The sequence below is a fragment of the Falco rusticolus genome, chromosome 3 (genome assembly GCF_015220075.1).
Source record: "Falco rusticolus isolate bFalRus1 chromosome 3, bFalRus1.pri, whole genome shotgun sequence".
Lineage (NCBI taxonomy): Eukaryota > Metazoa > Chordata > Aves > Falconiformes > Falconidae > Falco > Falco rusticolus.
This window is the reverse complement of record NC_051189.1, coordinates 6054141-6126229: the sequence shown is the minus strand read 5'-3', so window position 1 is coordinate 6126229 and position 72089 is coordinate 6054141.

The following is a 72089-nucleotide window of genomic DNA, read 5'->3' as shown; positions in this document are numbered from 1 at the left end:
CTCACAGAAAAATAAGGTAGAGTAGCTTTAACAAGCATCTTATTTAATCCTTCATTTGTACTTTTTGCCATCTCTTTTGTTTCTATACTGTAGGCAAGGCCTAAGAAAAAGGGGATGGGAAAACATTTTACAGTATGAATTAAAATTTTGTTTCTTGAGTTAATGATAAAAGTGTTAAACCCCATAATTAACAAGCAAAGGCTCAGCAGCATCATATTTCAGTGCTTTGTTCTAAAGTGCTGAGGCATTGCTGACCAGATTGGCTTGGGTTGTAGCTACAACCTGGTGGATCAAGTGGAAATTTTAGTTTTAATTCATCTGTCATTGGTATTCACTTCTTGTTTCCCATCATGATAATACTGGTCTCCAGGGGGAACTTGTGAAGGTGATATTAAGTTCACAAAGAAGGCATAGTGAAGAAATGTCAGTGAGGCTTAAGTAGTAAATTAATTGTTTAATCCAAATGCTCCTGTCCTCATTAGAGAGAGAGCTAGCTTTGCTTTTTACATCTAGAGGTTAAAAAGAAAGCTTGTTCCATGGTTGTTGAAACTTTCTGAAGGAGACTTGCTAATAAGTTTGGGGGCTTTTGATCAATTCTGTGTGTGGTGCATATCAAAGTGAAAAACAGTTCTGTGCAGAAATTTTTGTCTTGAAAAGACATCAAATCTCATACTTTCTTGTTACTATTCACCTTTAACCTTTGACACGTTGTATCTTCCACCTCAGGCAGTCCAGCTCACCTTTTTAATGGAATACCACACCTAGTGAAAGAAGATATGGGGCAAAAGGGAACCCAGAATGCAGACATCCACAAAAACTGAAGCTCAACAGAAATGTGGGGAGAAAAGGGGAGCTGAAAAGCAAATTGATCATGCAAGAATCAAATAATGAGGAAAAGAAGTGGGGGAGGAGAGAGAAGAGTGACTAAAAGAGAAATGAAGGAATATGTGGAAAGGGAAGGAAACAAAGCAGCCGCCCTATTAAGGAAGTGGGAAAGGAAGCAAATTCTGTGTTACTTCAATTTCATGCCAAACATATCTGTAATGCTATTTGTAATGTATTAAAGATAAATAATGAAAAAAAAAATGATAAAAACAATAATACCTGCAAGTTTTGCTTTAAATCAAAAGGATTACAAATATTGAATGAGAGATAAATGCACAGCAAGATTTATTACATTATATATTGTATGCACAAATGTGGCTAATCTAGTTCTGGTACATAAGCACAAACCTTTTACAAATATTTGTTTACATAAATGCAAAATTCGTTCATTTTTATATACTTAGCTTATTTCTGACATATTGCATTGTAAATTTGTATTCTGCTCAAAATGTTCAAACCTAAATTGTGTCCTTTGTTTTTTAATTCAAATCTGATTAACTGTATTTCTGTGTTTTGGTTGCAGCCAATGGCAGAGATGGGCCCACATGATTTAAAATACTGAACTGAACTTTTCAGAGCAAGACTGACTAAATGTAAATGTACTCCTCCAGTCTTCTATTGGATTAAGTCGCAGGCATTAATTTAGGGACTTACATGCTTATTTTTCTTTTGCTATGTAAGATACTATAGCAGAACTTGTTTGAAAGTAGGAAAATTTTCTTTTCTTTAAAATAAATATTTTAATCAAATCTTTGCTTGTAGCTAGTTTTTTTGGGTGTTAGGTTTTGATTCTGATTTCCCATGCTGCTTATTTTTGTTTTGTTGTTGGGGGTTGGGTTTTTTCCTTTTTAGACAGTAAAGATTTTACCAGGGATTAAATGAAAACGTAAAATCAACCTCCCAATAAAAATATTAACTGCTAGTTAAACCTGGTGTTTGTTTTTTTCTTCTTCTATTTTTACCCCTCAAATTAAATTATGACACCTGTTTTCTGTTAACTATAATAATAATTTATTACAGCAAGGAGATTTCTTCTACACCAAAAAAATGGTACTTCGTTTGTATTGATACATGTAATGTTGCATACTTCCTGAAGAAAATAACAGAAATCAGGTTGTTGGGGTTATTTCCACCCTTGCCAATATTTAAGACCTAATTAGGCAAACACGACAGGACATTAGACAACAAATTAACTAGTATGAATGAGTCCTGGTGTCAGTTAGCCCAGTATGGTACTGTCTAACATATTTGGAAGTTCCTTCTGAGTATATGAGCAAAAATTGTATGGAAAACCTGTTCATTTTATCTCAGTATCTGACAGCAGTTCAGCCCAATGGGTCATTTTTTTTTCCTTTTTCTTCTTCTTAATTTCAGGCTATATCACAAGGAACATATATACAAAATGTTCAATTGTTTGTATTACTTCCATTAAGGCATCACCAACAGTGGGATAAAAAAACCTGGAAGGATATTAGTATAGAAGAAGTTAATGCATAATTATCAAAATAGCTTTTAAAGTCAGAATTTTTTTTATTTTATTTTTTTAAAATTTCCTGAAAAGTCTTTAAAGTTAAGTACATTCGACTGTTTCAAGGTTTCTAAGGAAACTGGGACTAGTTCTTTGCCCTGAACTTTTCAGAATAAATTGAATAGTTGTTCAATATTCACTGATTTACAGGGACAAATTGTGAATATAACGCAGGCAACAGATTTTGGCAAACAGCTAGTCTTTTCTTTCCCCAAGTAATAAAGTACATTCATCAGTATTATATTTTGGAAGAGTAATTTTTAAATTACATCGGTGCTTCCAACCAAAATCTTTAGCTGGAAGGTTCTTTTTTCTTTTTAGTTTATTTTCCTATATGGAGTCCAAAATCTGCAGTTTTGTGACAGCCATTTTTTCCTTCTAAAAAAAAAAAAAGAAAAAGACCTGTTAAAATGCCTCCATTGTTTTTGCTTTACTGTGTATTTCAAGTGTGTGTGTGGAATTCACTTGCATTTTTTTTATGTATGCATAATCCTAATTATTCAATGCTAAATTGATGAGTATGTGAATAAGAGAAAATTTATGCTGAATGTATGAAAAATGAGGATATGTTTTTAATGCTTTGTAAAGATGCATTATAATCCTGAAAAATTAATGTTCATTTATCAACAGTTTTCCTTGGGAACCACAGGTCGATTATAAAAACTTACCTAGAGAAGGCCTTGCACTAAAGTTATTGGAATGCATCAAAATCTCTGATATTGAGAACAGTGTCTGCATTTGTTGATCAAAGAAAAAAAAAAAAAAAAGTATATTAGCTGCTTATAGTCCTTCTGATTCCTGACTTCCACAGAATATATATGTTTTTTTTCATATATTCAAACTTAGATTACTCTTTAAAAGTTAAATCCTAAACTGCAGTCTCCTTGGGCAAGTATGTGGCTGAGGTACAGCTATGCTTGGAAAAATGAAGAAATACTTTAATCTGCAGATGAATTTAATTAATTGTGTTCTAACACTAGTCATCAGTTGGTTTTGCAGGAATTTAGCTTTGGGACTGGATTTTCAGTTCATGTGTTCCAAACATTTTTCTAACTCTGTGTTTATCTGCCCTAGTATTTAAGCTGATGTAGATTTTTAGCAATTCTGAATGATTTCTTGTATCAGCCCCTTTCAATATTACAATATTTGCATCTTCACATTTTAAAACTTTGCCACTTTTTCTTTGTTTGAACTACTGTGGTTTATCTCAATTTATTTATGTTATCTCATGATTTTATTTTGATTTGTTTTGACTACCCATCTTCACAAATTGTCATATTTTAGTATCTTTCAGTTGTGCTTTACACATAATTTACATTACATTTGTCTTTGTTGCTTGACACGGGCATTAATAGACATTTTAGACAATTGTATCTAAATACTGAAGACACACAAGAACGCAAACTTTCTTTGAAAGGAAATACTATATTTTTTCCTGAAGATGTTCTGTTGGTGTTCTGACAGGAAAAATAAATGAATATCCTAGAACACATAAATAAAAAGTTAAGACATAGAAAGTGAGAATTATTAGATTAAGTTCCTTTATGAGACAATACACATACCTTAGAGTAATCTTTGTTTCCATTTTGTAACTGTGAATTGCTTAGGGTTCTCTGCTGAGTTTTTAGAAACTAGAAATTTGCTATGGGGAGCAAAAAACTGTAAATATTTTCTTGTCCTCAGGCTTTTATCTACCTTTCCTTCTTTCCTCATTTCTCTTCTTTTCCTACATTTCTCATTTCTAGTTGCACACTATTTGTTCTTGTTTTCCACTTTTATCTGCTTTTCTGTGTCTACCTCATCCCTGTTATATGTAATTTTTTACATCTTTATGTCCCTGGCACCCTTTCTCCATTGTCTTCAAAAGTATTGGCAACCTCATTAATTGTATTGATTTGGAAATGCACAGAGCAGGTTTACTGGGGGAAAAGGAAAGGAAAATCCCCTCAGGTATATGCTTTTTACCGTTTTAAAAGGGTTTTTTTTCCTATGTTTATGTGTCTGCAGTCAGTAAGTTCTGTTTTCTTGGTTTCCTAATGATTTACGTTTATTCAACAACTATTTAGATATCTTCTCTGTCTGGAGAACACCACCTGATTTTTCTTCCTGAAAAGCTAGGAGTGCTCTTCTCTTGAAGAAGTGACACAAATATGGATTACAAAAATGTTAATTACTTCAGTATAATTGGAACTACTGATTCTAACTAGGCATTTTCAAAGGCCTTGTTTCCTCAGAAGAAAATAAAAGAACATTCTGACAGTGATTGTTTTAAAATGATACGAGCTGCTTGTGACTGTGACTGATACACCTTTAGTATTGAAATTGCCTCACGTTACGCTGTATCTCACAACACTTTCATTCCAAATGTAAACTTTCATAACTGATGATGAGAAGCATCCTAAAATTATTCAACTACTTTAAAAATACATTACATTTTATTTAAAAAAAAAATCTGTAACAAAACCCAAACAGATGTATTTAAAACTGTTCATTCATGCAGAACAATATTTATGAAGGCTGACCTTATTATTTTTGGAAGTTGTTGATATAATTTACTTTTTTGTTGCTTTAATAGAAATAGACAGGGAGATGTTTTGAATCCAAATGGACAGGCACGTAGAATAGTAGAGGAACTGGCATAGTAATTATTACACATTATTGCTAAAATATCAAATATTGGTCAGAACATAGGTAAGCCCACATAATACATAGTTTCTTCACCAAGATTAAGGCTCCAATCTGAACATAACCTTTATACCAAGGGTGAATGAGTTTCAATTTCTAGCATTGTGTGGTGGGCTGACCTTGACCGGCTTCCAGGCCCCCTACCCAGTCATTCTCTCACTCCCCCGTTCTCGAAACAGGACAGGGGGCCAAAATAAGATGGAGAAGTTTGTGGGTCAGTTACCATCACAGGTGAAACAGTCTAGACTAGGGGAAGATTAATTTAGCTTATCGCTGATTAAAAATAGAGTCAGAAGGTGAGAAACAAAGACATCAACTAAAACACCTTCACACACACACCCCCCCTCACACTTCTTCCCAGATGCAGCTTCACTCCTTCATTCCCAGGTCCTCTACATCCTCCCCGCAAAGGGGAATGGGGTTCTGTGGACAGTCCACTTGTTCCTTGCTCCAGCATGGGTCCTTCTCACTGATTGCAGTCCTCCATGAACTGTTCTAGCATGGATCCTTCCCGTGGGCTGCAGTTCTTCAATAACTGCTCCAGCATAAGTATTTTTCAATTGCTGCAGGGACTACGTATTTCACTATGGTCCTCTCTGTGGGCTGCAGGGGGACAACCTGCTTATCTGTGGACTTCACAGGCTGCAGGGAAATCTCTGCTCTGGGGCCTGGAGCACCTCCTTCCCCTCTTTCTTCACTGGCTTTGGTGTCTGCAGCATTGTTTCTCACACCACTTTTTTCCTCACTCGTATCTCTCAACTGCTGCACAGCATTTTACCCTTAATTAAATACACTTTCCCAAAGGCACCCTACCTGTGCCTGAGAGGCTCAGATGTGTCCTGCAGTTGGTCCATTTTGGAGTCAGCTGGATCTGGCTGTGTTTTACATGAGTGCAGCCCTTGGTCTCATCTCACAGAAGCCACCCCTACAGACAGCCCCATTACCAAAACCTTGCTATGTAAAAACCCAGTGCATGTTGATAATACATACTATTATAATTGCCTGTAGGGCAGTCCAGCAACTGGGCTCATGAGTCATTTAGTTTTTAATTATATTGCAGTTTGAGAACACAGCGTCTTACTGTCATGGTTTAACCCTGGCCAGTAATTAAGTGCCTCGCAGCTGCTCGCTCCCTCCCCCCTCACCCAAGAGGGGTGGGGAGGAGAATCGGAAAGGAATGTAAAACTCAAGGGTTGAGATAAGAACAATATAACAGTTGAAATGAAATAAAAATGGAAGAACAATAATCATAATAACAATAACAATCATAATGAAAAGGAGGGAGAGGGGAATGAAATCCAAAGGGAAGGGAGGAAAGAAAACAAATGACGCACAATACAACTGCTCACCACCCACTGACTGATGCCCAGCCAGTCCCCGAGCAGCAATTGGCAGACCCCGGCCAAGTCCTCCAGTTTACATACCAAGCATGATGTCCCATCATATGGAATACGTCTTTGACCAATTTGGATCAGCTGACCTGACTGTGTCCACCTGTGCCTCCAGGACTGAGATAAGTTTTCCATCCCACCTCCTCATGTCCTCTCTGTGGTCCCACAGGTAAAACCACAGAGTAAAATCACAGCCAAAATCATGATGGTTACACAACCATGTCCTGAATTCCAGTCAACAACTTTCAAAAGCAGACCTTCCTAGGTTTCCTTCCTTTAAAGGAAACCATCCTACTGGGGCAGGAAACTGTGGTGTGTTCGAAAAGTGTCTGAGCAAAATAAAACAAAGGATTTTGGGATTTATTTCTGAGTTCATCTATTCTGTAATTTTAGACAGTCATGAAAGTCAATTAAACATCATAATCCTGAGAAACAAGTTGAAGTACATTATATTATCAAAGTGTTCTGTTGCCACAATAGACCCTAACTGCTCTAATTTTTAACAGCTGTTGTCCTTTCTGAAGAAACTATAGAAGAATGTGTTGGTTTCATGTTAGTAAGTAAGTCCAAGTAGGTACAAGTTCCAAGGTAAAAAAAAATAATAAAATAATAATATTGTTGTTTCATTTTGGTGACCAAATTAAAATATACATTAAAAACCCATGAAGATCAATCATTTGAGAAATTAAAAAATACAAATGAATTTTACTTAGTAGATATAAGTACTGAAAGTATAATTATTTCTAAGATGTTTTAAAATTATTTATAATGAAGTCAAAGTTTCCACTGTTTTATACTATTGTTCAGACAAGTTAAGAACAGAATTTTCTTGTTTATCTTCTAACTATTCTGTCTATGGAGTGATACAGGTATTATATTATGCTTATAAATTAAAAGAAGATATATATATACGTAATGGTACACATTCAGAAGTACTCAGATGTGAATCATTTAGAAAGCACAACTGATATAGAATGATATTTTATCATCAGTGAGCCTAAAAAAACCCCATAAAATCAATTTGCATGCCTCTTTCTCCACTCCAGATTTTAAATTAATCAAAATTAAAATAAGAAAAAAAAAATCCCTTCTACTTTATCAGAAGTGCTCAGAATACTTCTGTTCAGTCCTCCTTTCCTCACCTTCTTTGAATGAGAAATAGATTTCATTTGTACTCCATATATAGTAAAACTATTGTAAATCTTTAATTGTGCTCTGTGATGCAAAAGGATCAAGTATTTGTAGACGAGAATAATGAAAAAGAAAAAATGAAAATGGTATTAACACTTGCAAGTACTAATAAAATATTTCCAATGATATTTCAAGACACTTTCTTTTATGAACTAAGATGGTGTCCTTTTCATTTAGCCAGGCTCTACTGTTAAAAAAAACTCTTTTTCTGCAACAAATAAAACCATTAGGAGTAACCAAACTTGGTTTATCACTGATTATTTTTATATTAACTGTGAAAATGGCAGTTTCATGTCACTGTTTTATGGAAGAAAGGGGGAGGGAAAGAAAAAGAATTTTCATTCCCCATTTGAGTGAACAAGGTTCTTTTCAGCATATAAATACAGGAACCAATTACCTCAGAATCTATATGAAGATGATTTTGCCTTTGCAGATAATGAACTGGTTTTAGTGATGAAACTGAAAATGAATCCATTACTAATAATGAAGCTCAGAATGCAATAGAATTGTACACCACCTCTTCTGGCAAAGGCACTACATAAATCATAGGGTAAAAAATAAACAGAGAAAGTCAAGGACTTTAAAACAACAAAAAATACATCCTTGTATAATGTAAATGTACAACAGATGGTGCTTGAAACTTTAAATTCATATTACTAGCCTGTATTTTGGAAAGGAATTAAATGCTCTTTGCTATAAGATTTAATCTATATTGTAAATTACTGTTGCTGAATTTAATATGTTAATACTTCATTATATAAATTAGTAGTCCATATTCGTGGACATCTGTTATTAAAATTACGTTGTGGCATGCGTTCTATGGCAAAAAATATTTTGTTCAAAAATGGATGCTTACTATTCTTAATAAAACAGGCTGGGAGAGCACATAGATAGTTTCCCCTTTATCTGCTGCCCTACATGTTTTGCTTAAGAACCAAACAGAATTTGTTTCCCTGATGTTACAATTTTCTGTCATACACCTTAGGGGCACTCAGCCGATACAAAGGTGATGGAAAGGATGAGCGCTAAGAATTACAGACTCATCTATGTTAAGACTAGAGGCACCAGTTAGATCATCTGTCTGCCTGTATATTTAACACTGCTTGGAATATTAAGGCCAAAGGCTTGCAGTGAATGTAATGATTCCTTTCCAAAGTTATCCCTTCTTTATTTCAAATCTTCAAGAAATGTGCCAGTCTTCATTTCCCTTAATATTTTGGTTGCTTGGCCACCTAAATGAAAAATCATCTTTTATCAGATTTTTGCATTTGTCTTTTCTTAGCCATTACTTAAGTTGATTACCTTTGCAGTCAGTATTTTCTCCCGTGATCATGCTAGTATACTCTAGTTAGTTGTTGGTTTAATTTTCTCACAGGTACTCTTCATCTTACTTCACTGGCATTTTCATAATTTCTGAAGGAGCACTTAAATCTTTTTTTCTGTTCACTCTCCAGACTTTCAGCAACTTCCTAAGCTATGGACAAGTGTCACTAACTTAATTCCTTCCATTTCCTGTGGGAGTTTTTTAGACAGTCATCTTAACTGCTTGTCTCTGAAAAAAAAATCTGATGTACTAAGAAACACAGGCAGCATTTATTATCAGTTGTGTCATTCTTTGTTTCTTCCCACATGAAAGAGACATAAACTAGCTGAGATTTCAAATCGTGTGTGCCCTACCATACACAGATCAAATGAGTGAACAGTGGAAGCTGAGTATTAGATTTTTGAGGTGGTTTTGATACAGCTACAAATATTCTACTTTGGTAGACATGAGAAATTACAGATGTACCAGTGGATTTAGCCCCCTAAGATTTAAGTCACATTTTAAGGAACTTAATCCTCTAACTGCCTTGAAGATAATAGTCTTAATATTTGATTTGGTGCTTCATTGAACTTGGTGTAATGAGAATAGTAACAGATCTAGTGTACTTTCATGATTTTTTCAATGGAGCATTCCATTATTTAGCACTTTATTAAAAATAAACCCATTGATGTCACTAAGATGATGAGCTACACATTTGCATTTTGGAAATATAAATAAGAAAACTGTGACAAATGCCAAAGTTTGCAGCAACTTCTTTCGGGAGAAAAATAAAATAGATATGGTTCCATTAAAAAGATTGCTTAACAAAAGGATGAAAAAAATCTCCATTTGATCTAAGTACTTAAAAGTCTTCCAGCATTTTCTGAAAAAATGGTTAAACCGTGACTTTTCCAAATGAAAAGGTTATCTGGTTTGAAATAAGATGACGGCTGTATGCAAGGCTATCGAGTATTCAAACACAATGTAATTGAAGCACATCTGTGTACAATATCATTTGCTTGGATAATGTTTACTAGTTCAGATTCTCATACATTGCCTAATGGAATAGGATGGACTTTCTCAAGGAAATAGGAGGAAAATGTCATTATTCTTTCAGTTTCTAAATGTTTGTCTGTTCTTGAAAGTGTTTGTTGCTAGCTAGAAATGAAAGACTGAAGTAGCTTGTATTCTATGTACAGTGGAGACTGGCGGTTCAAAGAAAGAACAAAATACTCAATTATCTGACTATAATGCAAAGGACTAGGGCAAAAATAAAATAAATTCTCATGGTTAAGAGGCTATTGTGTTTGTATTACCTAAATCCTAAAAAAGAAATAAACAAACCCCTCCAAATCTCAACCGGAATACTACTGAACATAGGCGGCTATTGTTAATTATTTTATTTTTCTTATATACATCTTATTAAATCAGTTTTTAAGTTTTCTCTAGGTTCCTGAATCTCAAGTGTTTAAATAAGAATTGTGTTTCTAAATAATTCTTTAACTTTGTAAAATACAAAGTTAAAATACAAAAAAAAAAAATGTAATGATGTTCAAAAAGGATCTTTTTGAGCAGGTGAGAGTCTGTGTGTACACACATATACATGTGCATTGTCATACACCCAGAAGCAGTTATCTTTCAGCTGAATACATATTTAAAACAGCTAACAAATATGACTTCTTAATAAAATAATATTTCTAAGCCACAGATAGTTGATAAGTAAAAGGTAATTGTCCATGCGACAGATAACTAAAACGTATAAAATGTTATCTCAACAGCACATCTGAGGAAATCTACCAGTAGTATTTGTAGTATTTGCAAGGAAACTTGCTTGTATCAATGTTTGTGTCATTGTAATTTATTCCTGCCAAGGTCAGTTGTCCTTTCTTCTTTATATCTACAATATATATGTTTGCTATTGAGTATATATAATATTGCCTTTTATTTTGGGGGAGTGGGGGGTGGGGTGGGGGTTGGGATTTTTTTTCCCCCTTTCTTTTTTCTTTGGAAGAACTAAATATTTACTAACTCAAGACGGAATAATCAGTGCAGTGTGGTGAGTACTGACTAGAACTCTTCAGTGTCTGGTAAGAACGTACTGCCGAAGTGCCCAACGGAATCCATTCTGCTTCTTCCCCCTTTTTCAAATGTTTCTAGGAGGTGGGGTTTTTTTTGTTATTTTCCTAGGGCAACTGGTAACATCTGTTGCAGAAAGACTGCTCCTTCTTTCTCCCTGTAGCACACAGCAGCTTTGTGTTTCAGCTGGATTAGGTTTATTTTATTAAGTCTTGGTGGGTGGGAGGGATTTTCTGACTTGTGGGGTGTGTGATATTGCACTGTGAATATATTAATATCTAAAGTAGGAATGTAACTTCTACATCAGATTGTACGAAAAAGATGAGCCTGATCTTTTGGATGGATTTTTCTGTTACACACTTGAGATCAGTGAAAGTATTCCAAAGCTAGGCAAACTTTGTAAGGATTGAGATTCTTCTTTTTTCAGATAACAAGAGAAGGAAAAAAAACACTCTAAATTATGTCAAAGATTTTTTCCTCCCTCTGTTAACTGTACTCATTTAATAAAGCTTGAAACTGTCTATCCTGTGGAGAAATCTGCTTTTTTAAAAGGAACCAAGGACTCCTTCTTGTGTAAGAACAGAACAATTTTATTACAATTTTGTCTGAGTTTTGCTTATAGACCTTCTCCTGTCTTTGTTGTATTGTAGTGTTTCAACAGCCTTTTAAAAACTGATAGTTTTACAGGTTACTTTAATTTTCCTGACTGGTCTACCTATACCATTTCCAAAATAACTGACATCTCACCTCAGTATATGGTATCTGAATTGTTCTTAAATGTAATAAAGGGGGTTGAATTTTTGTTTTCTGTTACTTATTTACAGATTCAGAAAAGATGCATGATTTTTTTGTAGAAAAGGTATATAGAAATACACAGAATTATTGCATTTCATCTGTATTCCTTCATCTTATTCCCTTCTTAATTTGGCAGCTTTGTCATTAGATCAGGTCTAAGTGTTTCACTTTGATTCCATACCAAATGAAGGACCACTTAATCACTTGTCCCATAGCAAGTGCATTTGTCTTAAACATTTATGTTCTTCATTCTGTCCCAGAAAAAAATTTGCTGCCATTCACTTCATGAGGTTCTCTTGGAGACATCCTGATTAAGTGGGTTTTCCAAACACGTCTGTTAGGTGAAACATATCATACATGAAAAATAGAAGTCAAAGCTTTTTTTTTCCTTCCCCTACTCCCCACCCCCCCACCCCCCTCCCCCCCAATATGCATTTATCTGAATCCTACCCTTGCTGTACATACTCTTTGGACTCCACATGTGTCATGTCATTCTTTCTGTTACTTTTAGAAGGCATAAAATGGAAAGTGTTTTTCCTTCATTTCCTTCCAATCAGCTTGTCAGAATGCTTCCAACAAGTCTCCAAAGTTAAATGTCTCCTTGGATAGGATAAATATATTCATTTTTAACCTACATGAATGGAATCAAATAACTCCCAACAAAATATATCATTGACTGCTTTCCTAGCTATGTAGTGGGAAGATTTCCAGCACACCAAACACTTCATAGGGTATCTAAAACTTTGTGTTTTGAGCCTCCTTTTCTGAAATGGGTTGATTCCTTTTAATGAGGAATGTATGGTGCTTTTGTTTGCTTGGTCACAGCTAGGCATGCAATTTCTTATCTGCCGGAAACCACAAGACTAAAGATAGTTGGCATATATACTTTAAAAGTACTACAGTTAGAGAGAGAATGCACAAATCAGCATCTGTGCTTACTCTATCATATGCTTTTCTCTCTGCTGAATTATTCATTCAAAAAGTGGAAAAAACAATACTAGAATCAGTGTTGGAGACAGAAAAGCTAATCCTTTCAAGAAGGCTGCAGTTTTTATCAACATGCATTGACCTAGAAGTGCTTATTATGTTGTGGACAATACCATATGGCATAGCTGGCTTAGAAAAGGCAACTTGGAAATGACTGGCTATCCATTTCATTCAGCCCCTATGTCAAATATGGGAACTCACAAACAAAGATTTCATACCAAGAAGACATGAGTGAGCCGCAAATCACTGCATTGAATATCTGATATATTGGAAATATTTGTATTGAAAGAATGCAATGCAAATTGTGATGTATGGATCTTCAGTGCATTAAGCAAGGCGGTAAAGAAACTGAATCCTCCTCTCAGCAGTTAATAAATTCTGAATGCTGAGTCTCAGCCTTTTTGGTACTAGCAGTAAATGGGCAGTCTGCAGACGATTAGTTGCCGGTTCTTAAGTGATAACTGAAGTTCTTTACAGAGTTATTTCTCTGCTGAGCAATACTGGTTTATTATTACAAGATTTATTGTTACCCTCTGCCTCTTACTTGACATTGTTCCAGGATCCATAGCCTGGACCTTCTGATGAAGTCTCAGGCATATTTTTGATGGACTTTTGTAAATGCTGAATGAGATCTCATATTTTAACTTCAGCTAAATGCTATGCAAATTACTGCCTTTTTTAACAATATCCATTAAGAGTTGAATCTTGCTGTAATATAATTTCAGATGTTTTTATATTTGAAGAAGATATTGTTTTGGGAAGAAATTTCAGACAAAAACTAAAGGAATAAAGAACTGTGACAGAGATTATTATGGCAGCTGAAAATCTGCATGAATACAAAGTTCTTTATTTTTACTTTTTTGCTGTTAAAGAGTAGAATGTTATGTGAGTATGGCATACATACCATATTTTGAATAAATCTCTTCTATAGATTCTGTATATTATATTCCAAATATATGGCATAGGGTCATATAACTGACATTTGTATTATTTTGCTCTTCTGTTCACTGAAAAATAATTAAAAAAAATGTTTTTCTAATTAAACCTTATACTCTAATCTTACTTCACTGGACATTAAAAAAATGGTAGATTCAGCCTTAATGTCCCAGACAAGTAAGGACTCAAATATAGGACCGTGTAACCAGAAAATAACTGGTTACCATGAATCAACTGATCCACAGTAATTTTGTGTGTCTCTTTTTTCCAGTGACAACTGTGAAGTGACATGATATAGGAGATGCATCTGCCCTTGCAGCAGAGGGTTTTTACATATTGCTGTGGATCAGCTGACATACTACAGCATGGTACTTCACAGCAGTTTGTTATTACTTTGGAGCACTTCAGAGTTAAATTGTATAACTACAGGAAAGGACTTGCTTTGGAACATAATTTGTAAAGTTCTGATCCTTTTCTTATCTTTGATATACTTTTGCTATTGTGTATTTGCTGTTTTTACTAAATATATTATAATGCTGCAAGATACTTTTATTATACATTATTTGCAGAACAGCATGTATTCAATTTATTAAATCGTTTCCTGTGTTTATAGTCATATTCAGTCTTATTATTTTTAACATTTTCCACTTCCTGCTTAGTTGTGAAAACACTTCCATATTTGATAGCAGTCAATGCTTCCAAATATTTATCAAGAAAACTTAATTTAACTGCATCTTCATCTTTCATCTGGATACTAAATTCAGGTGTGGAAATGTATTAGAACTCTAATGTAATACAATTATTGTCACAAAAAGTGATGAAACATCACCAGTAGTTGTTCAATTTGGTTTTATAATTCAGGAAAAAAATCAGTACACAAATTGCCATTGGCAAAAAAAATAAAAGAACACAGATCTTGATGGCATCTGCCCAGCTCTAACAGACCAGTTTAACCTATTCTGAGGTGGAAGGACAAAGAAACAACAGAAAAACCTTGCCACATATCTGCTGCTGACTTTGTACCCTGGTAACAGACTTGGGGTGGGAAAACAGAGGGTGATAGAAAATCTGTGTGAAATCCCCCAGTTTGCTATATATATATATATATATATATGGAAAGAATCAAGGAGGCTGGGCTGAGGTTATTGGTGTCATGCCAGTGGGACTGGGAGGTGTGCAGGTGTTTTCCAAGCTTTAGCCATCCTGACTAGTAATAAAAAGAAAAAGATCATATATCACAAAGTGATGTGGTTCTGACCTCAGTTCCCCCATTACAGAAAAAAAAATAATAATAATGGGTAAACCCCAGTAAAACAAAAGAAAACCTAACTGCTGTTTCCTGAATCAGAACTGCCAGAAAGTGTGAATGGTAGTAACATAGGAAAGACCCAATTTCTTAGTCTAGATGAAGAGCAAATTTTTATTTTTTTGCTGGATTCTGGAATTTCCAGAAATTCAGAATTTAATAGAGGAAGATTATTACAGGGGTGAAAAAGAGAAAAATATGGTGGTTTATAATCCTTTTGAGTTGCCTGTTGTAATTTTTTGTACTTTTCTGTTTTCATGTTACTCTTACACCACTGTAACATATAAACACCTAGAAATCAATGGTGAGGGAATTTCTCCTACATATTAGATTATCTTAGAGCAGTTATTTTGTTGCAATTCATTTTTATGGGTTTTATGAGTCCTTATAATGCTCTAGTACTTCAGCTCAGATGACAGATGTTTTTGCAATGTGTATTTTATTTTGAAGAAATGTGTTTTTCAGAAAGTTTTCTGAGACTGTGATGTGAATAAAAGTTTATATGATTATCCATGACCTTGGGAGCTAGGCTCTGTGACTCAGGTTTTCCTGCCTATAAATGTTGAGCTCTAGGAATTAGATTTTAGATGTGTGTGTTGTCTTAGTCCCTATTTCAGTGATGATGCATGCAGTTGGTATTCCAGTGCAAGTTCCTGCATTGCACAAAGTATCTGGAAAATGGGTCTACAGGTGCTGGACACAGCTAGCAGAGTCGCACCTGTGGTCACAGGGGGCTAGGAGCTGTCCCCAACCAGTCAAAGCAGGTTCTGGTCAGCTCAGGCACCCTGTGTACCACCCGCCACCTGACAAGTCTGTATCTGGGGGATGTGGCACTTCTGAGTAGGCCCGTTTGAGAGAGCGCGACATTTGGGAGGGTGGGAGGAGATACAGAAGAGGAAGTTGCTGGAGACATGGCTGGTGGCAGGCTCTGGGAGGAGGCACTCTGTGACAGGGAAGGTGCTGCTCTGAGGGTCTGAGGCCCACAGGCAGTATGCCCTGAGGCAGGGGAACCCTGGAGCGACTGGGGCCATGGGGTACCTGTGCTGCAACATAGGAGCAGGAATGAGAGGCGAGGAATGGCACACAGAAGCCATTATGTCCAGTCCCCCAGCCCCCTGCTCTGCCTGTCTCCCTGCTGAAGGAACTGGGAGGGACGGAGCATAATGCACAGCAAAAGTGAAGGGATGCTGGGGCTTAGGGAGGGAGAATTGGTGCTTGCCTGAAATTGAGCCTGGGGAAGGGGTAGGAAAGGTGTTTCCCTAACTGTTCATTTAACTGTTGATTTCTTTTTCCTAATGTCTGACTGGATTATCAAAAGTTTTGTGTTAATTGACAGTAATTCAAAAAAAAAAAATTCCTCAAGACTCTTGCCTGAAACAGTCTACATTGCATTTCTCTGGGTTTTAGTATGTCCGCTCTTGAGTGCCATTCAGTAAAATGGGGTGAATATCACTACCCTTTTCTTCAGACAATCTCAAAACAAATTCACAAATTATTTGCAAGACACGTATGTTGTGGGTTAAGCACTGCCAAATAAACTTGCTGAAGAAATGAGTAGTTCCATTGTGCTGCTTAAAGCAAAAAGGGACAGAGAATAGGTAGTAAGCAAAGATGAGGCAGATAATGCTGTTCTTGATTATTCTTTTGCGGTAAGAAAAGGATAGACATGCTGGTAAAAGAGGTCCAATGGCAGCTGATCTTTTAGATGTTTGTACTGTGGACTACTTTTTCTGTTGAAAGAAGAAAAAAAATAATCTTTTTTCTTTACAGGTTCAAGTGAATTGCTATAGAAGTTGATAATATTTGTGACTTTTCTCCCATGAAAGCAAGCACTGGCATCTTTCCTTCAGACTGAATTTACTTCTATTATTAAAACTTACATTTATATTGCTAGTAATCCTGACACATTTTTGAGTATGCACATGTACCCTCGTGCTTTCCAAGTGGAGCTCTTAGCTAGCCCTCCAGCTATTCAAAATGGCTCTTACATTTTAGTTGGTGGAGTGAGTTAAACATGATAATTTCACTTTAGAACTGAGCCTGTAGGAATATATTTAATTCACATAGCATACACAATCATTTTCTTGCTGATGTTCTGCTCTGTTAAGGGGCCTGCAGCAATGTCAAATTTGATAGTGTTCCACTCTCTAAGCATGGGCAGAGTGATTGGGATAAGAAAAGACAAAGCAGCACTCTGAATGAGCTGTGGAGACAGAGAGGAGTAGAAATAGCTTTGTTTCAGTACAGTCAGGGTGCCTCGTTCTGTAGTTCTGACACAGATTGTGTCTTGAAAGTGAGAAGCAATGGCACTGTGTCAGGGATTATTTCATTTTGCTATTGTAAGGCCATTTGTTAATAAAGAGCTTGGTAACTCTAAAGTGAAGCTAATAGCATATATATTTTTTCATTTTAAACCTATAATGAAGAAGCATTTTTCATGTAATGAATAGATGTTTAACAATAATTACCAAATTTTTGCGTCATTAGAAAATAGAGCATTATGTAACTGAAAGTATAATACAACATTTGTGACATACCAATTTTCTGTGCACACAGAACATCAGTGCCATTTTGCTAGAAATAATAAAAAAAAATCATTATCATTAGGGCCTTTTACTACAATTCAAGCCGGACTAAACAGGACAAGTTTGCTTTTTGCTGCCATATGAATATGCAGCAGTCACAACTATCTTTTTGCTGAATCTTGCACATTATTTCTTCATTGTGTATTACTTACACAAAGTGCATGTGCATGCATATTCAGTCTTGAAAGAAATACATATTTTTTCTAATTTTCTTAGTCTAATAACATAAGAATTTAATGAAATATGTTTCTTCCAGATATATAAACTTTTTCCTGATAATGATGTCAATGATTATTCACTTAAGGTCAATGAGTTTCAGGGCCACTCTTCATGTGAAGGAATAGATATACCTTTTTTTTTTTTTTCCTTTTTTTTTCTTTTTTTCGTGGAAAGCTTGGCTAAAGTATAAAGAACACTTTGACATGTGTAAGGGTAAGTTTAGGAGGGACTGATTATCTGTGTGGGTTCTGGAGCGACAATGCACAGGGACAAAAGTCTTGTAGTACTGTGTATTTGTTTGAGAAACTTCACAAGAGTTAAGAGGTTACAGGAGAAGCTTAAGAGTAAATTTTGTGTGCAGAAGAGAACAAAAATGAGGATCCCTTGACATTTAGAAAAACAACAAGAAAAAAAAATAGTAAAAAGTATTAAATCCCCTTATATACTATCTCAGAACAAAACCTAAGGATGAATGCATTTGCTTTTAGTAGTCTGAGTGCTAAAATGTATTAATAAATATATACTGACCTTGTGAAATCAAAATGTGAAAGTTTAAAATTGGGCTGTGTTTTGGGACATACTATACAACCTTTATCTTGCTTTACACCTTCACACATATTAAATTTGCACTTCAATCATATTGTTTATGTCTTGACCCTGTTTACATGGCATGTAATTTTTATAGCATAACAACTTCTCAACTAGTGAACATACACAGTTAGACACATATGTACATGAAACAATGTCCAGCCACTGTGTGGGATTTGGGCTAAATAAGGAAATGATCTCCTGAAAAATGGAATTAGTTCTGTGAGTTTTTTACTCAATTATTTTTCATACTACATTTTTATAGGCTTTCAACGATGCAAATGCATTGGAAAGTACGCTAAACTCTGGCAGACACTGTAAAGCTTGTGGACAGCAACCTCTCAGTTCCCAGTTGCTGGGTGGATGTACATGCCAGGGTAATGAGATCGAATAACGAGCTATTCATCATCAAAGACCTTTGGCTCTGTTCATATAATGAAGGTTTTAGAAGTGGGTAACCTTTTCTTTTTTCCCTTCATGGAGTTTTTCTCCTAAGTAAGGAGAAAAAAAAAATCTTTTCTCTTGTTTTACATCTATTGGCACAATGTAAAAGAAATTTCAAGAAGCAGTGTTGACAGGTAGGTTATTGATAAGGTTGCAGTAGTAATTTGGTAGCATTGCTAGACTGGTTTGTTTACATATGTTTAGCTTCTAGATTGATGTTCCCATGAATCACACAGCTAGAGGGTATTTCTACATTAAAACTGAACCATAAAAGTTTTTCATGTTTTGATACTGGCATATAGATTACCACAGAGGTTGCCTTTGTAATGGTGAAATATTCTCAGAGCTCAATCTCCTGAAATCAAAATGTATGCAAGTTACAGATTTTACATATGAATGGAAGGCATAATGAGGTATTTAGGAAGTTCAGGATTGTACTAATCTAGCTGCATATCCATTGACATACAAAACTAAACATTATAAATTCAGTTTAAACACTGTTCTTTAATTCTGTGGAAGATTTGTGGGAAAAGCATTTCTATTCAGTAAGAGTCTTTACTAAAATGGTAATTATACTTGCTTTTGTAGATTTGTGGTGACAATACATATTAAAGGAATGTCACATCTAGAACTTGACTTTATAGTCATTGCAGAATGAGCTTAATCAGACAAAACCCCCAGAATAAAAGAAAGAGTAGTAGGACAGATATCAGCGGGGACTGAATATTACGCTCTCTTCTGTGCCAGTTGTGTACAGGTTACTTACAACTAGACTGACAAGGACATGGTAATTTGGAAGTGGAATTAGAAGTCCTGAGTATGGTACTTAGCCTCTATGTACATAACAGACACTACAAGTTGACTGCCTTGCTATAAACATAGAAAAGGACAATATTTGAAAAGGATACTTTCTCTGAGGCTATCAGGAGACATCTACACAAGTTCACTAGTTAAAAAGCTCTACTGTATGGGTACTTGCATTGATTTGAATCCTGTAACCTTTTCAGGAAGGAGAAGCATCATTTTGTTCCTTTAAAAAACAGTATTTAAGACAACATTGATATCATCTTAGACTGGTAAGCCAGCAGTTACATTTTGCCAGGAAGTGTAAGATCTCAGTCAAACACTTCCTTTACACTGGAGTTTTTCAGCCTCCATGCCTAACTGCACAAGATGCTGTCTTAGTCAGGCTTCTCAGATGTCTTGTTCCTCTTGCTGCAGCTGTGAGATTGTGGAAAAGAAAGTGAGTCAGACGGAAGGTGCTGGTACTGCAGTGATCAAAAATACTTAGGACTTTCTAAGTCTTCAGGGACTGATTGTTAATTTGAAGTTAAGCAGTCATCAGATAAAATGCAAAGCTAGTCCTTAGAGATATATAAATCTATTTCCACTACTTGCTTGTTTCAGTGGGAGGGTTGAGGGTCTGTGAATCCTTTCATTAAGACTGTCAGGTGTTTGTAAGCAGAGAGGACTTTATATGCACCAAAGATGGATTAAATTTAAACAACAAAATCAGTCTCTTTTTAAAGCCACAAAGTTAAAAGTCAGAGATAAAATAATTTGTACTATTTATATGTTACATGAAGGTCACAGTAAGCCAGTCTCTACTTGAAAAAGTATATTCTTCAGGGCAAATTTCAACAGAGATTAAGAATCAATGGAATTGAAAGGGAAGTTTTTCAGATGGAATTTTCTTGGTGGGTCCACTTTGTGAGCTTCCCATAGACAGTTTTACTATATTGCCCTCTCATAAAAATGCTCATGAGGTTTTCTCATCTGTAAAATTAAATGATTTGTTGTGTGATCCAAAGCTTTATTTTATTCCCTGCAGCAGGATGTAATATAGCGCATTTTTTGCAGTTTTAACGAAAATGCTGTTTTGTTGGTTTGGGTTTTTTTCAGGTTGATTTCAGGGTAAAAAGCAAATCTGAGGTTGGCGGTTTAAATCTCTAGAGTCACAGATTAATGAGGACTGGCTACATGCACATATTGCAGGCACAGATGTCTATGTGTTAAAAAACAGTGACTGTAATACAAAGACATGAAACCTCATTATTGACTGATTGAAAGTCTCTTCCTAAATTTTACCCAGATACCAGTGAAGTGTCCTAATGTTGAAAGGAGTGAAGCACCTGCATCTTGGATCTAGGCCCTACCCACGTTAAGGCCTATGCAAACTGCTCTTTACATGCTACGGAAATTCCGTATTCTGAACTCACTGGTAATCACGTCAATACCCATCATAAATTAATCAGTTATGATGTCTTGGACTTGAAACTTCCACTATGTTTTCTGTGCTTTAAATCTCATTCCAGAGACTGAAGAGAATTTAGATTTCATAGTGTTGACCTTTTCCTTAACTATAGATGCTTCACTACTTCCTATTACCTATTATGTATTCACATATCTTGGTTAGATGAGATGACTTCCATACGCTCAGAATCGATTATTACACATTAATCTATATTGATAAAAATATTGATTTTAAAGACTAACAGATTCTTCACAGCCCAGTACCATTATAATTGCTTCAATACATATGCAGTGAGTGCAAAGAAAGTGGAAAATCCTACTACTTTCCTTTGATAGACTGTTTTATTAACTACATCAAGGTTTATATGGCTATGTAGCGGTGAAGATAAAATCAATCAAGTCTTGTATTTAGCTATTGTTCGAAAGTACAATATCCTCTGAAATACAATTTGAGTTTCTGTATTGGCTAAACAAGTGTACTAGCAAGACTGAAAGCTCAAAACATGATTCTGTAGTGCTTAAGATAAGAAACAGGTTTCTGCTTCACAGTTATATAAATGTTATTTCTGATTCAGGTGCTTACAGGAACATGCAATGTACTTACTAAAGAACTGTGCATTTAAAGTGTTTTGAAAGACTTTAATTCATATTTTCCTTTATGCAAATCCAGTTTATTTGATACAAATTAATATTAGCCTCTGGAGATGTACTACGTGCATTCACAGTGTTCGTATTCTAACTTCTAAACTTAGAGGAATAAAGTACAGTAAAAGATAAGCTAATCTGATATACATTTTGTATTATATACCATATGATTTTTGAGAGAATGGATTTTCTTACAATAAAGATTAATGTTACACCATGGTACGAAAAATGTATGATCTATGTATTTGTCAGTTGAGTGGAAGGATATACTACATTTCTGATCAATATGAAACTGAGACTTTGTTAGTTGTTTTTCATAAGGTGCAATATTTTAATTCAAGAAACAGCCTGAGAACAAAATTTTGAAAGTGCATTGTACCTATTGAGGAACAGCACTTGTGCATGTATATCAAGACACAAACTGGGTCTTACACATTAAAATTATCTGACTTTGCATTTTCTGAATCAGCTATGAACCTGATCTTCATTAAATCAGTATGTAGTGATTGTCTAGTGATAATGAGATTTTTCCCACCAGTTTTGTCTTTCTGGTGACCACCATTTGAAGAAAACTTGGAGATCTGAAATCTAATTTACTGGATTATGAAAGTAACAACTCTTCCTTTATTAATATAAAAGGTCATTCTCAGAAATGTTTGATTTTCTGTTAATTTTTTGAGAGATCATTTGTAGAAATGCCAATTCTCAAAGGTATTTTCCAGGTTATTCTCAAAACAGCTGTCTTTCCAAAGCCAAACTTTCTTCTAATTGTTCATACTCCAATAAAATATGTCTTTATCCTGAAACAGTTTAGATTTTGGTTTATGAGACCATTGAAAATATTAACAATATTTCAGTATAAACAAATGTTTCACTTTCCTTTTTTCTCTCATTTGGGTGCATGACAGGGAGTTGGATGGTAATGACATTAATTTTCTGTGGTTTTGTCATCTGTCTTGGATCCTTGACCTATGAACAATCTAGCCACAGTCATTCCAATTTAAGTGGGTACCTACTTCTAAGAAATAAAAAGCACATGCCAAGAAAAAGAACCTTTACTCCTCACAAGTAGGGTTTTTACAGTTGTGAGTTGTGGTGGTTATTTTTTGTAGTCTTTCTTTGTTCATTATCTTATTGACAAAGCACCTTACACAAAAAATCTTTGTTAATAAAAATTATATGGGAATTAGAGTTAATGTTTCCAAAAGAGCTGTGGAATTAGTGGTATATTTAACAAAAACAATATTAGTATAACTAAAATAACATTAATATGACCACATTGACTTGCTAAGGATAAGAAAGTGTATAAAGATATTGGTAGAATATTAGAAACTTGATTCCTATATGGACATCCATTTAAAAAAAAGTAAAAAAGGTAAAAAATAATTTTTTAACATTGACCACAAATTATCAGTAAGGTTTAAATAAGTTTTTTTCTGTTTACAATAGAAGATTATATTTTTTGTTTAATAACAGTAAGGGCACGATTGTAGATGAAAGAAGAAACAGGCTAAACAAAGAATTACTGAAAATTTACATTTCTCTAATGAGTACCTATTGATTTTTATGAGAAAAATTTTGTTAGCAAAGGTGCTTGTCAAAATGCCTCATGGAAAAAATCAGGGGTTTAAGATTCTGTAGTAGAGAAGTTTTTACTGAACTGTAATTGTTTATTTCCTGTCTATCCCTCTACACAACTGGCCAAAATATTTTGAAATCGCTGATTTCTATAGCATTATATATAAAAAAAAATTAGTTTATTTGGAGTATGATGGATTATGTAAAAACATTGTCCAAGATATTTCAGATTTATTTTGGATTACATTTAATATAAAGTTATACTGCCAGGGTCTGCATTTTGATTGTGTGAGGTATCTGGGAAAAAAATGATGCATTTAAAGTATATTATACTAAAAAACCCCAATCAATCACATTGACACCACACAAAGGAAAACACCCTAAAAAAAAAAAAAAAAAGCAAGCTATAATATAAGGAAGAATCCAAATATTTCTCTACAGAATTTAGACTGTTTAGATGTATCAGTCTTTAAATTTCTGTGTGCCATACAATTCAGTGAACAGAGGAACTAATGAGCCCTGTGGTTGTATTGTTTTGAGTCTCACAGATGAACTCAATAATCTAAACTTCTCAGCCTTTCCTCAGTAACTATTATTCCTCAGTATGTCCCTACCTGACAGAGTATTGTGGTCTTGAGACACGGAGATAGAACATCAAAGAAGGCAAATTTAGCAATGTCACGACAACGAAACTAAATCCCTAATGACATCACCACTGAGGACTACTTTTCACTATCTTAATAGTTAAGATATGGAAGGTATTATTTGAAAGATAGAATTCCATTTCTGAATTCATGAGTAGTTACAGATAGTTTCATAGACTAATCTGAGATACTCACATGTTATTACATTTCTTTTATTTAAGCACAGCAGATTGTCCAGACTGATGTAGATATGAGACTGTCTTGGTACAGTCAACTCAAAGAAATACTCCATTTATCATCTCTTCTTCCCTGAGAGGCTGGATAATGAGAGTTTTTTGCTGGTTGTTTCTTTCAGAATAATTTGAAAGATTACCAAGATTATTCAAAATAGTTAGCCGGTTTCCAAACACAGACCAACTTCAAGTAATCTGAACTAAAAAAAAAAATTAAAGAACAGAGATTTTGAAATTACAACTGTTCTGCATACAAATCTCAGTTACCTACAGGAACTTTGTTCCCACATGATAGTATGGGCAGAATGAACTCACTTAGACATCAAATTCAGTTAATCTCATTCCATAACAAATTCTTCAAATTCTCCAAAAACACTGTCTCATTTTCTCAACTCTGTTCTCTCTGTAGTGAGCTTCTCCCGCACTCATAACTTTTTCAAACAGATCGGCTATTTGATATTCTTCCTAAGAAACTTTAGTTAAGAAAATACCCATTGCAATAAATAGCTACTGAAGTTCCATCTGATGCACAGATGAAGAGCTATGGCTTGGTAGACAAGTTCTAGGGCAGCCCTATTTTTTTTATTTTTTCCACAGGTCAAAAACTGAAGAACTTGCAGGATCAGTCAAACCTGGTTAACCATCCTATAAGAATTCCATTATACTGACTGTAGTTGGTACTTGGAATCATTAGACCTATGGTGCTTATATGAAGCTTTCATTCAATAGGAGTCATCTGGTGAAAGACAGGGAGGTCTTTTGCCATGGTGGGGCACACTTTGATTTTTTTTCCCCAAGGTCTGAAGTTACAGGACTATTGTTTTGTTTAATGTTCATGGGGTAGGGGGATATGTGAAAGAGCTGGGAAAATAGGTACATAATGGAAATTCTTTTATAATTTAGAAACTGATTGTAGAAAATTCTCTGAACTTCTGCTAGTTCTTCCTATCCATCAGGGTCTCTCAGCAGTGTATTTGGATACATGTTTTCCTTTCTATTTGGTTTTATTTATATTCACTTATTAAATTCAAACAAAACAATCTTAATTGCACCACGATCACCATAGTGATCAGCATAGTGCTAATATTTTATAGAGCAGATACACCATCTCCAGTTATAGTACAGTTATTAGTAGCTGGTAAATAATAGAGATCTTAATTTTGGATTAATTTATCTTTTTTAAGGGGGAATTTAAAGAATGGAGAAATGTCTTAGAGGAATTTGGAGTCATCATCTGAAAGCAACAACAGAAAATCAAGAAACAAGGCTATAAAGGAGAAAAATGTGAGAGGGGTTTCAGTTGAAAATTAATTTGAAGTTATCCTGGATGAATTGTCACAGGGATGAAAAGCAGAAATCACAGGAAAGATGAACAGAAAAAGCAGTCTAATAGAACTTGCTGTTTTCTCATTTAACCTTGGCCTTTCTTCACTTGTTAGGAAATACTGACCACAAAACTCACTGTATGGAGCAGCTGGTTTTTTTTTTTTTATTTCCATGCCAGTAGGTATAGTAAACTCTAGTTTTAATTTCTGATTGATTTCTGACATCCTAATGAGAAGGTGGAACATCCTGTATAATATTGAAAATTTGTAAATTCATCATAACACATCTGATTGTGGCATTTATTCTGAGGCACATACAGAGAAGCAGGCCAATGTGGCTTTTTAATAAATGATTATTGAGAAAATAGTACAGTAGTCACTTTTTTAATCTTCAAAGAGTTTTGTCTGATCAAGGATACTGTGAACTGGCTGATTTGTTTACCTGGTTCAGTTTCGCTGCTTAGCATGAATACAAAGTTGCTCTGAGTGTTTTGAAAAACACTTCAGCATAATTACTATGCACATCATTGATCTGCTAGCCTCCTGGAGTTTCTTTTATTTCACTGGCTTTCCTGTATGTAATACTTAAATGACAGACATGTTTTTGACAATGAAATTTTAGATTTTATCCTCAAGTACATTAACAAAAAATGAAACAAATGATTGATGTCTCCCTATAGCTGTCTTTACTGTTGAGTTTTTTAAGCAACTAAATGCTTCCCGTAACACATGAAGAAAAAAAATCCTAAAATAATAATTCTATATTATGTTAAATTTACCTTTTGGTCTGCAGCTAGAGACTTTTACCCCCTTGTTAGTTGTACATCCTTCTGGTACTTTTGCAAGTTAACTTCTCTTATATGTGGAGAAACCAGAAATATGTTAAAATTACTTTCTGTTGGAATAGCTTAAACCATTATTTGTCTTACGGCTGTGCTCTAAGGAGGAAGAACAGTTCAGCATGGCAATTTTTTTTTAAAAACCAGTGGTCTATAGACCTTCAGGAGTTTCTGTAAAGGAACGAAGCAAATAGATGCTTACAGAAAAGGGATGAGCAAGGCCAGCATCATATGGGCTTTGTCTCCTGTTAGAAATTCCTCAGTGTTCAGCTGTTTCAGACATGCACAAATAAGTATCTTGGCTATGGGTAACAGTCCAGGGTCTGACCTGGGTTTGTGAAGCCTATAGTCCACATTTCCTTGTTTTCTTCTTTTATTCTGTGAGCACATGATACTTCTAAAGAACTAGTTTGGAAGACTCGAGAGAGAGGCAAAAGTGTTCTTTTGTATGTATTAAGATGAAAGTTCAAAGAATAAGCATCGATAACAAAACTGTCCACCCAAAAGGATGAAGGCATTTTCTTTGGAGTTAGGCTTACTCCTATAATACCACCAAACTTGAGATTCATGGCTTTATTATCCAAGATGGAAAAAACAGTTCAATCAGACAATTCCTCCTGAAGGTTATAGTGAGTTTCATCCAACAAAACCCAATATCATAGTGAAAACATCATTAAAAACACAAAACACAAAACCAGGATGATTCCAAGATATTATTAAAATATTCTAAAAGCTAATATTCCCAACAAACAAGTCTGTTGGCTTTTTATTTATTAGGATATTAAAAATGCTGTCAGCATGACATTATCCATCATAATATTATTGATGCTGTCAGCACTACAGGTCATTCATAACATGGAAGAAAGAAGGCAGAAAATACCGGTTGAATCCACAAAGGTGCTTTGATATAAGTAGATTGAGAGAAAATTGATGAGATATGAATGGGTATGACTGGAGTGTTTGTTAAAATTGCATAAGCAGGACTGGCACAGGTAAGGAGAGGTGTTGTTTCCTTGTAGATTTAACATATCCATAGAAGAAATAGACACCAAAATTGACCAGTCCTTATCTTCTTTAGAATCCTTTGTATACTTCAAATTTTGAATGTAAATTTACTTTACATAGACTGGACATTTTCCTCTGATATTGAGACAGCACAATAATTTAGCATAGACTACTTTCTCAAAGGCATTTGCACAGGATGTTAAGCTTCAGATTTTTTCTTCAAGCTCATTTCCTTTAACTTTTTTTTATTATGTTATACAAGAGGCTTTTGTAATTTAGAAAAGAGCAATAATCAAAGCTAAAGAAATTGTATAAACAACTTGGCCTCCATGCTAGAGAATGAAGAAAGGTGCAAGAACAATAGCCCATGTCTTCTCTGAAATGTTCTTTATATTAAAGTATTGCATGGAATTGTACTTTTTTTTCCCTCCAAGATCCTCTGTTTCTCTGTGTGATTTTTACTCCCACAATAACTGGTATTTGTTAAACTTAATATTTTGTTTTCAGAGACCATGGACCAAATGTCTTAGAACATCCTAAAGATTTCTCACACTCTACAATGAAAATTAAAAGGAAATCCCAGATAATATTAAGTGGTAACTTATGGTAAATTGTATTACCAATTATTTGTTTTAATAAATTAGACATGAAAATAAGGAAATTATTACATCCCTTCAAAGAAGTGTCAAGGTTTAAGAACAAATGACTGTGCAGAGGCTAAATGGGCTTAGATACCAAAACACATTAATCAGCATCAGCGAAGTATACAGGTTTATGAATTGCTTGACTTCCTGCAAGTTAGATGGGCATGGTTCAGGAAGAAAATTTGGTGGATGGGCATTACAGTTTGATCCATGCAGGGCACCAGGGCCTGTGGAGTCCCTAGGATTTCTCTTGGTTCTTTCTCTCCGCTCTGGACACTTTTAATTATGGGATTGTGTAGAGAATATCCAGTTCCTGACTGACCTGTTCAAATTCATTTGGCTCCCAACAGCTGGCTCTTGTTATTGCTGTTGGTCAAATTCTGTCACTCTCAAAGGTTCTCCTCACCATCACAACTTTCACAGTGATTGACAGGTTCTTTATGCTCAATGAGGTCGTTTGTTCATATAATTATGCTACTTCTTATGCTATACAGCTAATATGTTAATAGTTGTGTCAGCAAGGCCCAACACATACCAAATGCCACAAGAAATTAATACATTTTGATCCACTTGAGAAAGAAGCTCAAAAATTTGCTATAATAGGTGCTAGTCAATGTAATTCCAATATTTGACTCAATAGGGCTGATGCCAGCATCTAGACTTTGACTACTTACTCAAAATATTGTTTATTTGAATGGGGTGGTCTTGTAAAGTGTTCTGATCCCATTAAAAAAACAATTAGTACAAAGAATATATCTTCCAGTAACATCCTGAAAGTTCTTCCTTAAGAAAAAACTAAATATAGTAACACAAAAATAAACACGTTCACCTAAGTACAAACACACAGATATATATATATATATATATGTATATAATATTACCTGACAAATATGGCTCAGGTCTTATCTAACAGAAGGAGAAATCTGACTTATTTTATTCATTACTATGTTGAAGAAATTAAAAAAAAAAAATAGAAGAAAATATCTTCCAGTTTTTGTAAGACAGAGAAGTATATCAGGTTGTTTTTTTGTTGTTTTTTTTTTTCAGGACTATGACATGTTTAGAATTAATTATCTAGTATTGAACTGTGCAGGCAATGATACTGGAGATATCATCTCCAGTAAGTAAATAAAGTAAAGTAAATAATTTGTTTTATTTCACTCCTGTGACAAAACAGATCTAACCCTACTGTGTGAGAGAACCAATACACAGCTTGGCTAACTATTAGTTTTTTCTGTAAGAGTCCACACAAAGCCTTACCTATTGTCTGACTATAAATAACAGATAGAACTTTTTCACTTAAAAAAACTACCCTATTTATTGTGTCCTATTTGTCTGTTTCTAACTTTTTGTACCCTGTACACTAATCCATCAATGCTCTTTCTTTACAGTATTGATTGTTGTTATTTATCTGTTTTATCCACTAGTAAACATATTTACTTATTTATTTTTCTTTCTATATATTTAATTCTTTATATTTTTTGGTGGACATATTTAATATAATTTTTAACCACAATAATGCTCTTGCCTAGCTCTTGATCCAAGGTCCTGCCTAGCTATGGTAACTAGCTTTTCTGTTGCTAACATATGTAAGTTGTGACAAGGTTTCTATTATCTTTGAAAGATGTTTCTCTACCAGCAGCTTTGGTTTTTTTATTTCAGAACTTCTAAACTCCTACATATAGTAGCCTCACCCTTAATATGTACAAGCTGGAGCAAAGCACAGTTGTACCTTAAAATATGGACATTGTTTAGCTGCTAATTAAGCATATTAATAAATGATTCCTGATCATACTAGTGTTTCTGTACAGGTCCCAGGAAAATTCAGGTTGGAAGTGACCTCCTGGTCAAGGTCAGGTCATCTGTGACATCAAACAAGGTTATTCATGTCTTTTACCAGTCTGGACATGTCTCTGAAAAATACTCTCTCAATTACCTTCAGCTACAAGGATTTTGTTCATACTGTATGAGGCTTAGATTTAATCTGTATTCCTTTCAAATTAAGTTAAACCAGAACATATGTTTTGTAAGGGTGTGTGGAAGGAGAGTGGTTCCTTCTTTAGGGATATCTGCTCAAGGACTTTCCCAATCAAAAGAACAGGATAATAACTAAAGGAGGAAGCCACAAACAAGAACATACAGTGATACAAACCTGACCAAAAAAATTATAAAGGAAGCAGTGAGGAGAACCAAACCTGCTCAGTCACATTAATTGCTGAGGATTTGTGGGAGAGGGAGAACATTTATTTCAGTAAGCCTATCTGATCAAAAACCTTATAAATAGGGATTTTAAGAAAGGGATAAGAAAATCCCAAACCCAAATAAACAAACAAAAAGACCCCTAACAACCATGCAGGGGCACTGGCAAAGCCAACATGGAGACAAGGACAAGAAACAAACCTCACCACTCACTGTAATTTATAGGCTATCAAGATACTATAGTTGCTACTTCCAGGAAGATCAGCTTGAGCTTTGCAACCAGTAAGATTGTAAATCATAGATCAGTGGTCCTCAAACCATGGCCCACGGGCCGAATACGGTCCCCCAGGGTCCTCAATCCGGCCCCTGGTATTTACAGACCCCCCCGCTGGGGGTTGGGGGGGGAACCAAGCAGCCGCAGATGACTGCCTGCCACTTCATCCAAGCGCCGGCCCCCTGTTTAAAAAGTTTGAGGACCCCTGCCATAGGTGATCCTGGAAACCCAGCTGGGAAGGGCTGAGGAAATCAACAGAGCTGTACAAACCCATGGGTGATGTGCAGGGGTGGAGGGAACAGGGAGGAACAAAGGGTAGTAGAAAGAAATAGGTATAAAAGGGACTTGTTGCATGAAAAATACTCTGGCTGAGCCCTGCATCTCATGACTGCAGCCTGTCTTATTTTCTAATTAATCTTTTTCTCAGCTATCTCTCTGCATAATCTCATTTTCTATCTCATGCGTATAAGCGCTGCAAAGACTAAATGCCAGCCACTGGTGGGATGTTTGTAAATATTGTGTACCAGCTACTGGAGACAGACCCGGGACGTAGGTGCCCCTGGCCTGTGGTGCCAGCTGGTGCAGCAAATAGGGTTCTTTGTCACTAGCCACTGAAGCAGGAGCGTTGTATGTCCTGAAAACCAGCTACTAGGGTGGGATCAGGGTGAGTGAGACAAGTGAGGAGCTCCACATCAACAACTGTAGCAGGACTGTGGGTCACAGCCAGCTGCTGCAGGGTTGCCTGTATCTCCCCCAGATCGGTTGTGCATGTGCTGCAGACTTGTTTGGCTGCACTTAGATTTTACGTGAGTTCTATATGTAGGTGCTGTTGATGGCACCGCCTTGTCTGTGGCAGTCCTTGTGACCACCCATGTCACGTATGGCCCGTGTCTCTGTGTCTCTCTGGGATACATGCTCAGTTTCACTAGTAGTTGAACTTGCAAACCGGAAAGCAGCAGCGGTGTCCCTCAGGCTGAGCAAAGACCCTGGTCCTTGGGGCACTGGACTGCGCTCCAGTAGCTGGGCAGAAAGAGTCTGAGCTAGAGCTGCTGGAGGACGCAGCCCAGCTCTTAACATCCCTTAACATGCTTAATGCTTTCCAGCTGCTAATTGTTGTTTGGTGCATGGAACAACATGAGAGCTACCCTGAAATAAACCTACCAATGTGAGTATAGCATGAATGTCAGGTCCTTGTGCTGAAGATTTCTCCTCGTAGGTCTGCTCCTATTGACCTGCATATTTGTTAGTGTTAAAATAGTTTGAAGAATATAGTTTTTTCAATTAGATATATGTTAATATTTGAGTTATATATCAGGCAGACCTTCCTCTTGGCTGGGCAGATAAGTTTATATCTCTTTATGAAACAGTTAAATATATAGATTATACAATAATGTATATTATACAATATACATTATTGTATAATCCTTTTGCTTATTTAAAACAGATCCACACAATGATCAATAATTTTATTTCAGTGTGGTATTTGTTTGCAATGATCAAAAAATACTGACAGATTGAAAGTCTAACCTAAAGCTAGCAAAAAGTTCTCACTTATTTATCATCCTTCAGCTGAATGTTTTCTGCTTTTTTGTAAACTCTTGGCCTTTCTATAGAAAAGCTTCACATCATCAATTGATTCAAAGGTATGATTCAGTACAGTTGAACCTAGCATCTAAACTTGAATGGTTATCAAAATAACTGTTTCCTGCACTAGACTGAATTGTACAAAAATTGGATTCTTATTAGGATATCTTCCTACACAGAAAATTTGCTAAATAATTGTTATTAGTATATGGAATGTGTGACAAGTAGTATGCAGAACAAGTTATACTTGTTGTTCTCTCTTTACAGAAGAAAACATACGTGACAATGGCACAATTTGCACTACTCTGGAGATATGCCTGCAGTGATAGGTCAAGTGGTAAGATATAAGGATGCCTCTACTTACTGAAAAGTGTTTAAACTTGTCAAGAATAATAAAAACATATATTCCAGCACACACAGAGAAAAAGACCTTTGATAAGAGAAGAAGAACTAGTAGTGGAGCATGGGAAAAAAATCTACATGAAAGAAAAGCAAGAATAAAAGAAAACAGGATTGAAACAAAGGGAGGATTTGAAGCAAGAGAATAATGGTAAAATAAAGAAAGTATTGAAGTCTAGAAAATAGTAACTGAGTGGAAGGAGGACTAATGGATAAGATCCACAAGTATTATTCTATCTTGTAGAAAGAAACTAACAATATTATGAGGAATAAAAAGCAGATGTTATGCTTCTATTAGATGCTGCAGGGGTCTACCACTGTTCTGCAATGAAAGAAAGTTAGTATTATTTAATCGGTTATTTACACCTAGATAAAGAAATAAGGAAATAGTGGATCAAAACATGTGAACAGGTACTATTTCAATAGTGAATTACAATTAAATATGTATTAAAATGGTTTATATTTGTTTTAATTTGTTGTACAAATTTATGGTATGAATGTGGCCCGTGAATTTACTCCCGTTTTTGGAAGATCTTCTAAGATTTTCCTGAATTTTTCTTTTTTGTTACAATTTTAATTACAACAGGTTTATGGGAGTCTCTTGTGGAAACCTTATGAACATCTTGTTAATGGAATGCTTTCAGAAGTTTAGGTAGCCTGGAAGCTAGCAGGTTTTGTTTTTATTTGTATAGTTTGTTTTTATGACATTTGGCAACAAATATTTTTATGTTGCCAAACTTTGTAGAGAAACACCACTTTGCTTCTTTGCTTATTATTTCAGTGAAAGTTATTCTGCCTTTTTATATAGGAAGGTCCTGGGAACAATTATATTATTTGAGGCTTACTGTAGCCTCTTCTGTAAAAGTTAAGACTTTGATAGCAGCCAGATTATCTGGAAAAGCAAGTAACGATTAGGACGGAGAGGGAGAGAGCTCAAGGAAAATGTATTACAGATTTGACCTTTATTTATTGCTAAATATGCTGACAATTTCTTCAGGTAATCATAACACACCAGAAATAATTAATTTGACTGGGAGGGCAATATGTTTTAGAGAGCTTTTTACCTACTTGAATATGATGTTTGAGAGAAAGTTTTAAATGAAAAAGTTAATATTTTATAAACAGTATGAAGAACAAAGTAAAGAAAAGGAAAGGGAAAAATACTTAGCAAAATAATTGAATTAAAGGTAAGTGAGGAAACACTAAGAAACTAAATAAGGAAAGCAAGAAATTATCGTATTGGAAAGTAAGCATATATTCAAATATTAAGGCATTACTGAGCTATTGTGTATTTTTTCCTACATCTAATAATTTCTTCATTAATGAAATGATTTATTGATTCCTATCTTGCACATTAAACAATTTTAGACTTCACTATCCTGCAGATGTCTTGCTGAGATATTTTAATTATTATTCCCTCTCCCATTTAAAACAAACAACTTGTTTTCAGGATACACTTTTTCATTACTCTTAGCGATTTGGTTGGTGGTACAGCATTGTTAATTCATGCAGGACGTATACAAATATCCAGAAATCTTCTTATTTAATATTTAATGATTGATCATAGTCATTTAGTGATTTAGAGCACTGTAATGCAATTGAATAGGAAAAATATTCTCCACTTCAGAGAATCTAGGATAAAGAAGACAAATATATTGTTGATATTTACATATACAGATAAACCCATAAATATTTACACACACCTATAGAACTGAGGCCAATCTATCCAAATTAGTTAATACTGAAAATAATTCAAATATGTGGGTTGGGGTTTTCTTCACTTTTTTGTTGAATTCTGAATAATGTCATTGTACTACATCATCTATTTACTTCCTGCTTCTAAGAAGGATCAGTATTGCAATAACTTTAACAGAAAAGATCTTCAGGTTTTCAAAAAAAGAAAAAAAATACTGAAGAGGAGGAAGAAGGAAGGGCGGTTCGTCACCTGCATGGCTGGCTTTACATCTCAAATGTCAGTTTTTGGTATTTCCCTTCTTTACATTTAAAATCAGTCTAATTCCCAGAAATTATGGAAATCTGATTTTATTTACTAAACCTTTGAATACAACTGGAAAAGGGCCCTTCTAGAGAAAATGTGAGTCTCAATATTTAACAGTTTCCCAATTTCCTGTTGCAGATGCATATGATTAACTCTAATTTAGCGTATTTTCCTTTTTCTTTACATAATACCTGTGGCTGTACTTTTGTCACATAGGGATCATACTAGAAGTAGAATATTGGATAGACTTGTAGCCTATTTTGTATGTCCATACTTATCTCTGTAAAAGTGTATATGCTTTTATCATGCACTTTTTGTATTTGTAGTTTTTTCCCCACATTTTCTCTGTCTTTGTCAGAGCTAGAATAACATGTCTAAATGACTTAAATTCACCAACAGAAGTGCTTTGTCTTCCAAGATGGAACATTTCACAGAATCATAGAATAGTTGGGGTTGAGAGGGATCTCTGAAGGTCGAATTCAATACCCCTGCTCAAGTAGGGCCACCTGGAGAGCAGGGAAATGACAGCTTCCGAGTATCACCAAGGATGGAGACTCCACAGACCTTCTGTAGCAACACTCAGTCACCCTCACAATAAAAACAATTCCTGATGTTCAGACGAAGCCTACCATGTTTCCATTTGTGCCCACTGCCACTTCTGCTGTCACTGGGCACCACTGAAAAGAGCCTTTAATTCAGTAAATGCTTAATATAACACTGTCTTGGTTTCAGCTGGGATAGAGTTAATTTTCTTTGTAGTACCTGGTGCAGTGATGATTTTTGGATTTGGCATGGGAACAATGTTGATAGGACACTGATGGTTTTGGTTGTTGCTGGGTGATGTTTATACTAAATAAAGGACTTTTCAGTTTCTTGGGCCCTGCCAGCGAGAGGGCTGGAGGTGCAGGGGAAACTAGGAGGGACAGAGTCAGAACAGATGACCTGAACTAGCCAAAGGGATATTCCATACCATATGATTTCATGCTGAGTATATACAATAAGCTGGAGGAACAAGAAGGAAGAGGGGTATGTTCAGCATTATGGTGTTTGTCTTCGCAAGTAACCATTACGTGTGTTGGAGCCCTGCTTTCTTGGAGATGGCTAAATGCCTGCCTGCTGATGCAAAAGCGCTGAATAAATTCCTCGTTTTGCTTAGCTTACATGCACAGCTTTTGCTTACCTATTAAACGGTCTTTATCTCAGCCTGCGAGTTTTCTCATTTTTACTCTTCTGATCCTCTCTCTCACCCCACTGTGGGGCAGTGAGTGAGCAGCTGCGTGGTGCTTGGTTAACGGCCAGGATTAAACTACAACAAACACAATGATGAAGTTTTGATTCTAAAGTTTTTTTTTTTCTTCAAGTAAAAGAGAAAGATGCTTCTTTCTTCTACCTCTGATGTCAATAATCAGGTAGTGAATTCTTGGGAATTAAAGCTACCAGTTTAGGAAATCATTCCCATTCAGAAAAGCACTGAAACATAGATTATGTGTCATTGATATAAATGAGGGTTATGTGCACTTCTAAACTTAAACAAAAATCTAAGAGCTTTCTTGAAAAGGACATGAATGTAAAGTTATGCAAATGTTTTCCTGAACTGTAGGAATTAGTAGAGCCATTTTAACTATTAAATTAGTGCTTAAGAATTTATATGTAACTTTCAGAGTCAACAGAATTTAAAAAGAAATTATAATCAGCTCTTGTATACACAGTATAAAAGTAGCTTATATATAAGTGATACCATTACATATGTAAATTAAAAAGATTCCCACTTTCTGTGGCACCCTAACATCAGTTTCTGCTGCTTCAGATCTATGTTCAGCCATAGCTCATATATTCTACTGCCTGTATTGATTCATTACTAGGCATGAATAACAGGGCTATTTCAATAAAAATGCAACATAAAAAAAAATCACTTACATAACTGTCTACATACAAATACCCCACAGTGCAGCACAATACTCATCAAATTAAGTTCCCTTTAATTAAAAGCTTAGTCAAACAGAACCGTATCAAGTAGTCAAAAATGGCTATTTTGTGTCAATGCAGTTGATACTAGGATATAATGAAAATGAGGTTTGTAACCACTAAATGGCTTAGCATTTAATGAGTTCAATAAGAACTTTTGTGTTAGTTAAAAACTTCCCTGGACTACAAAAGTCAACAAGGAGAATATGCGACTTGGATAATAAGAGCTAAATTTGAAGCAGTATAGGTTTTGTAGTTTTGAAGTACCACTTTTAACTTTTAAAATGTGTATTGACAATTTAAATAGACATTCCTGCAAAATTAATGTTCACATGATACCAAATATAATCAATTTTAGTAAAAGTATTTCTACTAAAAAATACATATTTCTGTAGCCTTTTTCAATATGAAGTTACTTGTTCTGAAGTTGAATTACTTAACCGTTTCCCTAACTGTGCTTTCTAAACCCAAATAGATAAAGGATATATAGACATGCAATTCTAACTGTATAAAGCTGAAGGAAATGGACTTGATACTACTTTCCTAGACACCTCTAGAGCTAGGATCTGTGTTCAAAACGTTTCTCAGCTATATATCATGACAAAATTCTTCATTGATATCTGTATTTTAATGTGAGTTATGATATGTCCTGTCAGTTTTAAGGGAGGCAGATCGATTTTTTTTTCCTCTTCCAAGAAACCTTTTCTTGCCTTGGACAAACTTAACAAGACTTGCAAACTCTTTCAAATAGATAGTCTTTCTAATTGCTCTTTTCTCCAGATACTTGACTGTAGCTCAGCTCATGATGGTCAGATGGGCATGAACAGCTCTGTATGCTGCCCATGAATTTGAATTTTGAGTTCTGCTTCCTGTCTAGCTGACATCTCCCACTTTCTCTTTCCTGTATTCCTTGCATTGTTTTGGGTTTATTATCAAGACATCTGTCCAGTATCTGCTTCCTTTATCTTTCAGTTTGGACTAGATAGCATTTTTTGCTACATGAATTCTAATTGCTTTGACAATAATTAATTCTAGAACTGTTTGGTTTTCAGTATTCTAACTTTAAGTGTCAGGATTCCAGCCAGAAGATAATCTCTTGGTAGTAAGCTGTTACCTCCATTGGTTCCAGAATGTCAGACTGGAGTTTCAGCTTCACATCATGCCTAAATAGATCAGTAAAATTTATTTTTATACATAATTAACAGTATTTGTGTGGTACTTTGCACAATAATTCCTATTGTCATTGCTGTAATACATTTCAGTAGTACTCCTTGGCATGAGACAATGAAGATCTCTTTTGACAGCAATATTTTTAGCCTGAAAATATATAGTATAGTGCTACTTAAATTTCCTTCCCTTGTCCTCCACATTAATGAAGCTTCACTTCTGGTTCATTGTTAGCCTAAATAACTTCCACCACTCAGGATTTTTTTCCTTTGTTTTTCCTTTAATTTCTTTTTCTTTACTTCTGTCAGATTATGTGTCTCTGTGTGACTAATTGAAGTATAACACCTGAAGTAAAAAAAATCCAACATTAAAAACAAAAATTGCAATAGGTAATTTGAGAGCAACATTTAAAAACATTATTTTAAAATTTGAGAGTAAACTATTTAATCTGTAAGTCACATGCATTGATATTTTTCAGTATTGTCTTCTCTTTTCAAATTATTCACCAAATAATATAATAGCAGATAATATTTTAATTAAGATGCTAATATGATATTAGTCAAGTTTCAGTCCAGGAATCATCTTAATAGGTCAAAATTGCCATATCAAAACCTAATATAACACAGAAATCTTGTCTGTGATAACCACAGAAAGCATGCAAAGTGGGAAAGAAAAAATATTTTACTGAAACTATTGAAATGATCAGAAATTAATTGCTCAGTTGCTAGTTCAGTAGATTTACATTACCCTTGATATAAAAGTCACAGCATTGCTATGCTGAAAATCACTTATGAACTTGCATTGATTAATGAACCTATATATTACACACCTGGACGTCCCCCAGAAGTCATACTGCAAACCAGAACAAAAAAAAAAGAAAAAAGAAATACTTTATTTGACGAGCAGTCCGATGGCTAACAAATTGGAATAATTTAGATTGAGAAAAGCTGGGCGACCATTTACAAAACCAAAATGACAAACAAGCAAACCCTCATCCTATTTGGGAAAGGAGTCTACTTTAGCTGGCTTCTAGTTCTGGGGTTTTTTTCTAGATTTTTATTTATGATGTTTCAGAGCATGTGATATTTTACCATAATTTTAATGGGAAATTCCAAACATTTAAGCAATGAGAGTAATGAGACACCTGCTTTTCTGCATATTTGAGACAAAAAAATATAGTTCAATATCATTAAAAAGGCTCAAATTCTAAACCGACAGAAAATATATTTACTCACATAATTTTGCAATCAAAGTGTAGAACTTTTATCTACAAGAAGCTGTTGCAATAGAAAACATGGGCAAATATTTTAATTTTTTTGCTAGTTGGCTATTCAGAATAATTAATTGCATTTTTGGAAGAGATGTTAACTATCCTTCAAAATATTAAACAGGTTTTTAGTTCTGTTTTACTATTAAAAGAAATTAGTGTCAGAATCAGATTAACGACAAATTTTTTCTCACAAGCGAAGCACTTATTTGATGACCACAGATTTTTATATAATGTGGCAATAACTTTGTTCCTGTTGTTTGTACATGGCACTTAATTTTAAGACAGGCTAAGAATGTTCATAAGGCACAAAGCATAAAATGTGCAGAAATTAATCTGTTTCAGCTTTCTCACAGTGTTGATTTTCTCCACCTATGTTTAGAGAGAACAACTCAAGGTTATTTCTATTTTCTTAACAGATTTCAGCTAAAATAGATTCTAGTAACTGCTACATGTTGATAATGACTGTAAAACCCTTAATGGTAATCAGATGATTGTATAACTTCCTAAACAATAAAAAAGGGGGTTTTTTTATCATTAGAATGTAGGTATCTCAGCAGATTCTTACAAAGATACATTTATTTATATATGTATACGCACATGTACATATATAAATATGCATAGATATACATATAGATATATAAATGTGTATGTATATGAAGAGACAGGCATTGAAAGTGAGGATATGTGAGCTAGTAGCTCTACTGCAAAGCCTCAAAAGCCATTTCCTACCTAACCTTATCATAGATATTTTGCATTTTTGGCATGTAGCAAAACAGCATTTGAGGAGGGAGCATTTGATTAGGAAAGGTCTCTCAAGTTACCTTAAAAGCAAAAGGAAGATGTTATTCTCCACCAGGTAGGAGACACAAACTTCTGCTGTTGAGTGTTTCTTCTGTAGAAAGAAAATTTCCATTAGGAATTGGGAATTTCAAAGGACAATCCTCATACCAAAATGATTTGAAATACTTCACCTTTTTGAATGCCAGGACCATGACTATAAAGTTCAGAAACTATGTACAAGAAAGAGCTGTAACTAAAACCCAAGGGACATTTAATAGATATTTCTTCTTCTGCTTAGAATCTTTTTCCAACCTAAAATGGTCTTTGCAGATGCCCTGCAAAGAACCTTGGTTCTTATAAACATCAACTTCTGAACACCAGGTCATGACTTCTTAACAGGACCAGTTCATTTATCAGCTTCCTGCTTTAACATTAGAAAACAAAGTCTGCTCGTACAAGGCTCTGAAGTTATGTGCTGTATACAATAAAAGGGCACACAGTATTCAGAGAAGGTTTGTTGGACAATTTTTATAAATTCTGTCATCTTGATATGATTTTTATTGTGTGGAGTTAATTTCCAAATAGCAATTCACATCATCAGAGTGCTGTGGAATCATTGTGATTGTCATATCAATGTCAGCAGCATGAAGCAGCATTGCTCTGTATATTGTGCCGTAGCAACAATTACAGAACTGCTTTAGAAAGGAAAAATAAAAGTAAAAAATGTGTATAATCAAATGATCAGTTTAAAACCTGTTATCACTCAGATAAGATGCCTGGTATTTGTTACTAAATTAATTTAAATCAAAGCTCTTCCAGAGTCAGTAATTGTCAGATCCTCAGCTTGACATGATCTGTTTTTAGCATGACACCACCAAAGGCCGGTGATTAAGGGATTAAAGTGGGATTTAATTTATGAACAGCCATAAAGAAAGACAAAAGGGATGAAATGTCTTCTTAGTAGTTCTGCTTAAAAATCATATGAGCCTATAAACTGCTACCTGTATTCCTAAGTAGGGATGTGATGGCAGAAGTAGATTTTCTGTTTCTATCTGAAATTAATTCAGTTTTGCTGTTTTGTCTGCATTTTGTATTAGACCAACATATAGCATAGAGAGTGATTTTGACAGTTCAATTCAATAAATTTTTTAAACTTTACTTGATCAATAACGCACATTTCTAGAAGAGTCAATAACAGAAGTAGAAGTTCAAAATAGTTTTATAACTGCATATAATATAGTGCTTTAATTCCCAATATGCTTAGTAATTTCTGTGTTTCAGTTTGCATACAATTGTTACAAGGAACTGAATCATTCATATTAAAACAGATGGGTGAATTTTATCTTCAATATATAATGGAGTTTAGAGCATAAGATGAAAATTAATAAACAGATGTGAATGAAATTTGCATGCTACATATTTAATCTTTTTAAAAATCTCTTTTGCAAGTTGGTTGTTTTGTTTTTGTTTTGTTGTTCGGGTTTTTATAGTGATTAAATAAATCCAAGCTCTGTCCTCAATTACAACTCTTAAACTCTGTAGGAAGCAATTTTAACTTACTTTTTATTACTTATTAAATTCCTAGGAAAAAAAATATTCTCAGCCTACTCACGTATTTTTTTTTCCTTTTCTCCAAAAAATATTTCTATCCCCAAAACAACCTTCTGGCAATTTAGTGTACATTTATGGGAAAAGTTTTGATATTTTATTCATCATTACATAGAAACAAAACAGAGCTGCGCTTTCTAGAAAGTGACTTCTGATAAATGGTAGATGTATTTTTACATACACCAATGGACTCTGTATTACATTGTCACAGTAATGACTTAATTTTTAAAAGGCCCTAAATTTTTTCCAGTTTCAGGATTTGAAATAAAGCTTATTTTGATGTCTGTGTGCAATAGGAAACTGTAGAAATGAAAATTCAAGGTAACATTATGCTTTATTCTCTCTAGTTCAGCATGACTGATTCAATTTCTTTTCAGCTTGGCACCAAGAGTAACTTGCTTTCCCATTGTGAGACAATTATCTTTACTAATATGATGAAGAGTAAAGATTATTAATCTTTACATGTATTATCATCTCACCCAGTAGATCATGTTCTGGATAGAATGTATTTCTGTGATGAATTACTTTGAAATAATCAGTTACATATTATGCATTAATTACACAAAGATCATACAGATGAAACCATAGAATTTCCATATGAGATGTTGTAGAGGGAAGAAAGGTATGCTTTCTAAATTTTGTAACATAGACCAGCTTCTTACTCTCAGTAAAGCTGTCCAGTGATGTACAACAAAACAATTGTAAAGATTTTTCCTAGCCTTGTTTTGTTGCAGTTTACACATTCTGACACTTGGGTAAAGCTTTAGCTTTTCTTCTAAAGTTGTTATGCTGAAGTTTCTGTTACAAAGAACCCTGCAACCTAAGTATGCATGAACACTTTTTCCTGATACATGTCTTAATGACAGGACTGCAGACTGCTGTACACCATTAGTGGAAATACCCTTTTCCTCCATATAGCGCTGACACAAGTGTTCAGTGGCAAACTTGCCCAGACAAGCTAGCTGAGCACATCTGTCTTCAAAATCTGTACAAAATGCTGAGTGGCTCTGATTAAAACTTAAAGCTTTAAATGGCTTCACTCATCTCTGTCCACTCAGCAGGTCTATTTCTGATTTATCACCATGGCATTTTAAATTGGCTAGACCATTCTTGCTAAGAGCCCTACTTTGAGCCTTGAGTGACGAAACCTGTGCGTCTATCTTGCTGCTGGAAATTCACTGCAAGGTACTTTCATGGTAGACAGGAATGTGTTTGGTCTTTTTTCAAGGACTGGTTTAGACTCAGGTATTATTTCTTACAAATCCTGGCAATAGATCTAAGGTATGTATTTGATCAAAACATTCTTTCTTTCGTTGAGGGAAATTACTACTCCTACCCAAAGGTGGCAGCTGCAGCACTGTGGCAGGTACAAAGGAAAAGGGTGCACTCTAGTGGGTTTAGCTGTGTCTGCTCTCAAATTAGTAAAGCAGGACTGAGAAACCTCTCTGCAGATGAAGGTGACTCTTTCCCAGTCTCCCCATCTCTCTGCCCAATGCTATGACAAGAAATGCAAGATGTTCCACAGCTTGCCTGATGAGCCTCTCCAGTGCAAAATCTGTTGTCTCACACTTTCACAGCTGTGTTTCAGCTAATTAGAAGCAATATAGAATGGTTTGGGTTGGAAGGGGTCTTAAAGATCATCTAGTTCCAACCCCTCTGCCATGGGCAGGGACACCTTCCACTAGACCAGGTTGCTCAAAGCCCCATCCAACCTGGCCTGGAACACTTCCAGGGATGGGGCATCCACAGCTTCTCTGGGCAACCTCTTCCAGTGCCTCAGAGCCTACCCTCACAGTGAAGAATTTTGTCCTAATTATCCTTTATAAATTTGGTAGAATTGAAGCAATAACTTCAGTTTTGATGTTTCATGTATAGTGATGTTGTCACATGCACCTGACTTAACAGCTGGCCAGAGGCCCCTGGGAGGAAGATCTTCTTAGTTCAGGATTATGCTTGTGTGTCTTTTGCTTTTCCTGTATAAAGGTTAAAGCCAAGCTTGTGTTCACCCAGAATACACTAACGTGATTTAGATTTGTTTTTAACTCGTACTACAGTTATAAAAAATGTAATACTATCATTCTACTGGATGCTTACCTAGTTATCTGCTTATATTTGATGGTTCTGTTGTTTCCTCTTTAAAATGCCTACCAAGCTACTTAGTTTATGACAGTAGCATTTTTCACCTTGGTGGCTTTATATGAAATAATGGGTAAAAAAGTAGTGAGAGAAACTTTGATAGAAATTGGAGAAAATGGCTCTGGCAGTGAGGTTGATTCTATCTCATATTGTCATTATGAATTTTATTCATGTTTGCAACTATCTTAGAATAAACCTTTGTAAAGAGACCTCAAGAAGTCCTCTATATTCTGTAGTCCTCTATATTCTGCATACCTCAAAGAAGGCTGAATTATAGTTACTTCATTTTAACATATACGCTCTTGCAAGATCTTAAATTATGACTCCCCAGAAAACTTGTTTTACTATTGTTATGACCTGAAAGCTTCTCCTAATGTATAACGTAAGTCCTTTTTGCAATTCAAACCCATTGCATTTTTACTTATCCATCTTCACCACACATTATTCTGTGATCCCTTTTATGCATCTGAGAACAACTATTATATCCCTAGCATCTGTTTTCTCCTTTGTAAAATATGCACTGTCTTGTAGACCATTATTTCTAGATCTCTGCTTATGCTTTTCTTTTGCACTCCCTAGATTGCTGATTTCTTGAGCTGCAGTGTACAAAACCCCCTAGTATTTCAACCAAGGCTATTGATTATTTTTTGTATTACCTAATTATTATTTTTTATATATGTATATACATACACACACCTCTCTTTATAACAGGATTGCATTTTTTACTCATATCCATCTAGTGATCTGTTATAACCACAGACCTTTTTCTGAAGAACTACTACCTACTTGTGTCCCTGTAAAAGTCTGCATGTCTACTGACAATCTCTGACTTGGCAAGTATAAATCTAGCCTTGGAATACCACTGAATTCAGTTTTGACTTCCTAAATATAGATTATGTTTATTTCAACTGGGTCATTTTTAAGACCTTTGCCAATAGATCCAGATCAGATGCCTGTTCTGTGTATCTCTGTATCTTTTTCTTTGGACAGTGAAAAAACAGGTAATTTTACTCTCTCCACATCTGTGGCCACTTCTTAGTGAATTAATCTAGAGATTACTAGCTTACTTGGGAAAATAGAATGCAAAGGAATGTAAATGTCTTATTACATCCCAGAAATTTTAGCCATTGCTTCTGTACTGTTCACAATGCATGTTATCACATGACAGAGAAAGGGGGAAAAGACCACATGCAACTTGTTCTTTTCAGTTCATGGTGATTGTTCAGTTTTGGTTTTTGGCGGGTTTTTTGTGGGGTTTTTTTGTTTGTTTGTTTGTTTCCCAGATGCATGCACATTATTTAATTTGCTTCAGTATTTCTTTCAGCTGAAAGCAATTTGATTGATTTATATTTCTTTCCCTTTTTTTCATGAAGATCCAGTGGGTAAGAATCAGGTGGAAGGCCAACAAGGCAGATATCATGGTGATAGTCTGTTATAAACCACCCATCCAGGACAGAGAGACATGAAATATTCTACAAGCAACTGGGAGAAGTCCCATGATCGCTAGCTCTTGCTCTCGTGGGGGACTTCAGCCTATGAAATGTCTGCTGGAAATACAATATAGCAGAAAGGAAACCGTCTGGGAGGTTCCTGGAGTGTGTGGAAGATAACTTCCTGATACAGCTGGTCAGTGAGGCAACCAGGGGAGATGCCCTGCTGGACCTGCTGTTTGCAAACAGAGAAGGGCTGGTGGGTAATGTGGTAGTTGAAAGACATCTTGGGTATAGTGGCCGTGAGATGATAGAATTATCAGTTCTCGTGGAAGTAAGGAGGAGGATCAGCAGAAATGCCACCTTGTACTCCTGGACGGCAGACTTTGGCCTGTTTAGGAGCCTGGTTGACAGTGTCCCTTTGGAGACAGTCTTGAGGGGCCAAGGGGTCCAGGAAGGCTGGGCATTCTTCAAGAAGGAAGTCTTAAAGGCACAGGAGCAGGCTGTCTCCATGTGTCAAAAGATGAGCCAGCAGAGAAACCAGTCTGGCTGAACAGAGAGCTTTGGTGGCTAAAACTCAGGGGAAAAAGGAGTTTGCTACCTTTGTAAGAAGGGGCAGGCAACTCCGGAGGACTATAAGGATGTCGCGAGGTTATGCAGGGTAAAGATTAGAGAGGTGAAAGCCCAGCTAGAACTCAGGCTGGGCACTGCTGTAAAAGATAACTAAAAATGTTTTTCCAAATATATTAGAAACAAAAGGAGGGACAAGGATAATCTGCATCCTTTATTGGATGTGGCATGGAACATTGCCACAAAGGCTGAGGTATTTAATGCTTTCTTTGTCTCAGTCTTTAATAGCAAGACCAGTTACCCTCAGGGTACTCAGCCTCTTGAGCTGAAAGACAGGGATGAGAAGCAGAATGAAGTCCCCACAGTCCAGGAGGAAATGGTTAGTGACCTGCTGTTCCACTTAGACACACAGAAGTCTATGGGGCCACATGGGATCCACCCAAGAGGAGCTTGCCAATCCACTCTCCATCATTTGTCAGCAGTCCTGGCAAACTGGGGAGGTCCCAGAAGACTGGAGGTTAACCTATGTGACACTCATCTACGAGAAGGGCTGGAAGGAGGATCCAGGAACCTATGGGCTGGTCAGCCTGACCTTATTGCTGAGGAAGGTTATGGAAGAGATCATCAGGAGCGCCATCACACAGCACATACAGGACAACCACGGGATTAGGCCCAGCCAGTGTGGGTTTATGAAAGGCAGGTCCTGCTTGATGAACCTGATCTTCTACAACAAGATGACCTGCCTAGTGGATGAGGGAAAGGTTGTGCTAGTTGTCTCCCTGGACCTTAGTAAAGCTTTTGACACTGTCTCTCACAGCATTCTCCTAGAGAAGCCGGCTGCTCATGGCTTGGATGGATGTACTGTATGCTGGGTTAAAAGCTAGCTGGATAGCCAAGCCCAAAGAGTGGTAGTAAATGGAGTTACATCCAGCTGGCAGCCAGTCAGAAGTGGTGTTCTCCAGGGCTTAGTACTGGGGCCAGTCCTATTTGGATGGGGGAATGGAGTGCACCCTCTGTAAATCTGAAGACAACACCAAGCTGGTAAGGAGTGTTGATCAGCTTGAGGGTAGGAATACTCCACAGAGGAATCTAGACAGGCTGAATTGATAGGCTGAGACCAGTTGTATGAGGTTCAACAAGAAGCAGTGACAGGTCCTGCCCTTGGGTCTCAACAACCCCATGCAACTCTACAAGCTTGGGGAAGAATGGCTGGAAAGCTGCCCAGCAGAAAAGGACCTGGGGGTGCTGGTTGACAGCTGACTGAACATGAGCCAGCAGCATGCCTAGGTGGCCAGGGCAGGCAGTAGCATCCTGGTGTGTATCCAAAACAGCATGGACAGGAGGATAAGGGGAGAGATTGTTCCCCCTGTACTTGGAACGTGTGAGGCTACATCTTGAATATGGTGTTCAGTTTTGGGCCCCTCACTACAACACAGACATTGAGGTGCTGGAGTGTGTCCAGAGAATGACAGTGAAGCTGGTGAAGGGTCTAGAGCACAAGTCTTATGAGGAATGGTTGAGGGAACAGGGGTTGTTCAGCCTGGAGAGGAGGACCCTCATGGGAGCCCTTATTGCTTTCTACAACTACCTGAAAGGAGGTCATAGGCAGGTGAGGGTCAATCTGTTCTCACAGATAACAAGTAGACAAGAGGAACAAGAGGAAATAGCCACAAGTTGTACCAAAGGAGGTTTAGATTAGATATTAGGAAAAAAATTTTCACTGAAAGAGTGGTCAAACATCGGAACAGGCTGCCCAGGAAAGCAGTAGAATTACCATCCCTGGAGGTGTTCAAAAAAATGTGTAGATGTGGTGTTTATGGACATGGTTTAGTGATGGACTTGGCGATCCTGGGTTAATGATAAGTTTTGATGATCTCAAAAGCCTTTTCTAACCTAAATGATTCTATGGTTATCTTTGTCCTGTCTTTCAATACAATGCACAGTTAAAGATAACTGTTACCAAATCTAGGATTGCTACAGCCACGTCTGCATGTATCTAGAAGAGAATTTGTCACTTCCAGGAGACAGCTTTAATGTTTTTATATTCATTGCTTTCACAAAATATTCAGATGATAATCTCAATAAATGCAATTAGAGTGGAGTAAGATAAATCCTGAAAAAAAGAAAGAGCAAGTTGGAGACTATTTGACTAAATTGGAGGCTTTCATAAATAATCTCTGACCTTTCTTTTTATATCAGTTGAGTTCTTATCCTTTGTCTATAATATTGTGTTAACACCCTTTATCTCTGATATTAATTGCATTACCTGTCTGATTTAAACTGACCTTTTTATTTAAAACTGATAAAGACTTGTGTTGCAAAAAAAACATTTAACACTTCATCCCTTCTCAAACTCATTCTTGCTAGCTTTACTAGACCACTAAATAAAGAACCATTACTAACCTTAGTCAGGGTCCTATTGATAAAACAGAACATATTTTTTTTTTTAATCTTGATGTCTCTTTCTATTTGTGCCTTGGGTTTTTTTTAGCGTTTAGACTTACAAGCTGTAAAATTTGTGTTCACTACCTGTAGGTAGATCTTATTTTTTTCAATATTTCTCTTCTGTCTCATGTAAAAAAGCAGAGCTGATTCCATTCCCACACTGAATGAAGCCTCTGTTTTTTCAAACCTAGCACAACACACGTTTTATACTATTACCCTACGTTGCTGCATGCATATGCAAAGTAGATAAATCTAGACTATCAATACTTATGCTAACTCGAAATATGAAACAGCACATAACCTCAGAGTAAATACTTTGAAGAGAAATAATTTGTCATTTTGTAATGAACTACTTTCAGATAGTAATTATAAATTTAATGTCTCCTTAAGGAAGTGTAAAAAATTATAGTACCGTAATTTAGATTACTATACAACCTGTCTAATTATATTGTGTACCTATTAATATGTCTATATATGTACTATTCACCATGCATTTATGACATGCCGCCTTGGTCAAGAAGTTACACCCTTCTTAGAAGTGAAATCATATAGTACTCTTCAGGTTGATCTTGGATTAAGATTATTTTTCAGGAAAGAGTGAAAAAGGTTATATCAGTGGTGTAGAAAACAGTTATGAATTCCAACTGATTGAACTCCAACATACTTAAACTTCAAAGGAAAAGAACAATTGATTCTTGTAACAATGCACTATGGGAGCAGATTTGGAAAAGAGGGAAGGGAAAAAGAATCTCTTAATGTTCCACTTTGTTCAAACATTTTCTGGGGACAGTTTTGTCGTTTATTTGGTTGGGGGTTTTTTCCCCTGTATGCAAAACATGTAGAAGCTAAACAACCCTTTTCTGTTTCTCAGTTTCTTAGCTTCTCTTATTTACTCCTTTCCATTGGAAAATGTGACAGGAGTGGAAAAAACACTGGAAAAATAGGAAAAAGGGATCTTGAACCCTACTTGAAAGTAATAACTGGTGTTTAAAGTTTAGGATTTCTTCCATTCACCTCTCATACCCAAGTTTTCCATCCATCAACTAATTTGTCAAGGAAGTTTCAGCTTCTCCATTGCTCTAAGTTTTTACTTTAAAGTTCCCTTTGTAAAATTGATGCAGAGTTTTACATTCTGTACTCTATTAGGAACTACTTGCTTTTTAATGTCAGGTTTAATTTTGAAATCTTGAACAAAATCTGTGGGTACTTTGTCAGATATTTTTAAATGGAAGCAATTTTTACTAAATCTATGAAATTTCTATAGGATGCTATATATAAGCATGGAACATCTATTACACTTTTATAATATCTATATTTTTATATCTTGTACAAGTTTTACATGTATAAATGCAACTTAAAGCTGTGCAGTACTGTTAATATTTTGCTTGATAGATAAATTCAAGATTGGATTAACTGGTTATGTATCAATGTGTTTATTTTCCAGTAGTGCCTGAGAGCAGTAAGCATTAGAGTTACATTGTGCCAGTCATGCCAAAACCATTTGTCCTGTTTGTTCTTTTTTCCAGTGATAACACTTTGCTCAGGCAATTGAGATGGAGCAGTGAACCAAGAAGCCAGCACAGAGTAGTGAATCAACAAGAAAGAAAATCAGTCTTTCTATGTATGACATTCCAGAATGACAGACAGAATATAGAAAACTAGAAACATCTACTGGAACATGGAGTTTGGGAATAAGATGCTTCTTAGTGGAAGACTTCCTGTTGCATGTTGCAGTTACAGATTATCTAAATAAACTGATTAAACAGAAGAGAATTTGTTCCTTTCACACACATGGGAAAATGTGCAAATAATTCTTCTTTACATAATGATAAAACTGCAAATGAGAAAGATATTATTATAAATTATCTCTTTTGTCAGCCATTAGGTGGGAAACACATTACTTTAATATCTTTCAAACTGAGAAGCATAATTATTTGATGAGACCAATCTCCGTTATTTATCTCATCCTCTAATTGTAATGTATTAGTTTTACAAGTGATTATGTAGAAAATGGTTAATCTAAGCAAGAAATCAATAATTCAAACCAATAGTTAAACTTCATGAGCTTCCATACTGATGTGGACACACAGCGACTTGTTTACTTTATTAAATATCTTGTTCAACCTCAAGTGTATTCTTCTAAAGTATACACATCACCTAAAATAACATTAGGAGACATGAACATTTTCACGAGTAGAAGACTGGATGAATACAGAAGAAATGGATTATTTAAAAAAGCATAATGTAGTATTTGTGAACAGACTTAGAACAAACTCCTTTCCCTGCTGGCTTAGAACCACCATGTGTTTTGGCTTAAAGTTCATCAACAGTTTTCTTTCCTCCTAAGAGGTTTGCTCTTCACAGTGAGTTTGCACATTAGAATCACTTTGAAGACTGAATCTAAAGAAAATATGAAATTTGAACCTCAAGGCTAGTAGGAAATATTTGTAAATGCAAGATCCCTTGAGCAGCTGAAAGAGAAAAAAGGAGAAAAAAGGGGTGGGGGGTGGGGTGTGTGAAGAAATGAGAGGGGAGAAAGAAAAAAGTTTCTATTATCTTCTCAGGTATAAATTGGATTACTTGTAAGGGTATGCAGTAAATGAACAATGTCCCATTTAATCTCTTTTTGAATCCTCTTACCCTTTGTAGAAACAAATGCTGCACTAATGTAAATGTTCAACAATTCAGTGCTTTGCAAAGCGTAACAAAAGATACTGGTATTGGTGATAGACATTTATTACATGGCATTCTATACTAACTATTTTTTGGGAGAGGAGACACTACCGGAAGAAAGAGGGTTGTATATTCACACAGTACGTAACATTTCTAAATAATAAATTTTAATTGTCTCCCATATATGGTAAATTGCAAATGATTAGATGACATTATATAATGAGATGATTTAAGAGAGCACACACTATATCCAAATGGATAATTTTTATTTATTTTTTTTTACCTTAATGAAGCTGTATTGAAGATAAAAATGCATTTCATCATCCTTTTAAAATGTTGTCACAGAATGATCTCTAAGGAGTGCTGTGTTCCAGCTCAGATCCATTTTTGCATAATTGCTACAAGCCACTGTTAGGGCAAAGATTTGAATTCCAGGGAATATAGGACTTTTGATAGAGGGCTAACACCCAACTGTGTTAGATAACACAAAATCTTTTCCTTAATATAAGGTATCATACCATTACTTTAGAAATGTAATGATTAGGAAGGTAATTTTCTTCCTGTAAAAAACAGTAATATTTGCTTAATGAAAAAGAATGACTTTTTATTTTAAAATTTTTAAACAGAAATTTAAAACTGAATTATTCATTGAACACTTGCAATATGAATTGTGGGGTTTGTAAACAGTTCCATTTTTACCTTTAATAGGGTTAGTGTAAGTGAAATGTATGACATGACTCTTTTCTTTCTGTTTAAAAATTTATGTTGTGCATGTATATTGATGGTTGTCCATAACTGTTCTTTCTAAGCAATCCCTTTGAAAACTTAGGTATAAGGGGCCCTCTCCCAAGCTCATTGAGATTTGTGGTACCTCTAATGCCAATTTATTTGAAATCTGGTTTAGAATTAAATACAGAAACAATTAAGAAAATGCTGAGAAAAGAATCAGTTATAAATCAGAATTACAATAATAATTCTAAAGAAAAAGGTTAGAAAATAGAAAAGCTAAACTATACAGAAAAGTTATTGTTGTTTGTTTTTTCTTACTGTTGAACCAGGTTTAGGTTGGAAAGTAAATGGCATCCAGAAGAATACTGGCTATTGGGTTATGTGGGTTTTTTACTGCAAAACTCTTTGTCCAACCATTTTTTTCCCCTCTACATTTCATTTATGGCAAATGGATGCATGCCAGCTTGGTGGGACAGTGGGACTAGAACTAAGCCTCTTTCAGTTCAAGGTGAAAAAAAAAGTACTGGAAGTGGAAGCATTTTATTTTCATATTCTGCTCAACATATTATTTCATCCATGACTTTATTTTATAAAAACAGTCTTTGTCCTTTTTTCTGTGAAAAAAATCTTTAAAATAGGTGTTGTAATCAGAAACTTTACACCTCAGTGCATTCTCAGTGTAATTCAATATTTACCATAATATGACAGTCTTCTTCAATGTATCTATGGAAACCATCTATAATTATAGTATCAAAATCCTTTAACATAACATGTTGATATAAAGACTAAGTCTTATGTATAAAATGAATCTGCAGTGCTTAACATCAGCAAGAAGTGAATTTAGATTTTAATAAAATTATTTGGCATTTGCTTGTTAAATGACAATTTCCATCTCTAGTGTCGGGGAAAAAAATGTATAATTTTATCCTGCTCCTGGTTTTGATCAAATAATAAGGTTCCTCAGTAACTTGCAGTACACTCCTGTGCTGCATTTGTGTTATATTCAGCATGCTTCTTTGTGTCATTCCTAGCTAAAATTTGCTAACTGCTTACAATAATGAAAACGTATTTGCAAGCCCTTTTTCTCACCTTTTATTAACTCTCCAGAACTTTTATAATTTTATAATCAAGACACATAGTATCAATTTGCTTGCTTGTTCCAAGTCTGTGTTGTGTTCCCTTCAGAAGTCACACTGACAGCACAGAAGCTGGGGATAAAAAGGAAAAAAAAAAAAAAAACAAAACCCCAAAAAACTACAAGTTCCTTGTTTGGAGAGCTACTGGTTACAGAAAAAAAAAAAAAAAATCCTGATAAGTTGGATCTGGGAGAATCTGAATATTAGATTTATTCAAGATTAAATAATAATAATTAAATAAATAATTAAATAGTTCAAGATTAAAACATCTAATTTTGTGGTGTCTATATACAGATGTTCACATATATGTAAGCTCCCTTTGTGGTCAGTTGAGAGGTAATCAATATACGCAGTGGAATCTAGATATCTCTGGAGCTGACCTACTGGTCAGCTAGTGAGACCTAGAGTCTGTTTCAGTGTGAGTTATCACTCTTTAAGCTCCCTAAACTTTAATAGTACTGTTCTCCCAAATGATGTAACAGTTGCAAAGCAGACCAAGAAGAAAGGAAGAGGAAAGGTTTTAACACCTGGCAGAAAGCTAGTACAAAGAGGAATGTATCTGCTTTATCAAAAGCTGGGGAATTTCCAGAAAAAAGGCCTGTTTAAGCAATTGTTAGTAAAGTTCTGTACAGAGAACTGCCATCAGACAACACACAGCTGAGGAGGATATTCCAAGGGCGAAGTCCTAATAACTCTGTATCTTCATGTTAAGGGTACACCAGAGGATAGAAATAATCAGTGGAAAATTAGTGCCATTTAAAAATGTTTTAGACAGGAAGGGTGGTACACCCACTTTTAGACAAGTGTTAGAACCTTATAAACTAAGATAACTAATATGTTATGCCTTAAATGAAGGCAATGCTGAAATCAGAAACTTGTTGGAAGGAAAATTATAATAAGAGAACAGTATAAAAATCAGGCTCTGGAATGTATAAAAACTATATCATAAAACCTATGGGTGGTGAAGTAGAAGTATACATTTAAGAATTTTTAGAATTAAGCCAGATTAATAAATTTATCAATTCAAGTACTGGAAACTTCGTGAACTGAAATCCAAGGCCTAAAGAAGAGGATATCTATATTTATTATAATATTTTATCTATATTGCCTCCCAAACAACTAGAGGTAAGACTGACTGCTATATTCTGAGACATGTTAGAGAGACTAAGAAACAAATAGTTGACCTCAATTACCCTATAGACAAAGGTCAAACCACAACAGGTGATATCAGTAATTGTTTAATAGGATAAATGGCTTGCAAGCCCACTGGAGGGAAAGCAACCCTTTATTTGGCTCCGTAAAGTGCAGTATCTGGCTCAAAATCTCACTGTGGAAGCACCATCTGTAAGAACAACCATAAGGTATTTACATTCAGCTTCCCTACAGGAGTATCAACACAACAGCCAAAGAATTCACTGGTAAATTTCAGTAAGGAGTACTAGGTGAAAATGAGAACCTCGTTAAAAGGCAGCTAAAGGCGATAGCTGCTTCAGAGAATTACGTGCTTGCATGTAACGGAGAAACTGTTGAAGAAGACCATACTGGTAATGCAGTGCCTGTTCACACCACCTAATATGAAATGCTTGAGAAAGTGTGAAAGGAGGTCAACATGGCTAAGGATCAAAAAGAAAGGATAGTGGTACTAAGAAGCATTTGCACAAAGAAAAGGACTGTGAAATCTGATAGATAAAAATGTAAATACAGTTAGGCCAAAACGTTTGATGAAAAGCTGTTAGGGAATCACAACTAGTACTAACTTCCTGAGATGTGAGGAAATAAAAGCCCCCCCAGTTTCTGTAAGGTCTATGGACAGAGAGCATAAAAGGAATTTCTGAAAGGATAATGACAGCAGAAAAGGTAAAATAATTATTTTTATAGGAGTATTCACCATGAAGAAGATGACAAGATTGCTATACCAGAACATTTTCATGAAGGGGGCTCACAGAGAATCTGAAATTGAAGTAACAGACTTAGGAGAGTTACAAGTAAGTAGAATTGCCACTACCCAACCGCTGAGACTGGGTGGCATTCACCTGGACAGCACAGCAGGCTTTCTAGGAATTTTAGGACAGAACAAGTGAATTTCTAACAGTAGTATATAATCTTGGACTACAATATTGATGATTGTCCTTGTGTTCTTAGTATTTGGTGGGGAGTGTACATGACACCAAACTAGAAAAAGCTTCCAGGGACTCTGTGTGCCTCATATCTTCCGAGTGTTTGTGCCATTCCCTCCAGAGCCAGTACAAATCCCTTCCATCTGCTACTTTGTCTTAGCAAGGGGTTCCACAGATTTGTTGCCTGTTGTGTGGGGAAAAAATTAACAAAACCAAACTCACTGCCTAAACCAAAATCCCACTTATTTTCCTGTTTTAAACCTTATTGGAATGGATTATCTGCCCCACCACTATAAAATATTTCCAGAATTTTCAGATATAGATATAAAGATTATTTTTTTTTAATTCCAGTGAAGCCATTCCCCATCACACATTATCTTTTAATTTTTTTAACATTTATTTGTTTGGAATATTAATTTGAGTAAAATACTGAGTAATGTACTGGTTTTGAAGCACACACTCATTAAAATAAATTCTAATTCAGATGTATATATTTGTTAAAGATAAGAAAGATAGACCTGCAGGAAAAAAGTTTGAGAAGCATGGTTTCTTTTCAAAGGAAGATACTTTGATGTACAAATAATGTAGCCCTTTCATCTTTTTCCTTTTTATTTTTTTAATTAGACAATCACTTTTTTTAGAGTTGTATATTGCTGCATGCCAATCTTTTAGAGAATCTAGCCTGATTAAGGGCAACATGCTAAGTCCTACTTGTTAGTGGCATTGATGAGACTGCCTTCCTTTAAGTGTAGTCTTTTTGTTCAGCGAGATGTACAAAACAAGAAAATACGTTAAATAACTAGAATTTATTAATTGTTTGTGTTGACATTCACTTTCATGCATGTTACTTAACTAGAGTAATAATTTAACTTCAGTGTAAATTTTGGAAACAATATCTGGATACACCCAAAATCTGTATGTGGTTATATAAGAAAGTGTGCAGCATGTATACCTGAGCACAAAGCACAGCATTAGTTGAAAAAGATTGGTATGCAGAGCTGTACTATACCAATACTTCTTAGAATACCAGACTAACACTAGTTCTTAGAATATAACTGAACAACAAATGTGTTTGACATTGTACTTCCATTTCAAATGGCAGTGTGTGTGTGTACAAAGCTACATAAATATAAATGTTTTGCAGGAGCTCTTTGTTTATTTATAGCTAAAGGCTGCAGCAGTTCTGTGTTCATATTATATAATAAAGTGTTGCTCTAAGGTTTGCAGTGCTGTGGTAAATGCCAAAAAATAGCACCATCTGAAGATGTTTTTAAAATATATATATTGACACTATATGGCATACAGACTCACCCTTCACATACGAACGCCTCCACTAAAGAAACCCCAGAAGTTCTCAAAATACTTTTTTACTTCCCCTCCTTCAAATATCATCTTTGAATTGTTTTTTATTATTCTTTATATCCAAAATTTTTACTTCCCATTAGGAAAATTACCAGAAAGTAATTTAATGGTGTTGACCCATGCTTAGATGTCTTTGACCTGTTGCATTGAGACCTCAGCTAAACTGAGGTTTTGAATCTGATATTTTGTCTCACCTGGACTTTTTATATTTTGTTACCTTAAAAGTCACTATATATGATGGCATCAAGTTTTTGTCTTATTTTATTTTCTGCTGAGAAAGGTGAATATGGTTCTTAAGATGACTTCTGCAGAGCTATAGGGAATGTCAAATCAAGTTATGTGGTAAAAGGGAAGTATGACAGTAAATGTTTTGTTAATCTATCCAAAAATTGCATATTATGAAAATGTACTTATAGGACTGATTCTTACCAGTATTTTTGACTCAGTTTCTTCAGAAATATTAGCTCAAATAATTACACCTATCATATTTGCTGACATTGAAACTGCTGCGTATTTCAAGTTTGATCATGTTCCAACTTGATCAAATCCTTTTTTACTTTAGAGGCTGGATTTTAGGTATCCTCAAAATTTGAAAAGATGGTCAGGAAAGTAATTTTCAGAGCAGTTTATATATTTGTAATGTAGTACGTGCTCATTCTTCATAGCTCTCTGTGTGCACACAATGATTAATAAAAAATGATAAAACTTCAGCAGTGCTTGAAACAGTAAGTGGGTTGCACAGTTTGTGAGCTATAGAGGTTTGGTTCAGCAATAATTTTTAGGGCAACATGTTTTTACTTGTGCTTTTTGAAGAAAGAAAATACGGAAATTGTGATGATTAAAATATGTTCATCTTTCTTTTGAAAAACATCAAAGAAATGTTACATATGCATCTTTTAAGTTATCTCATATTCTAATAGCAGTAAATACTGAATTTTTCATATTTGCATTCAATTTATTTCTAAGGCAACGTTCACCATTGATCCTAGTCTCTTATGTTCACTTACACCTTCACAAGAGGATGGTTTTTGCAACACAGATTAAATTGTCATCTTCATATTTGCAATCAGCTGCAATCATATAATCTTTTATATCATTGATTCATTTTTGAAGTAATGACCATCTATTTTACGGTCACACTTCATCAGCTCTGAAATACAGGAGAGAAAGAGAATTATTTTGCTTTGCTGTAAAAGTAATAAGTCTGTATACTTATTGAAAGTATAGTACTTGTTCTCTGTGCCAGGTAATTTTAAGATGTAAAACCTTTAGTATCTGAAAAATATTTTACTATGATTTTCCCTCAAAAAAAAAAAAAATTGAGAGGATTTGAATCTGTTCTGAAGGAGTAAACTGAAATTCAGATTACATTCTTTATGTACTGTATTCGCTGCTGTATATATTAAACAAGCTGAGCTATCATAAATTGTAAGATGTATTTCACTGTAATTGTTCCCTAGAATTTCGTGGTATATGACAGAATTTGAAGCTTTCTGTTATTCTCCGAAATAATAGTCAACAGCATTCTTACCATCTTCATTGGTTCTAGCACTGCAGTACATCTGTTTACTTTCTTTCTCTATATCAGCCCTTTGACAGATGCCTGAATCTATCTATACATGTCAGTCCAGGAACAAGAAAGGGAATCACTAAGGGGGTTATTTCCAACTCTGAAAGATAAATCTGTTGAGATTAAGAACCAGACTCTGATTGGTTAAATTAGAGTAGTCCAAGCAGTCACATTATTTTTTTTAAATGAAATTTCACTAAAAACCGGGTATGGATGGATGTTTAAGTGCAATACAAAGGTTGCTTCAGGTAGCTGTAACCCTTATAGTACAGTAAAATCAACCAGATGGTATCCTGTCATGCTTTATTTTGTTCTCACCTATATTTGAGGACCAGAAAGAGAAGTAAAAGTGAACAAAGAATCTTTTGTAGAACTTCAAAATTAATTCAGGATGGGTGCTCAGTTTACCATGCATAATGTCTCCTGCTAAACAAACATCCATCCACATTTTTATTTTACACTGAATCTGCATTTTCAGAGAGGAAAAGAGTTTTCTGGTCAGAAAGTCTGATGAGTAATTGGTGTCAACCAGGCTTACATGAAGGAAATATGTACTATGGCATTTCTTTTTGTGAATCTGTCTCTGTTCACGTAAGATTCTGCAAGGATTTCTCTTGTAATTAAGGTTCCTATACCTAATAAAACAAGATTTAGCTTACAGGGAGAGTTGTTACTCAACTGAATGATACCTTCAAAAGTGTCAGATACATTACTAGAATCAATGGGGGAAAGAGATACCAACAAGACTGCAGTAGGTAAGCAAAGGGTTGGCACGGCATTGACTGTTCCTGGGAGCACAGAGGACTCAGCAGCATATCTGAAATGCTTCCACACCAACACATGTAGTATGAAAAAAACCAGGGTGAACTGGAAATGCTAGCCAGCTCCCAGAGCTACGATATCATTGGTATTAGTGACTTGGTGGATTGAGTCCCACAACTGCAGTGCTGGGATGGGTGGCTGCAGGCTGTTCAGGAGCGATAGGCAGGGTAGACGAGGTGGTGTCACACTATATGTACAGGAAAGGTTTGATTGTACAGCCCTTACAGTTAGTGATGGCGTGGTTGAGAGCCTCTGGGTAAGGATGAGGGGGCTGGAAAACAAAGGAGGTGTTGTAGTGGGTGTCTACTACTGATTGTCCAGCCAGGATGTAAGCACTGACGAGTTATTCTATAGCCAGTTAGGAGAAATTTCTGGATCAGTAATCATTGTCCTTATGGGGAGTTTTCAACTTTCCAGATAATCAGCTGAGAGTATTGTACTGCCGTAATGATCAAGTCTCTGATATTCTTGAAGTTTGTAGGAGACAACCTTTTGTCACAGGTACTTAGTGTACCAACTAGGAGATGACATCCTAGACTTGTTATTTGTGAATAGTATTTGTGAGCACGGAGCTGTGGTTCATTTATGCAGGGGGAAGATATGAAAGGTCAAAGCTCAAACAGAGTTGAAACTGACCAGCGTTGTTTCAGAAACAAGGAGGGCTTAAGTATATTAAGAGCAAAAGGAAGTATAAAGAAACATTTGGACTGATACTTGCTGAAGATGGTCATCTTACTAATAGGGATGAAGAAAAAGCAGAGGCATTCAATGCTCTTTTTGCCTCAGTCTTTAATAATACTGATAGATCTTGGGCTGCCCAGTCTCCTTCCTCAGATGGCAAGCGTGGGAACAGTGAGTTTCCATTTGTATACACAAGCTGTAAGGGACCAGCTGTATCAGCTGAATGTTCACAAGTCCATGGGGCCTTAGGAGATTCATCCCAGAGTTCTGAAGAGTAGCAGATGTTATGGCAGGAGTGCTCTTGATCATCTACCAAAGGCCTTGAGAGGCTGGGGAGGTCCCTGCTGACTGGAAGCTAGCCAGTGCTATTCCATCCTACAAAAGAAGGCATGAGGGAAGACCCAGGGCACTACAGACCTCTCAGTCTAACCCTAGCTCCTAGAAAAATAACGAAAATTATACTGGGTACTATTGAACGGTATTTAAAGAATAACCTTATTATCAGGCACAATCAACATAGTTTCACAAAATGTAAGTCTTATTTAATTAATTTGATATCCTTCTATGATAGGATCACCCACCTTGTGGATGAAGGGAAGGTGGTGGATGTAGTTTTTCTGGATTTTAGTAAAGCTTTTGTTACAATCCCTCACATCATCCTCCTGGACAAAATGTCTAATTGTGGTATGAGGGGGTTCACCATGAGCTGGGTGAATGTCTTGATTTCAGCTGGGATAGAGTTAATTTTCTTCTTCATAGCTATAAAGTGATGTGTTTTGGATTTGGTGTGAGAACAATGTTGAGAGGTCACTGATGTTTTTAGTTGTTGCTAGGTAAGGTTTATATTAAGTCAAGGACTTTGCAGTTTCAGGGGCCCTGCCACCGAGAGGGCTGGAGGGGCATGGGAAACTGGGAGGGGACACAGCCAGGACAGGTGACCCAAATTAGCCAAAGGGATATTCCATACCATATGATGTCATGCTGAGTATATAAGCTGGGGGAAGAAGAAGGAAGGTGGGGAACATCCAGCAATATGGCATTTGGCTTCCCAAGTAACTGCTATTGGATGATGGACCCCTGCTTTCCTGGAGATGGTCAAACACCTGCCTAACAATGGGAAGTGGTGAATGAGTTCCTTGTTTTGCTTTGCTTGCATGTGTGGGTTTTTCTTTACCTATTAATTTGTTCTTATCTCAACCCTTGAGTCTTACATTCCCTTCCGATTCTCTTCCCCATCCTTCTCTGTGAGAGGAGAGTGAGCATGCAGCTGCATGGTGTTTGGTTGCCAGCTGGGGTTAAACCACGACAGTGAAGAACTGGCTGAAGGGCAGGGCTCAAAGGATTGTAGTGAATGGGGCTACATCTGGTCCACAGTCACCAGTGGTGTTTCTCAGGGTTCAATTCCAGGGCCAGTCCTGTTCAATATATTTATCAACAATCTGGATGTAGAATGTTGAATGCACCATTAGCAAGTTTGCTGATGATACCAAACTGGGCGGTGCTGTTGACTCCCTTGAGGGACAAGAGGCCTTGCAGAGGGATCTAGATAGATTAGAGCACTGGAGAATGGTTAACGGGATGAACTTCAACAAGTCCAAAGACCAGATTCTGCACCTAGGATGGAGTAATGCCAGGCACAAGTATAAAGAGAGGAGTGGCTGGAGACAGCCCTGCAGAGAAGGATCTGGGGATGCTGGTTGATGGTGGGCTCAATATGAGTTGGTACTGTGCCCTGGCAGCCAAGAGGGCGACCCACATCCTGGGGTGCATCAAGAACCGTGTAACCAGCTGATCAAAAGAGGTGATTATCCCACTGTATTCGGTGTTGGAGAGGCCTCACCTTGAATGCTGTGTGCAGTTCTGGGCCCCACAACTTAAGGAGGATATCAAGGTCCTTGAATGCATTCAGAGGAGGATGACAGCAAAGCTGGTGGAAGGGTTAGAAGGAATGTCCTGTGATGAGAACTTTGGGCTTGTCTAGTTTAGAGAAAAGGAGGCTGAAGGGTGACCTCACTGCTCTATACAGCTTCCTGAGGAGGGCAAGTGGGGAGGGAGGTGGTGATCTCCTTGGTATTCAGGGATAGGACGTGTGGGAACGGTTTCAAGTTGCAGCAGGGGAGGTTTATACTGAACATTATGAAGCATTTCTTTACTGGGAGTATGGTCAAACAATGGAACAGGCTTCCTAGAAAGGTGGTCGATGCCGCAAGCCTGTCAGTGTTGAAGAGGCATTTGGACAATGACCTTAACAACATGCTTTAACTTTTAGTCAGCTCCTGCAACCCCTGGAGGGACTGTGATGGAGCACATATTTCCATGCAGATCATGGAAAGCCCCACACTGGAGCAGGGAAAAGTGTGAGGAGAAAGGAGAGGCAGAGAGGAGCTCTTACAGGTTGACATCAGCCCCCATTCCCAATCCCCATGTGGAACTCAAGGAGGAGGTAGGAGAGATGGGAATGGAGGAGTGAAGTTGAGCCTGGGTAAAAGGGGGATGGATGGAGGTAAGGTGTTTTAAGTTTTCTTTTGTCTTTTTTTCTTACCATCCAAATCTGGGTTTTAATTATTTAATTAAAATTATTTAAGAAATTACAGTAATTTTCCTAAGTCAAGTCTACTTTGCCCATCACAGTAACTGGTCAATGATCTGCCTGGCTTTATATCAACCCACGAGCTTTTCCATTTTATTTTTCTCCCCCTGTCCTGTTAACAAGGGGGAGTGAGAGAGTTGCTGGGCAGTGTTTAGCATCTGGCCAGGGACATCCCACCACATATGTTACTTTTCTCTGGAATACTGAAACCACATGGCTTCTTTCTGTAGATGTATCTGGGTTGCATATTCTTTATCTCTCAAGCGTAGCGAGGGATAGTCATTTTCATACCAGTACTAGTTTGCATGGAGAAAGACACGTCAGCATTTAGTTCCTCAGCAAGACAGTTGCCAGGATGGCATCCTTTATTCTCCAGCAAGACTACTGTGTGAAAGAGGCTCATTTCTCTGCTGCTTTAGCTTGAGAGAGATTAAAACTAGTTTATCTATTAATTATACTGCAAGCTTTCCATCTTTTTCCAGCCATTATCTTTCTCTGCATTGAGATTGTTCCTGTTTCTGAGACCCTGGAGGGAGAGGGAGAAACAATCTCTTTTGACTCAGTGTGTGGTCAGGATTCCTCTGTACCACACAGAGGATAACCCTGTCAGGAAGCTGCTGGCAAGATGTGCTGCCTTAATGCCAACTCAAATTCAAATTAATTGTATAGCTTAAAAGCAGCTATAAAAGTTACCAGAAAGAACAATTTAATGTTATAATAACAAATGTCAGATGTAAAAATGTCACATTAAGAAAGGGGTTGCTGAAACCCCCTATATTTGATCAGCCTGTCAGTTTCCCAAGAAAGACGAGACCCTTGTGCCCAATGCAATGCTACCTGCATTTTGATGGCCTACTGTATCAGAGGGTGACTTGACTAAACCTTTTCAGGGAGCCCCACTGACAGCGTCACTGAGTCAAGTCCCTTACAACAGCTACTCATATCTCCTGAGATTTATACAAAATTAACATCAATTGAAGATTTGTATTATACAAAATGCAGGTTTGTGGCAAAATAAGGTTCCAACGTTGTCGGTGATACTACACTGACTGCAAAGCAAGCTTAAAACAATCCACCTAATAACGTGAGTTAGTCATAGAATAAAGTTCTTACCCAGTAAGCGTCCCTATGGGGGAGAAGACAGGTTCAGCCCACCAACTGATCCCAGAAGTTACGATGGAGTCTTCCCTAACTTCTCCCCTCCTTTGCTTGCCTTTTTATGCTTCACAGCACATTGCATATTCATTGTCATACACAGGACTGGTTCCAAGAGTCTCACTTCTAATGCAAATTAGGACACATCCTCACATAGCGCTGCTGAAGTTCTTTACTAACGGTGCATGCTCCTCGAGTGGGGCTTTACCCTCTTTTGGGGGGGCACTATTTGAGTCGGTGGTTGTGTTTCTCTCACTGCCATAATTATCTTTGTCTTATTATCAACTAAATTTCTGTTGACATCAGTGGACTGCAACAACTTACCATCTTGTCTCCTCTTGCAGCCAGAGCTTTCCTCACCTGAAGAGTTCTTTCCGTGTAACTCAGGTAATGGTGTTCTTTTCACTATCTGTTCTTTGTTTCTCACCCTTCCCAAGGCTGACTCCCTTGATTAGAAGTCACTGCATTCATACTTGGCGCACAGATTTGTTTAACGTACAGTTAAACACTGAGTTATGGTGTGGTAATTCAGGAATTTAGACAACAGTTCCCCCCTTTTGGACTTACTTCAGTCCAGGGCTAGTCCATTTCCTTTACATTTAGGTGGAGCCTGAGTGACTCTAATCAGTAAGGACAACATGTATGACTAGTATCACATGCCCAGTGAGGTGTGGTAGTACCTTGGGGGCAGCTAGCTTTGGGATGGAGGTGTGTGCTGGTATTACAATGAGATTATTTCATCTGGGGAAGGTAATTTTGCCACAACGGCTGGCTCAGCAGTGGACATCTTCTCATAGATTCTTCATTTGGCAACTGCTACACAGCTTATGAGCTGTGTGGTGCCATCAAGTTCCCATTCCTGCAGGGAGCACAAGAGCCTGGCCCCAGTGTCTCCACTCAGTTCCATCCCCCCTCACTCCTATCAGGATGTGCTGAGATGGCAGGGTGTGTTGCTTAGGGAGCTGTGGTGATGTAGATTCTGTGCATGCCAACCACCCATGCTGAAAGTGATAGCTGTATTTTACTTTAAAAAGCTTTCTGTAATACTATGCTCCTATTAGGTCACAGTTTTCTCTTACTCTGCCCCCCCAAAAAGTAATTTTCCCACAAAAATTCAGCCCCTTTGAATACAAAAGCAGAGTAATTATGAAAATGCTCAGTGATATGAACAGTTTCTGTAATATAGTGTACTTGGCTGCTGTTTAAGTATAAATTTTGCAGCTACTCTCTTAAGCTTAAGATGATCATAGATGGTCTTAAAAACGTGTTTCAGATAATTTCTGCTGTCAGATAGTTCCCTGAACATACTATTTTGGCACAATAATTGTTAGTTGTAAAAGGGAAAAAATAGGATTGATAGGATTAAGTGAGGCAGTTTGTATGCTTCTATCTAAACATTTGTATAGAATGATCAAATCATTGGTACTGCTATTATGCAAAGTCTTAATACTCTTACCTTAATATTCAACCTAAGGATTTGTTGAATAATTGTACAGTATATGAGTGGAAAAGATAAAAATGTTTCCTAGTTTATTAATGTTGCTTTCAGAAATTATATAGAGTACTGAGTGCTCATCCGTAGTGATTCCCCCCTCCCCTAAATTTAATTGATGAAATTGTACATATTTTAATATATATGAGAGATTTAGGCAGGACAGTATAGTATTTTTAAATGACAGATCTTTACTATGACACTGATCTGCAAATGAATACTATATCCTTTATGAAAACCTAAAAATAAATATCACATATTCTAGGCTTCCATTTGACAAAAGCTTATTGGACAATAGCAACCACAGTTAATGTCAACTGTATTTATTTATAAACAAATTATGCTTTGTTTTGTTTCAGTGCAAAACATCTGTTACATTTATTTCCATCATAGGTAAATCATTCAGAGACAAAATCTTTCCACATTTTCACCCAGATAATTTCTAACAGAATTTTTTCAGTTTATTTTATTCAACAAAAAGAAATAAAGGTTTTAGAGTTTTATGGTGGATTTAATACTGTGGGTGGAGCTAAAGGAGAGCAGTCTAATCATGGAAAGCAGTCAGAATCAAGGTCTATTCTAACTCAACAGTTCAAGATATTATGTTTATGGCTTTTGCTATTGGGCTTAGAAAAGTATAATTGATGCATGATTTTTAAACAGTTAGAGGCTCCCAGGAGTGTAACAAAGGCTATATACACAGTATTACAAGAAGAGAATCTTGATCTTGAAGGATATCAATGAAGCTGACAGAATCCTGGAACAGAATGACCAAGAAAGAAATGGTCATATTGACAATATCCGCACCTCCCCCCACCCCCCCATCCCACCATGTTCCCTTGTAGTAGTATAAATGAAAGGTTATTATTCTTCATACACTTAGAAATACCCTTCTGAAGTGGGACATAAAGAAAAATAAAGCAGCAGTCCAGAAGGAAGAGAGCTTCACCTGTGGAATGCAAAGCTGCTAATGCCAGAGTCATCTTGGATCTTCCTGTGCAAGTTTACTTGGGCGATGCTGGGAGGCTCAGCTCCTGTCTTCCTGCACGGGAACTTGATACTGTCCTGCTGATTAGCTGGGAGATCTACTTGTTGCAAGTAACGACATACACATTTAAAAGAAACAGAAGACAACATAATCTTCCAGAAGAAATTATTGAAATACTCTCTCTTAGGATATAATAGAGGAGTTTATTTGCGCTTTTGCAGAAAAAGTTAAATACAATTACATACGATGACTACAAGCTTAGTCTTCAAAACCTTAGCTGAAGTTTCTTCAGGAAGAGTTAAAAGTGTGCCACAGACAAGATCTGTTATTTTCATCTCCTGTCCTTCAGTGTATGTGTCAAAAATGGATCGCTGAGGCCCTGATTTGGGAAAACATTTCAATATAAGCTGAAGTCCTGTTGACTATAATGTGAAATGTATGTGTTGATTATCTAACAGAACCAAATAGAGATTCTGATGGGACTTAACATGCTCTTGAGTGCTTTTCTAAACAGCGGTAAAATTTTCAACAAGCAAAATACTGCTTGCTAAGCTACTTTTAAAGACCTGCTGCAATCTTGCTGCTATTTTAAAAATGGAAATGTTTGTATAAATCAGTATATCAAAGAGAAGGAAGCATATGAATATCTGTAATGAAAATTAAATGGCTGTGTAATTTGCATTACTTATAAAACTATAAATATATTCAGTTAGTTTATGATTTGTCTGTTCATGTCCATTGTCATCTATTCTATGCATGGAAAATTCATGCCAAAGGAACATTATTCTTCTATTACTATATAAAATAAAATGAGGAAATAACATGAAGATTATTAAGCAAAAACTCTAGAAAATAAAAGACATAAATATGCACATTCAGTGTTCCACTTTGTAACACTATAACATCAAAGCTCCTCTCACTGCCTCCTTGCATCAAGCTTTAAAGATTTTTGGTCTCAAAAAAGCGAGAGAGCACAGGGATCTATGACAGATCATCTAGGAGCAGTCACTGAGTGAACCCTAATGTGAAAGGACATTGTTACTTCTTGCTGAAGCACTAACAAATTCTAAAAGGACATGCTCCTTGTCTACTCATAGTATTCACTGACATAATGATGTGTTCTGAAAGTTGCAAATGAAGTTGGATCAAACCTTTAAAGACTGCTAGCTAAGTCATAAACCATGATTGCAATTCAGTGGTTAGGAACCAATTAAGTGTATTGCACTTGAGGCAAAGAATGAAAGATAAGTTACTATCAAATTTCAATGCATAAAAAAGTCTCACAGTTCAGCCCATTTGCTTTCCAATCTTAAAGTAAAACATACCAAAACCAATTAAAAACATTCTGAATGCAACCAGGTGTAAATACACTTGAACACAATTACCAAAGAAAATTATGTATATCAGCAAAAGTATGAACAGCCACTTAATCTGAGCCATGCAATCAACCTTTAGGACTGCTTAATGCTAATAGATTTTGTAGTCAAATGACTTTCTCAAAGTTAAAACTTCAGTGCTCAAGGTCTGATCCTGATATACTCTAAGCACATGACCATTTGGGCCACTGAGTTCAATTATAAACAAACTTGCCTCTTTGATCTTTATGAGTCACTTTTAGAAATTCCTAGTAAAGTACAGGACGTACAGACCCTGGCTGCTAGACCCTGCCCTGATACTCCTGGTCCCAGGGAGAAGCTGGTCCCCACAAAATCCTCATAATTAGGATGTTTGTGGCTGCATGGACTGACCGATAATCTTCAGATCGCCTGTGGATTAATGGTCTGAGTTAACAGTTCTTAGCATTAAAGTTCTGCTAAGAGGATTTCTAGTTTCTTATAGTTTGATATATGTCCTTTCTTTAGTCATGTTCATTATTTAACAATATGCATTCATTTTATAGCATTATAGTTTTGATTCTCTTTATGGCTTTCTTGTCTTTGTTTCTTATAAATTCAGTTTAAATAAGAACCATAACCAACAATTTAGTTAATTGGAATTTTTCCTCCTGAATCTTCTATTTTCCCTTTTTATTTCCCACACTGTCCACTTTAAACTCTGCAGTCCTACTTTTTACTATTGTCTCCGATCTGAGAATGAATTGTACTACCTATCTTCTAACAGAAATGAAATTAGAACCAAATTCAGGAGTTTCAGTTGTTGTAATATGGAAACTTCTGTTTAAATGCCACACAAGTAATCACTGGTATAGAATATTTCCATGTAGAGAGAAACATTTCCAGTTAAAGAATAGAGAACTGGGTTTCTTTCTGAAGACTTTCCAAGATACTGCTGTAATGAAGTATAATTATGGGTTTTTTTAGGTTGTTGGGTGTTTGGTTGGTTTTTTTTTTTTGGTTTTCTTTTTTTGGGGGGTGGGTGGGGTGGGTGGGTGAGGGGCGCAACTAAGAACTTTCAGAAATGCAAGATTTAAGAAAAATGCAGTCTTATTTCTCATTTTCCACTTTAACAGTGGGCTCAAATGACAACATTCAGATCTTGAACACCAGTTAGAAATAAAGTGTTCTAATGCTCTTTTGGGCTTCATGTTCCAGATCATAGTTCTGCACATCATAAAATCACATCACAGACTTTTCTTTCCATGGGCCAAAGGTCATCCCAGGAGCCTGCTGCAACGCAGGCTTCCCACAGGTCACAGCCTCCTTTGGACATCCACCTGCTCTAGTGTGGGGTCCTCCATGGGCTGCAGGTGGATATCTGCTCCTTTGTTCACCTCCATGGGCTGCAGGGGCACAGCCTGCCTCACCATGGGCTTTGCTACAGGCTGCAAGGGAATCTCTGCTCCGGTGCCTGGAGCACCTTCTCTGCTTCCCTCTTCACTGACCTTGGTGTCTGCAGAATTGTTTCTTTCACATATTCTCTCTCCTTTCTTTGGCTGCAATTACTGTCATGCATTTTTTCCCCACTTCTTAAATATGTTATCCCAGAGGCGCTACCACTGCTGCTGATGGGCTTGGCCTTGACCAACAGTGGGTCCGTCCTCGAGCTGGCTGGCATTGGCTCTGTCAGACATGGGGGAAGCTTCTAGCAGCTTCTCACAGAGGTCATCCCTATAGCCCCCCTACTACCAAAACCTTGCCATGCAAACCCAATACAGTTCTTCAGAAAATTTCTGAAGTACAAGAGAGAATGAGCAACTGAAGGAGGTTGTTTACACATAAAACATAAGTGATAGTGGAAAATTTCTGAAGTATAAGAGAGAATGAGCAAGTGAAGGAGGTTGTTTACACACAAAACATAAGTGATAGTGGAAACTTAGCCTTTACAGCAGCCCGTTTTTTCAAACATGAATGTCTGAACTTCTAGGACAGAAATTACAGATTTTGTATATTGTACCTGTATAATTATATATGTTGTACCTGTATAATTATATATGTGTGTGTATGCAGATCTATACATGTGTATATATATAAAATGTAATGAGCAGAAATAATGGAGTTTGTCTTCTACTGAAAGACAAGAAGTAAGTAAAAATTAATTTGCTCAACTACAGTATTTTTCTAATGTTTAGTTATTTTTCTAATGTTTTCTAATGTCTACAGTAATTTTCTACTGTTTTTCTAATGAAAAAATGTAATTGTTTCATAATTTCAATAATTTAGGCATTTTCAACTATGAAACATTTGGTAAATATTGGACACACTTGTTTTTTCTAATTTCACTGTTGATTAATAATTTTCTTAAAACATAAATGGTGATAAATGTTTATGGTTTTTATCCTGTCAGAATCACCGATTAGTACCTCACTCAGTAAAAAACGGTGAAATGAAATCTAATCCTAAGAAAAACACACTTAAAGACCACCTAAGTAGATAAAGAGATAGATGTACTTTTTCCATTCCCTTTCCTTATGCAGGAATGCTTCTGCTCTATATTCCCTTGTTACACTGATGTCTGTTTAAGCATCTTGTGTCATGTGGTTTAAGCAAATTTCTTTTTTCTCCTAAATCTTGAGGTTTTTTCATACTTTCAAGTGTCTACATTTTTCAGCTGTCCTAGCACATCGAAAAATAGTCATTCTTGTGTATCAAGAACTGATTGGGAATTTGGAACATTTTATAATTTTAACAGTTTATGACAATATAATCTAGATTTCAGTCATTATCATTGTTTCGCTTTAGTATGTTATGATTGTACTTGGGAGGTAAGTAGAAGTTCTGCGTACTGCCTCTTGAATGTCTGAAAATGGAAGGTGTGGAACTGAAATGCAATCAAGCAGGAAAGATTAATTACAAAAACTTGCTCACTCAGATACTTCTCAAAAATTGTGAGACTTTTATAGCTTCTGTGATATAAATACTAAGTAACAACAGTGTCTGCAGCACTGCAATTTTACATCATTGCATTTTGTGAAAGAAACCCCAAATAAAAAAGCTCTGTTCAGCAGCTTGGTTTTTGTGAACTTCAGCTGAATACTTCTGCATTCCTTTTTTTTTTTTTAATACGGTAAGAAAAAACACCACCAATTAATGGAAAATATATAGCATCTCTACAGATGGTTGGTATGCGGAAGACTGGCTCAGGATGTATATCTTATATATATACACATATATACACACATGTTTACACACATATAAATTTTATATATAAACTTATTGTTGTATTATATATATTTATTAAAGTAGTAGTAATGCCTTATACTTCTGCATTCTTTGTTAAAGGAATCATTATATGTTATCTACCAAACAATCTATATGATTATTGAACAAAAATGTGGCTTTGAGATTCATTACGGAAATGTCAATATTCGTGTTTACCAGGACACAAAACAGGATGGATGTTAGCTGACTTTGTGAAGCCACAGGAAGATTATGAGGTCCCTGGAAAGCTGTGTGCTCTACATATGTGATATGTAGATAATATGTGATAAACCCCTTAAAATGGCCTGCCACAACTGTACAGGGATGAAGTCTACATATGGGGGCATCTACAGAATAGGCTGTACTTCACCTAGTGTATGTCTGCTAAATTAATCCCAGGTGTAGAAGGATTTTTGGAGAAAATTGTACCTTATTGGGAAAAGACCTTTTACCTTCAAATTTACGTCTTTCTGTAAGACTCAATGGTGCTTCTATTTTATTGTGATCTACCCCAGCCTTTTCATAGTTCCATAAACTTTGTTATTTGACAGCAGTGGTTATTGTGTGTTCCTACCGTGTCCATCACAAAACATGAGCCAGGCTGGCAAGCTTAACTGGGAAGTAAGAAAAAGTGTGGAGTATTGCCTGACAAACAGTAATGCATTTTGTTAACATCAGTAATTTTTTTTCTGCCTTTTCACATACAGATTGAGGCACTCATTAATCATGATCAGCAAATCATTCAACTGTATCAGTTTTTATACAGAAGATCACCTCAAAGTTGTTTCTCCTGTTCTTACTAAATATCTTCTGTGGATTGTATGAAATTAATGCTAGGTCAGTTTTGAACCTTGGAGTTGAAATAAATAAATTATTTCAGCTAATATGCTGTTCAGCCATTCCAAAAATGACGCAACTATCTATTTCTTTAATATCAAAGAATGTCAATTACTTCATTAGGTATATGACAGAAACAACTCTTAGATTTTCAATTTTATCTGTGTGTACCACAGAGATTCATGCAGCTCTTTATGACTTGTTGTCTCCCTAAAATAAGTTTAAACTTGTGAACATATTTGTGTGTGTGTATTTGTACGATATGCAGCTTTACCCACTGCTTTACATTTCTAGGGTGAGTGAAAGAAGGATGCTTTCTTGGCTTCTGTGTGTCATGGAAACTAACACTAAGTATCATTTCCTGTGGTGAGAAAAGTCACGTAGATTTAACTGGATCATAGAAGTATGTTGCACATTGTCTGTGGAAAAGTTTATTGCTGGCCCTTCAGTTGCATGATCCCTTTGTGTTTTGATTCTTCACTACTTTCCACTAGAGAAAATTATAAATCATCCAAGAAGTCATTCAGCCAAGAATCTTTTCAAGTTTATAATATACCAAAACACTCTGATATAAACAAAAGGTTGAGTATAAACTGAGTGATGACAAGTCTAAGGATAAAGTAACATAGAGTATTGTTCTGAGTACTATGTGCTGTAGTGGAGCATACACAAATTAATTCACTGACAGCAGTGGATGTCAGCTTTATTAACCCTCCTCCCCAAATCTCATCTACCATACAGACACAGGAGATAAGTTCAGGAGAAAATGCTAAAAGTCTTGCATTGTAGGTTAAAACCAAACACAATAGAGAGGACATTAAGAAATCTTCCCTGAACTGTGAAAAGTGGAAATATATTGAGAATATCTGAAGATTTTTCCCCATCATGCAGAGGAATGCAAAAACAAAAAGTGTGAGGTAATAGTAAAATCCTTGAATTTTGACTGAAAAATGCTACAAAAGATGTAGCTGCAATAGCTGAAATACATTGACAGTTCACATCCTTTGCATTCTATATGTATGCACAGGAGGAAAAGAAATGGGCAATACCAATAAAAGCAGAGTGAAATGCTAAACAGCAAAAACAATTACTTATCTAACCACAGTGTTACAGGAAGGCTTCAGGCAGAAAAGAGTAAATATATATGCAGAGAGAAAGAGGTAGAAATCCTCTTCCTCTTTGTCTCTCTAGGCTTTATCTCTACCACTGCCACCACCCCCACCACCCCGCACCACCCAGAGCTCTCTAATATGATTTTGATAATCTTTTCCTACTGTAGGTACTTTGAAATAACATAAACATTTGGGCTGACCAAATGTATAAGGGTGCAAATTTTTTGGTAAGGTAAAAAGCCTGATAAAGTAGACAGTTTAAATTGATTTGAGAATGCATGGAAAAGCTAATAAGGAAGAAATAAAGAAACTATTA